Below are 58621 nucleotides of genomic sequence, written 5' to 3' on the forward strand. Positions count from 1 at the left end.
CTGAGATAACCCCCAGACAAATAATACACTTTTCATAAATGAAACAAGGAAATTCCAAATACTTATAACAAGAAAATAAACACAAAACGATTCCAATGATAATATCAAGGCCAAATTAAAAGCGAAGGTTACCAACAGCATCGAAACTAGGGTATTATTAGCAAGGGTCTTGCTGCCAACGTAAATTTGAGTTTCCAACGCCTACCGCGATGCACTTATTCTGAATTACAATATATAATACATGAATTTGTTACTTTAAAAATAAAAACTATAACATGTACAGTGCGCCCCAATGAAACCTAGCCATCCTATAAAGACATCGTTGTTTTTGAAAAATTCTACTCTCCTGTCAAAAATGGATTACTTCCTAGAATTTGAACTTTTAGGGAAATAACGTTTTTCATGTTGTGTGAAACTAGAATTTTAAAAAGTTATTTTGAATGCCTAAGGTTGGTTAGTTTGAATTGAGAGATTAAATCCAAATAAATATGCCGCCAGTAACCAAAATTGATTGTGAAACGAAAAATCATCAATCACTTAGCGAGAAATTAGTCATTTGCAACTGTTACAATTAATTTGCTGTCTTACATTTTTGGGATATCTTTGGTTTGTCACCAGACACCAGATAGCCTCCAACCTAACCAAATTTATGGCAACCTAGTAACGAATATCCCTAAATCCTAGGGAGTAATCCATTTTTGACACGAGAGTAAGAAAGGTCAGACAGGTCAAATTCGTTTATTATTTTATCCACAATGACTATATTATAAGGTCGTAATTCAATTGCTTGGCAACCCTGTGATGAACCAAGTGGGCAATTCAAAAATCCCACCAAGCAGCCATCTTTTTTTTTCTCTATCAACATACGCAATGAAAATAAAACCCGCGAAATTCAAAAATGGCCAAGAGCGCGTGATCGTACCTCGTTAATTTCCTACGTTCTGTTTTTTTTTATACAAATTAAACACTACCAGATTCGTTCCAACAGAGTTTGTGAACCACACAGAAGAGTGCAAATAAAACAACACAATAATTATAACCAGCGATTTATTCAATGTTATGATTTTTGTTAACGCCGGGATTAATGAATAATAAACGTTTCGGGAGAGGGCACCCAAGTCTCTCCAAATGTGAGAAGACTACTCATTTTGAACTCTAGGAAAATGGTGAGCTCTGGCCATTCTCCTAGACCCCCGAATGAGGCTACGCTAAAAACCTCTCCTGAAAATACGAACAAATCCGAAGTGACCACGTGAACGGGACAATTATTGTAACTTGAGCAAACCTGATTTCATAAACAACACAATTCAAAATTCAGGAAAAACAGAAGGATCATGTACATTACAGACAAAGCAGTTACTTCGGACCGTTCGAGCGGGAGCGAGCACTAAACGAGAACCTTAGCATCCTTTTTCTCTTTTCCAAATTAATTTACAATGTGGGGCAGGTACACTGTGGAAGGAGTGAGTGGCTTGTGTATGGTCCGGTGGTCTGTGGCACACTATCCTTATAACTTTAACATTTCCCGCCTACCCGTGATTTAGTGCTAAAGGAAAAGTCCTAGCTGCTTTACGTTAAGTCAACAAATTTAGCTACTTTAAGTTCAGCGGTTGAGTTGAATATGACTATTTCCAAGCAAAAACAAACGACGCTTGTCAAGTACCACAAACTTAGGGAACAGATCACCATTCCGGGAGTTTGTGCCAAGGAACTTGGATTCAACTTACACCATGAGCGACGTTGCGGACCAGCATTCAGCAAGCCCCGCCAAGCGTTAAGGTTTTCGGGTCTCTTGGGGTGCAACATGCTAAACGTGTTTTAGATGCATTTTATTCACTTAAGAAAATTAATAAAATGCTTATACTTATACATTAAATAACTATTATTTGTCACAGTTATCATACAAATTGAAGTCTTCCTACAGATATGTGTCTCGAATAAACTTTGACATATCTGCTGGACGTCCGGCTGGTCGATGTTGTTTCAATGGCTGTTGATAATATGCGCCATTTGGAGTAAATGAAGAAGAAGCAGACAGCGCCAGAGGATACAGAAATCACTGTAGAAGAGGCCTACGCAGCTGCCTCACCCCCAACTTCCTCATCTACTGTAACACCAATGCCGAACCCTAATTTTAATCAATAGCGATGGCAACATACAGTGAGTTTTTTTTAAGACTGGCCATAGGGTTTTACATGCTAATTTTTCAACCTCCTGTTAACTTTTGTTCCGATAAAAATATCCAAACCATTTTTGGAACAAAGTTGGAAGATTTTTTAAACTATCGGATAGATTACAATTTAATATCCCAAACCGTCGAAAAAGTTGTGAAAAAATATTTTTTAGGGCGCCGAAATAATAGTACGTCGAGCGGCCGCCAGAGTAGCGCCATTGTCGGCTCAACCAGCACCTGACGATCTCCAATTTTGGACGCTTTCGGCGCGTTAAAAAAATATTTTTTTCACAACTTTTTCGACAGTTTGGGATATTGAATTGTAATCTATCCGATAGTTTAAAAAATCTTCCAAATTTGTTCCAAAAATGGTTTGAATATTTTCATCGGAACAAAAGTTAACAGGGGGTTGAAAAATTAGCATGTAAAACCCTATGGCCAGTCTTAAAAAAAACTCACTGTATACAGTGGGTTTAGTTTCGTCAAAAAACAAGAAACATGTTTTATTTCTCTCTTTTTTTGTTATAAAAACTTTTGGTTTACTTATTTTTTTTAAATTTGTTTATTAAATATTACATAAAAATTACTTACCTTATTGTTATTACCAATTTTTCTTCTGCATATATGGGATCTTTATGACAATTTTTCCACTGTTGAACAAGTTTTGTTTGGATTTTCCCCAAGATATAATCAAAGGTGAGAGGCTCCATTCGAAAATATTCATAAACACGATCTGGATGATGTCTTAATTCTTTGTAAGTGATGAAATTCTCCCAGTTTGAATCGTTTATTATTAATGGAATGCACTTTATATTTTCTAGGCGAAAAGTTGTGGTTTCTATTTAAAATAACCCTCTTCGGGTGTCAGACACTTTAAAACCGAGTGATTACTGATTACTATCGCAGCTATGGGGCCGTTCAAAAATTACGTAACGCTTGAAAGGGGGGAGGGGTCTCCTTAAAGCGTTATTTCTTGCTACATAGGGGAGGGGGGGGGTGTGGTTCCTATGTTACATAACGCATAAACCTGACGCAATTTTGCAACCCGGGAAAAAATGAGTTGGTTTTAGTTTTCTCAGTTTTCATCATTCATTTTTATATTTTAAATTAAATTGCGTTTTTTTTGGGTGGGGGGGTGGGGTTCATATGGCACAATTGTTACGCAATTTTAAAGGGGGACTACGTAAAGTGTTACAGACAGTTACGAAGGGGGAGGAGAGGGGGTTCAAAACGGTGAAAAAATGCGTTACATAATTTTTGAACGGCCCCTATGATGTAAAGCTCCGTTGTGCATACCCATCAATGCTTATACTCTACTCTTTGATCTATCATCCCTGCTATTATCTAATATCCCTGCTCCGTAGAAGCCGTAGCGTACTCGGCTTGCGATGTGTTTGTCGCACCAATCTTTCGGTGAGTAGGTATTATATTGCAAGATCGGCTCACCCAATCTCTACGCACTTTTTTGTTTTATTTTAGTGTATTATTCTTTACGAATAAGATATGCAATAATAGTGACAGGGAAAAAATGAAAAAAAAAAAAAAAACTAGGTACGCCTAAAAGAATGTAAAACAAACAAAAGTTATATAAAGAAGAGCTTAGGTACTCAGAACTTGAATTAAATTGCGTGGATGGTGTTTTCATTGAGAAATAGTAAAAAATAAGTTAGAAAAATCAATACATGGTCTTTATTTACGAATAAACTACATAGACGTTACATAGTTTTTTATCGCCGTACTGCTTAAGTAACGAATTGTTTAGTTAATTCTCAAGGTTGAAAACTGTCTTCCCTCTGTGGTGCTACAAACTTGATTCTTCATAAACACAACACAAGCCTGTCTCAAAGAATAAAGATTCTTCTTTGTGACATTTTTTGTAATATTCTTCAATGTACTGCTTCTTTCTAAAAATTTGTCAAGACTGCCAGCTTCTTCTAGTTGATAACGAGAAGTGATACAATGAAAGTTCATTTGTGTATCTCTATCTGTATATTTCTCCAATGAAAATCCAGCTGTTTGATATTCAGAGCTTATTTACAACAATTGGTTCAACTAAATATACCAGACAATGTCTTACTTAGACAAATACAAATTAAGGTCACCACAACATAGTTAAATAAATTTGTAGTTTTTGTTAATGTGGAATTCCGAAATTTAATAAAGTTTGTGTTAAAAAAATAACGTAGTGTTACTTATCGTATATTTGTTTTAAATATAAAACTACATAGTGACATGCAAAATTCAGTACAAATTTTTATTAATGACAGTATAAGGAACATATCGAAGAACACCTGGGACGATATAGAAAAAACATAACGTTTAATCCTGGAAAATCTACAAATATATTGAATAAGGTGAGTTGGAAGTTCAATGAATTCTGAATGGATGATGTGAATGATAAATAAATACATTTTTAGAGATCAATAATTTGGCCAATTTAACATCTTTAGCGTTATTGCACAGTATAAAGTCTAAAAAATGCATAGTTTGCGCTAGTCTTAAGCGTAAATTGGTGCCATATTCTACAGGCGATTCCTTTACCGTTAAATAAGACCACGACAACACGACAGGGATGGTTCTGCCGTACGTTTCTCACTGAGATAAATATTTGTTTCATTTTTGATCTGAACCATATTCGGTAAAATTGTGGTGAATAGCGACAAACTATGCAAAACTTACGCAGTCTCTTCCAATTAGTCTTTTAAAATTACTAAAAACAATCCGACAGTTTACAGACTTTGTTGTAAAACTAAGTCTCGTAAGTATATTGTGTAAGTATATATATAGTATAAAAAACTGATATATAATATAGAGTACCTACAAAAATACGAATATCGTGAAAGCAATGAGTATTAAGTATGATAGTGACTTGACTAAATTTTGCGACAAACGAAAAACAAAACCTATTTTATACTACCAATCCGACGATAGTTGCTTTTTTTTATTTTCATTGAGTTGCAAGATGGCAACTAAAATCTATGGAAGCAATATTTTCAAAAATAGATAGCACCTAACAACATAATGTACAGGGTGTTTTAATTCAATTCCATTTATGTTTCTTATTAAACACTCTTAATTACGGGTTTAGTAAAAATTTTTATTCTAAACTAAATATGGCCGCTTTATTTTGACTAGAATTTAAAATTTTAAAGATCTTATAATTTAAATTAACAGCGCTTTTCAACAAAATCATAAATGTAAGTAAATAAAAATAGATAAAATAACACAATAAATACTTAATGAATGTAATTTCTAAAGGATAAAATAAAATTTATTGCAAAACCCCTTTGTGCAACCATTTGGCTAATATTTATGGCGTACATTTTACATGCCAATGGTAAACATATACATTGCACCTTATAAAATATTTACAGCCATTTCGTCTCTTAAAAATAAAACAAGTCATTAGAAATAAACCAATCGATTATTGTTTTTATTATTCATTTGAATGATACTGCTGAACAGTACGTTGTCGCCTGTTGTGGAATCGTGTTGAAACAATTTCAAATTGATTCAAAATATTGATGTTAGAGATTCTTACACCTGAATACGAAAAAACGTATCCCTATAAAGGTGTTTTTAAATCTGGCGTCGAAGAGTCGATTGTGAATGAACCACTCGTCTTAAAAACACTGATTTTTCAAACTGCAGATTAAAAACAGGCAAAAAGTGAGGTTATATTTAAACAGCTGATCAGAGTTGTAATCCGGTGGTGTTAAAAAAAAACACCCCTTATAGTCTTTCCCAAGACCAAATAACTATACTCCGTACTCCGATAGATTGCACGTTTTTTGACAGAAGACAGACACAGAGACTAGTGTGGCGGGAATTAATCTGCAGGGCTACAACAGTTTTTTACATAACGTGAAACAATTGAGACGGAGAGTTTAGTATTTTTCACTGTTTTATGTTTTAGAACTAGAATTTAAAAACGTGCAATCTATCACCGTACGGAGTATACCAACACTGCATTCTACCCAGAAAATCAACCGGTAACGTTGTATACTTAGATTAATTGGTCTAGCATCCTAGTAATATCAAAACTGCCATTATACACTTAGTTTAATTTTGTTTTCTCCAACATAATTCAACAAGTGGTGGTTATTTGGGTTTGGCAAGGCCTATACGTTGTCCTCCACGCCAGAGAATTTTGCAGAATACTAGTAACGTTCTTCTTTATAAATCGTACTTTCGTTGGCTGACAATAAAAATTTGTTATTAAAATTTTCACATTTACACATTATAATAAAATGTAATTGTTAGGACTCAAAATTTATTTACAATAGACTATAAAACTTCTAAATCCAAAGATTTTGCCATGGGACAACAAATATGACGTAACTTTTTTAAATCATTCGAAATATTCCCTTAAACATTAGTAGATCTAGAATAATACCCAGAAGACATAACCGCGTCGTTAAGAATTTGCTTCTGTAATAAGCTGAGGTACTTGGATAATCTGTTTTTTTTTTAATTTTAGAAAAACGTACGTAAAACCTTATGCGTATCGGAATATTTAAATTGAAACACCCTGTATAAAATTGATTTCAATTCTGGTGTTATGGATCAGGTAATACATTAGCTTCAGCATTATTGCCTTATAACTTTAATCAAGTCATCATCTTTGAACCACCTAAACTAGCACTTGAACCCATCTACTCTCTCAATAACTTCAAGCCCCACATCGTCAACAAATTTATGATTGTTTCTAATATGAGAATTGAGATTTCCGGATTGGACAAACGCTTTATCGCAAAAATGACACTTGAATGGTTTTTCATCTGTGTGAAGTCTTATGTGATTATTAAGATTACCTGATTGTGTGAACGCCCTTTCGCAGTGGGGACATTTGAACGGCCTTTCGCCCGTGTGGATCCTCACATGGTTTACAAGATTGCAAGATTGGGCAAACCCTTTGTGACAAACTTCGCAAATGTAAGGTTTGTCTCCTGTGTGAGTCCTCATGTGAATGAGGAGGTTGCTCTGGGTATTGAAACCTTTCATGCAAAATGTACACGTAAGAGGATCACTCGGGTTGCGATTGGCTTGTTCATGCTTCAGTAGGTGAGTTTTCATTCGACGGAAGAATTTCTTGCAAATTGGACATTTTTCGAGAGGGAGAGATTTGCGCCGGGCGTAAGTGTCTCCTACACGTTCCGCTTCGTCTTTTGATACCAGTCTTACAGTTTGGCGTGGAGATCGAGAGATGCTTTGTACTTTCGTGTCGTCCTTGGAAGGTGAATATTCCTTTTTGAAAAGTCTTATTTTTATTTGGGGTTTCCTGCTTATAGGGATTATGGATATGTCTGGTTCTACGGATTTTGACAGGACACCGTGGCCGTTGTTAGTGGATGGATAAGGTTCCTTACTTTTGGAGCAATTTTCCTAAAAAAATATACATAAAAGTGTATCATGAAATAATGAAGAATTAATTATAGTTATTAAGGTATAACAATACAGTCGGACATTAAATTAAAATATCGAGCGATCAAATTAATTTGTAATCGAGTCATCCATGGATTTGAATCCGTATGTCTTTTGCGATTGATATGTCGAGGTCTAACCTGTGTTTCAAACTGTATTTATTGGAGCGTGGAGTTCAAGTAACGACATACGACTTCGGATTCATGGATAACTTTAAAAAAGCCTCTAAATTTACATTTTAAATGATGCACTATGAAAAATGGTTTTTAATGAGCATCAGATAAAAACCTTAAGATAATGCGAATGAACATTTTTGGTTTCCAATTGGCAGTGAAAAAATTTGTAAAAAGGATTACGATTAATTTTCTAAATTATGCGTTAATTTTGCGTGTATATCTAGAGGGTCATAAATGTTTCCAACACCGTAAGGTGCTGTGAAAATTTGCCGCCTACAATACATACTATACCTACACTACAAAAAAAAAGACGAGATTAATTGGTTGTCTAACAACATAGGGCTTCTAGATAATGAACGATTTTTTTTTTTAAATATCGCAAATCATAACAGTGTTCAGCTTTTCAACTTTGTCTACCTTAATTAACTCTGAGCAGTGTAATTTACACTTTGAAAAATGATGAACAATCGCAATAGCAAAATAACAACAACAGAACTTCAGATCCCAGTACAGGAGCCCTATTATTTTTTAATTCAATTATTTATTAATTGATTAAATTCATATTTTTTAGTCAAGATTAAAATATGCATCCAGAATGATTAAAAAAAACACTAATGTTTTAATAACTGATAATGTTTCCTAAATATTAACATTTTCAATAGATTAAGTAAAAACTTTTAAATCAAATAAAAACAATTGAAAGTAAGATAATTCAGTGTCTCAGATGTTTTACCTGAACCAAGATCTAAATTAAACTTTAAACATATTTGTATGCTTTGTTCCAAACCAAGTAAATTTCATTTCTAATTCTAACAAAAATGTAAGACTGGAGGAACTTATCTGTTCAAGTATCTTAACCACTTTTCATTCATTTTAGTGATAAAATTGAGTACGTGCACACAGGATAGTTTTTTTTTTCCACCATACCAACCACTATTTTTACTATTGTAGTAATATTAAAAATATGTCAAATAATGACAAAATTTCCAAATACTTTTAAAATAGGCAACAAGTTAGATGTTATTTAATGCGAACATCGGATGTTTGAACACAATGAAATGTCTAATCGATCTATCACAAGAAAGGGATACATTATTCATTATTTTATAATGTGATATACCTACATAAAAGTGATATTGTTTATGTAATTAAAGTTTCAATGTTTGGTATAATTATGGAAACTAGAAACACCCACCGATTAGTTTTGGAAATTCATGCTTGCTTTAATAATATAAATGAAAGAATTATTTAATGGTTTTAGTCTTTGAAAGATGTTTATTGGGTATCAAATCGACTCACATCTTCATCTTCACTGGGCTCATGATTAATGATCACGTCAGGCTCCAAACTTCTGTGAAAATCCCTTTCTTGAGCATTTTCCATGATCAGCTCCGAATCTAGAATTGAACAAACATTGAGAAATCATTTTTCTAATAATAAAGCCGAAAATGCGCTTTTGTTTACGAACTGTGTTATTTTTGCTACTGTCAAAACTCGCAAAATAAACAAACGAATAATTGAATTATAATACGGAGAAGGTCTTGATAATTACCTTGATTGTTAAAAAATACGGAGCAAAAACGCAAAACACGCAAACATTTTAACTTGGTCCAGAATAGAAGTACAAAAAAAGCTATACAGCCAAGAACTCGATAGCTTGCTTAAAAAAATATACAAAAAGTGCGCTTCGAACTGTCAAAAATTGTTTATCTTTTTCTATCACAAAAATCCGATCAATTTCATTATTGTACCAACCTACTGCACGAAATACCCTAAAACTTTTTGGCCAAAGATATTTTCATAGTTGACTTGAGATTATTAAGTTAATTAATAATTCCATTACGCAAATTCGGTTCGAAAATGTAAAGAGGTTTTTACAAAACATTAAAATTGGAAAATTATTTGTCAACAACGGTAAGTGAATTTAGTGAAATTTGAACTATTGGCAACGAGAGAGGGTGTTTCTTCAATATGACATCCATTTTTATTCATTACATGCTGTCAAGTTGGTATAACTAGTTCCTACCTCTCTTTCGCTGAAGTTTTGCAGCCGTCAACATGGGTGAGTGTTACACATTAGGGTAAATAAATTATTTTATAGCGTTTTTAAAGAATTCTTATACAAAGATCTAAATGATTTCATTGCATTGTAGTTTATGTCATCAAATGTTATTAATCACAATAAACTTTCCATCATTGTACACAATAAAATATTGATTGAAAGCATTTTAGAAATTGCAGTCTTAAAAAAATCCACATCATCTCGTACCTAAATCTTCACAACATTGACATTTTTTTGGATGATTATCAATTCAATATTGTATATTTTCTGTATGTTATCATATTTTTTTGCTAATTGCTTTGTGAAATATTCTCTAGGTAAGCCCCGCGGATTGAGAACAGCCAGAAAGCATGTTAATCACCGGCGTGAACAGCGATGGGCCGATAAGGATTACAAAAAGGCCCACTTGGGAACTCGTTGGAAGGCAAATCCCTTTGGAGGCGCTTCACACGCCAAAGGAATTGTTCTTGAGAAAGTGTGAGTTTGTAACTTCATTTAAATTAAAAGTGCACTGTGAGATCACTGATGTATGTAACTTGTACCTCAGTTTATGTATTTAGTGCTATATTATGTTGGTACTCTGAACCATTGGGGAGCTAATTCAATTTGCTCTACGCTCTGATATGTGTACCACATTCTATTAGAAAAGTCAATTCCCTGCGCAGGATTTTGCTTGTGAATGGGTATGTTTAATTCAATCACAGGAAAATTCTGTGCGGGGTGTTGATATAATCATCAAATTATATGATTAACATTTTTTATTATTTACCTAACCTGTTCATGAAAATACACTAATGTTAAAAAAAAAAACAGATCAGTATGGAACTTTTTATAAAAGTATTACTATGCAATATGATCAACAAAAAAGCTATGGGGAATTAAAATTTCTGAAAATGTGCTGCACAGCTGAACCATATTAACAGCTACAATGAAGAGAGCTTTTGTTAAAATTCTATCAAACAAGGCTGGTGCTTGATAAACCTACTTACCATTTTTTTAGTTCCCAGGTAGAAAATAGATTTCCATGATCAGTATTTTGTAAAGTCCTCGTCGAAAAATAGTCAATTTTGACTTAAATTGTAAATCATTTTACAATAGTAGAGAAAATCGTCTTATAACTACCATAAATAAATAGGGGCTGTTACTTTACCTGATGTTTGCTCTTCCTTGAGTCGGCACTGCACAACAAAGGGGCAATAAAGTTAGAGGGTATTATGGTAGTTATAAGACGGTTTGCTGTCCTGTTGTAAAATGATTTACAATTTAAGTCAAAATTGACTATTTCTAGACGAGGACTTTATTCTTGGGTGAAAATCATTGTCTAAATAAACTTCACATGAATGTTGAATGTTGATACGAGATAGTTTAGTAAGTTACACCACCTGTTTGCAGAAGGTTTGTTTTCTGTAGCTACCCATAGTCTCTTTTTTTTTGTTGATCATATTGTATGCGATGAATATGAATCGAGAAAAGATACTTAAAAGAGTGATTGGTAGAATGAGTAGTTATTAAAAAAAACGAACATAACCTTACTTATGATGTTTATTGAAGCAAATGTTTTTATTCATATTTACATATAATCTATTCCATCTTTAAAAAAACAATAGGGTGCCATGCTTTAATTTTGTTAAATTGGCAGTACTGAGGAAAGTAGTAGTTATAATTCATTTCATGTTGGTTGTAAACCTTTTTTAACTAAATTTGAAATCCTATGTTGCAAGATGATTCTAAAACAAAAAATAAATAAAGTCATCAATAAATGTCATTTTGACGTTTTTCTAATTTATTTTAAATTAAACAACACAAAGTAATAATTTAAAGGGTTTACTAATGCATAATGCCAAAAGTTGTGTCTTTTGAGACAAAACGTAGTGTGTTAAAGTGCTACACACATTTTAAACGAGATGGACATCTTCAATGTGAGAACAATGAATTTGTATTCGATTAAATTTGAAACTGTGTACAGTACAACTTCGACAATTCGGACACACTCTGGTTCTCTAGTCGATTCGTAAAAAAGCGGAACACAAGTATGCCAACATTGTGCCTTCAAAATTTTCAAAATTCCTAACCAAACTTTTCTTCAGATATACAGGATGAAATCTGTCACGATTGTCATGGCCAAGCATCGTTTTTTTTTAAGTTGGAATACATTATAAAAAGTAAAATTTTCAGGACAATTAATCAGTCAAAATGAATAACTTTTTCAGTTGTTTTTTTCTTTTTGGAAGGCTAGAATCATTTATACAGTTGGTTTCAACTAATACCTTGTAAATGCCATTATTTCACAATTTTATTTGACAAAAATTTCAGTTTAATATCTGCAGGTGGTTAATTTATTATCCATTTTACGAAGGATGTGATTAACAAAACTTATGCCCGGTTTCTGGAATGGCCCGATAACTTAACGGCCGGTTAAATCAAGCGTTACTAGAGAAACGCTAGAAAGTTAACTTAACTGGCCCAATAAAATTGTTTCCGGAAACCGGGCCTAAGTGAGTTTCCTAACATTTATGTGTAATACAAGCTTGTCTCAGCAAAAAAAATACCTTTGTAAGCTCAGAATTTTATAAGGGCAAGATTCACATGACAGAATTGTTAACAAGCAAAGAATTTATGACCAGGGCATGGGATGTTTTTTTAACCGAGCCTCCAGTGTTGGATTATTCAAAATCGACATTGTTTGAATTACTGCGCTTGCGTGATTTTGTATATGCGCCTTAAAAGTTTGGACGCTTGCGTAGTAAATTGGAGCGGGGGACTTTGCCGTTCCTCACCACCTGTTGACTTCTGTATTCCTTTGTAGTAAAGTGCGTCTATCGATATTTTAAAACGACCTTTTGCTTCCTTCAGTGGTTTATTGCCCGCTAACAAAGATTGTCGTAAAAGTGGTGAGTAACCGATCCTCACTAATCCCCAGGTACCATCGAGAGTTTTTGTTACAGGGTAGGTAAATAATCCCCTAGTAATGAGACCCAAAATGTTAACTAGTGTTTAAAAAGTCGTTTCAAAATATCGATAGACCCACCTTAACTGAAGACGATACAAGTTGGCACAACGGAAACCACAGTTTCATTTTGTCAAAATGACGCATTAACAAACATTAAAAATTGCTTTAATACGGTGTGGAAGAATCAAAAAATTTAATCAACTAAATCAAAATTCAACATTGTCGCGTGTATTTTCGATATGAATTACGGTGTTGTTGAGTTTGTGGACAGGGTATATTTAAATCTGGATTTTAACGTAATAATTAACTGTATAGAAATTGACTAATTTTACATTGTTACTTTGCAGGGGTGTTGAAGCCAAACAGCCTAATTCTGCTATCCGTAAATGTGTGAGGGTACAGTTAATTAAGAATGGTAAGAAGATCACAGCATTCGTCCCTAGGGATGGTTGTTTAAATCACATTGAGGAAAATGATGAAGTTTTGGTGGCGGGTTTTGGTCGTAAAGGTCACGCTGTAGGTGATATTCCTGGGGTCAGATTTAAGGTTTGTCTTGTAAAAATGCAAAAGTCAATAAAACCCACTATTCTTTGTTTTCAGGTTGTCAAAGTGGCCAATGTATCCCTGCTAGCTTTGTATAAGGAAAAGAAAGAAAGACCTAGGTCGTAATTTATATTTTATACTTGTATGTAATAAAATGCAGGATTTCCGTTAATTTCTTTGTATTGTTATTACCTTTTACATAGGTTATGGTCAGGTCTGTTTCAAATCTTCAATAATATTTAAAATATCAAGTGGAGTGTACAGTCATGTTCAGATAAATCTGGGACAATTTTATTTTTCGAGGGTAATGTCGGCCGAACATCCAACAATATTTCTTTCCATGAATTTTTTGCTGCTAAAAAAATTGCAGATTTCATTTATTTGTCAAAGTTGACAAGTGATTATATTTTCCAAAGCAATTTTACCGCAAAAAAGTAATGAAGTTGTTAATTTTAGCCAAAATATTTTTTTTAATAAAATGTTAACTGCTTGAAGTCGCATTTAAAGACCAAAAAAAGTTATCCCAAATTTATAAGCACAAGTGAAATTGAGAGTTAAGTTGCACCAATTGTCCCATATTTATTTGACCATTACTGGATATTTGGCCTGTTTCAAATAAAACTCTGAAGGCTTGACTTTTATTGAGAAATCTTATATTAAAACTCCCCACACTTAAACTGGAAGAAAACGCACAACAAAGATTTTAATGTAGTTTATTTAATAAATACTACTGATGATACAAGATGAACAGTAACGGTAAAATTTTACAAAAATGATTGCTAATAAGTTGACTAGAGATGAGCAAATTTCATCTGCTATGTAGGTATGGCACAAGTGTAGCCATTATGTTGAAATGAAATGTACATACTTTCCATATGGAGAAAGGCCATAATGATTTGGTCAACCTTACAAAATATTTTAAATGATTTACTTAAACTTACACCAGTACATAATAAATAAAACAAAACAACGGCCTTTTTATGTGTCAAGATTATTTAAAATACATATATACAACTTGTAATAAAATTAAATAACAATGACCTCACTTCATGATAAGTACAGAATAACAGTATTTTATAATACTAGCTACTTTTGAGGAACCTTACCCTGATTACGTTTAAAATTTATCATACAGAGTGATTTTTGGTAGTTTATTTATTATAAATAAATATAAAACATCAACTAGCTAAAATCATTCTGCATAAAGGAACATAATTGTAAAAAATGTTCAATAATTATAACAAATTGTGTTACCAGCCTAACCAGGGTGGTTGGTTCATTTGATGTACTGGTGTAAATGTTAAATTAACTGGTAAATTGATTATAGCATAGCTTCTTTTTAATCGTTGTAAAGTTTGTGTTATCATAATACCATTTTTACCCATCAGGAAAGCAGCAGGAATATTAACCTCAACAGATGAATCATCATCAATCATTTCAATAAAATATTCCTCAGTTGGTTTAGAAATATCTGTGATAATAACAGCTTGTGCTCCAGCTTTTTCTGCAACTACTGCTTTTGTTTTAAATGAACACTCCCTATAAGTGGATGTAAAATAAAAAAAATGATAGTTTGTCATTTAAAAGTCTTACTTTATAAAAATAGTGTGAACTCACCCTCTCTCAATCAATGCCACATTTCCTTCAATATTATCAATATTATCTGGTGTTGTACAACCAAACTTTGGTTGAATAGGCACAAGTGGAACATTTTTTATGTAAAATGACTCATTCTAAAAGTAATAACTATTAAACGATTTATTACTGCTGTGATCTATGACTTACAAAAGGTGCTCCAAAATCTTTGGCAGGTCTGATACGATAAGTATATTCTAATTCTATGGGATCAATTATTTCAAAAAAGATATCACCAGCAATGATTTCTGCCGTTGTTGCACCATCATGTACATGCAAATTATTTGCTATTAAATACAAATCAAAAGTAAAAATTAATTTACGTGGATTTGATTACTTACGTCCACTTTTTGTGTTTATAATGAGAAACAACAACATCAACGTTGTAGAAAAAACGTATTTTAACTTTAATAATAAAACTTTCTTGAGCATCTTAACCTGAAACGCTAGTGAAACCTAAAAAAATACTTTTGGAGGGTTATGAAAGTTGGGTTAGGTTATAATTTGCAGTTGTATTTATTTTATTGGAGATGGTCGTTAGTAGTTAACTCTTAAGCTTTATATCGTTGTTTATATATTTTTTTGGATATATTTACCGTTCTCATCGACAGTAATGTGAAATTAGCTTTGTCAAGATTTTTTTTTAAAGTTGTCACTGTTTGTTATCATCACGTTGTATCAACACCACCGAGAAATAAGGCCAGATGGCGAAAAAGAAGGCAGTCTGTGACGTCAGCACAAGTAGTCATAACAGCGTGCGCAGAACATTGAGTAAAGCTGGCAAAGCAAATGAGCAAAACGGTGATCTCGTGGTGATTTTAAACCCAAGCGGTGATTTAATAAAGTTCATCTTCACTTATATGTGATTTATATCTTCATATATCATGCCGTTTCGGTGTTGTGCGCCCAACTGTAGGGGAAATTACCCTGGCGGCCCTAAAGTTAGCCTCTTTAATTTTCCAAAAGACAAAGACCTGAAGGCCCGATGGGTGCAAGCGATTAAAAGGCAAGGAGAAAATGGTAAAAGTTTTGTCCCAACTGCATCTTCAAAGGTAAGAACAAATTTTTTTGTGTAACATATCGTGAGTTAAATACACACTTACAGGTGTGTGAACTGCATTTTCATGAGCAGGACATTCTTCGGTTCACAACCATGCATGACGAAAAAACAGGAACGATTTTGAAGGCTCCCCTTAAATATCCTCGACCTGCACCTGGTATTTTTTTAGTGTTATATAAGTATTTAGTTTAAATAAAAAAATCTTTAGGTGCTGTGCCTGTTCACGTCCTCAATAGCCCATCATCATCGGCTGTGCAGAACGACCCGCCTCGAAGAGAGGCTCCCAGTACGAAAAGGGCTCGTTTAGATTCTGAAAATCTCAGCAATGCTATTGCTGCAAGCTTGGAAACACATATAAATTATGAGCAAGCGAAATCTTTCCAATGTTTTAATGAATTAAAAATGAAGCTGAAAAATCATGCGGTCAAATTAGGTTGGTCGGTAATTGTAAAAGAGTCATGTACTGTTATACTTTTACTTAAAGATGATCCTAATCCTACAATAGTATGTTGTGTAAAAATAACCAGCGATTTGAATGTTCTTGTTTACCACAATAATGTACAAATTAAGTTTGTTCGTGGAAAAAGCATTCCCAAGAAGGTAAATAATTTAAATGAAATTGATAATTTAATTGAAAGTTGTCATGAACAATTTTTCAACAAAGAATTTAGTCAGAAAAGCTCAGCGCAGGAACTAATTTTAATGATTTTGACGTACTTAGATCTATTGAGAGAACATTTACCACATGATGAAAGCAATATTAACTTTTTTAAGCAGCAAATTTCTTTTCTAAACATATGCAAAAATCAAACGCGTTATTCAGCGGATTTTTTAGTGTTTTGTAGTTTATTTCGCTCAATTTCTCCTCATGCATATAATTTTTTTAGAAATTCTGATTACTTGCGACTTCCTTGTCGTTCTGTTATCAAGTCATATACAAACACTTTGCAAACTAATCCTGTTATTGAACAAAACAATTTGTTGCGATATATCACTTCCAAATTTAATATTTTGAATGCAGAAGATAAAAGTGTAATTTTGCTTATGGATGAAGTTCATCTAAAACCTGACTTAGACTATAAAGGGGGCGAAATTGTTGGAGCTGCTTTTGATGGTACAGAAAATGCTTCAAGCGCATTTGTCTTTATGATTAATAGTCTGAAATCTCTATATAAAGACGTTGTCCACATTTTACCTGTAAGAAAAATTAATGCAAACATTTTACATTCATTTTTGAAAGCAATTATCATAGGTTTAGAAAATATTGGCTTTGAAGTGATGGGAGTAGTAACTGATAATCATTCTATAAACAGGAAATGTATGTCTTTGTTTTCTGATCCTCCTCAACTTATAAATGTATATCCGCATCCAAACGACAGCACTAAACCCATGTTTTTTTGGTTTGATTCAGTTCACATTATTAAGTGCATAAGAAATAATTGGATCAATGAGAAAAATCAAGAAATGATTTGTCCTGATTTTGCAGATCACACTCAACAATTAATTGCATCTTTTAGTGCTCTGAAAGAGATGCATGCACTTGAAAAAAACAGCCTCATAAAATATGGATTTGGTTTAACCCTTAAAGCACTCTATCCAACATCCATCGAGCGACAAAATGTCAAATTAGCGTTGAAAGTTTTTAACTCTAATAATGTGGCGGCATTATCAGAATTAGGGCCAAAAAAAAATTTTACATCTTGGAAGGATACAAGTGCTTTTATAGAAATTATATGTAAATGGTGGGATATTGTAAATGTTAAAACCCCATTTAAAGGCGTAAGGCTCCGGAATCCTTTTCAAGAACCGATTACTGCTGACTCACACAATATTTTAGAATTTTTGAACACTTTTTTAAGTTGGTTGCAGAGTTGGAATAGTTTAATATTGCCTGCTAAAAATCGTGGTAAATTAACGTCAGAAACCTTCTGCGCTCTCAAATTTACCACAGAGGGTTTAATAAAATTTTCTGATTATTGGATTAGAGAAAAGGGAAATGCTTATTTTCTTCCGGGTAAAATTCAGACCGACAATTTGGAAGACCGCTTTGGAAAATACAGGCAGTTGGCAGGAGCTCAATATCATGTGTCTCTGAGGCAAATATTTGAATCAGAAGCAAAACTCCGAATGCAGAGCGTGTTGCCTTTAATTTTAAAGTCTTCGATTTACGGTTCCATAAATTTAGACCCTGGAAAGTTGAAAGAAATAATTGCTGATGTACTAAATATTCCAGACTCTGATGTCCTCGACTACGACATTGATTTTGATTTGCCGCCAAAAATTGTTGAAATAACAGTTGATGATGATGATATTGAATCCATACATATGTGGCCAATAATAACGTTCATAGCTGGTTATTGTTCATTTGCATGCAATAAAAAAATAAAATGTCAGTACTGTGAAACGTTTTTCGTTTCTAAGAAAGATGATCTTGTTTTTGAGGAAAGTAATGAAATACCAACGTCTTTCATTACTGCCAAAAATAGAGGGGGTTTACAATATCCCAGTTACGATGTAGTACGCTGCTTTTCAATAATTTATATTATTGTAACAAAATTAATATCGGGGGAATATGAAAAAGATTTTTTGGCTTTAAACCAGCATAAGAACGTAATAGCAAAGCTGGGTTTACCCATTTTGGAAAATCAGGATATTTTTCTTGGACATCAATGTTCTAAACATAATAAAACTCTAATATTTAAGCATATAGTAAGTTGTAGTGTAAATACTCTTTTAAATAATTATGTTCGAAACAAAAATGATGTTATTGTAAGAAAAAATATGCCTCAATGTAAAAGAGTCAAACCTACTTAATGTATGGACTATCTCAATAAAAATTTGTTGCAAACACCGTTCTTAACACTAGCCTAAAATACAAGTGATGCGTTCTTTTATTCTTGACCATAATTTTGCTTATGGGCCCTTTTTCGGTCAACACCTTAATTGTTATTATGTTTAATCAATATATGAAGTAATAAACTATTTTTCAAGTTTGGCGTTTGTTCGATGATTTGAACTAACCCGCTCAGTCTGCCTTGCCTATATGCGCTAAACGACATCATGACTACTCGTGATGACTCATACTTCACGTCATCAGGCCTTGATTTTCGGTGGTGTTGGTTGTATGCCGCTGACCACAGAACACACGCTGACCACAGAACACAAACCACGCTGACGCTGACCCAACTGTCATTGGCAGAATCTGTCAGTAGTCATTCATTAATCCACCATTAATTGCTATTGTTATTGCGTAACCATTCAACCACAGACACACAACTATAGTCTATTTTTTAATCAAAGAATCACGACCTGTTGATTTAGGTTTGCAAATATAAAATTTTACTAAATTTGGAAAATTTAATGATATCTATTGGCTATACCCACCAGCGCCTGTCATTTTTAATGTCCTTGAAAATTAGTGTTGTAAATTTAACGGTCAATTATATTTTTAGCTAAATTTACCGGATTTTTTACTGGTTAATTAACCAGTCATTATAGTAAACAATAAATATCAAATTCAATAACAGTATTGTAGTGACCCAGTTTAAAATTAAAAATTTTTAATTCCCGGTACCACCACGAGAGCGCACCAAATGTTAAGGTACTAAGGTACTATATCACAAAGGTATCGCCAACGGTGCAGAGATATATCTCCCTCTCTTTTAATTTCGAGCAATGTTAAGTTAATCTGTTTGACAGGATACAAACATCCCTTAAAATTGTGTATACTTCTATCTTTGTCACACTCACGGGATTTATAGATAATGTCCTCTCTTTTAATTTCGAGGCGAAAAATTGTGGAGCGGAATGGCGCTACCTTCTAAAGATATAGTACCTTATAAGGTACTAGCGGCTAGACTAGGAACTAAGGGATGCGGTGGGTAATCTTGGGGAGTTGGCAACGCGGAGAGCGGAAATATAGCGGGGGTGAAGCGGTCTCTCGCGCGCGTGGTTGAAGGGGGGTATATACATATAGATCACTTTTGTTTGGTTTTTCGAAACGAACACACCGTGCAAAGAGCGAGCCATATTCCAAAATTTGTAAGTTAAATCTGAATCAATTACACTACCGTCCCGAGTAGATATTTAGGGTCTCCGTGAAGAACCCGACGTTTTAATTCACCCCGGGTAATTTGTCCCACGTTCGTTGTCTTTTTGTTTTTTTTTTTGGGACCAGGACCACGTGGTAAGGGTATGTTGTAAATATCATTTTGTTGCATGCTGTTTCTTTCGAGAAGCGCCCATTTGTTAATTTTAAGCGTTATACCGTTTTTCCCGGGAGGTTCATTTTCTTTAATAATCTGGTAATTTCAAAAATTAGTAGCCGCGGGCGTCCATTTTGTTTTGCTTTGACTAACATTTTCTAACGGCATTCGACCAGCCAGCGATTATTGTATTCGTTATTTTGTTATTTATGTTGCCTACCGATATTTATGCCATTTAAAGCGTTTTATTTTATCGTTATTTAACTTTGCGCTTTGTTCTCATTTATTTGCTCATTGTTTAATGTTGCGTTTTGTTTTGCTTATTTTATCATTGTTAAATGTGGCGATTTGTTTTGCTGAATTTTCTCATCGTTAATGTTACTCTTTGTTCGATTGAATTAAACTCTGGTTTTTCTTTGTGTTGTTGCTAGATTGCGGAAAAGTTAAAGTTAAAATGTTGTAAGTACGATCACATGGGGGCTAGGTGACATTCAGGAGGTCGGGGGGTTGTTTAGTCAAATTTCCGTGGGGGCGACGGTTGTGTAGGACCGTATAACGGAGGCGGAACAAGTTCTGCTGTATGCGACTTGAGAAGTTCACGTGAAGCCCCCGTCGCAGTTATAGGGACCTCGGAAGTTTGTCGGTAAACGGTTGGTTGGGGAAGGTGGAACAAGTTCTGCTCTACGCAACTCTGAGAAGCTCATCGTACAACCCCGAACGCTTATATCACTCGGAATTGGTCGGTAAATAGCAGTCCGACACGCGATACCCCGAGTACCTATGTACCTAAATGTCGCTTGCTTTCAAGATGATTCGGATTATTTTTCTGAGTCCCCTCGCAGCCGAAAGTTTGTTACCTCCAGCTCTTAGCTCCCGTTGGCGTACCTTGACCGCGTAGCTCCAAATTAAACATTGTTTTGGCCATTAATCGAATTGTAAAATATGAGTAATACCTGGGATACGGTTTTTGAAGAGGGTTTTTCATCCGTCCCTGTCTGTAATAACTACATTATAATTTGTTTACTTGTTTTGCAAACTTTAACCTGTCATTGTTTTTCTGCATGTACCCGTTTTCTGTTGTTTTAAATGTTGCTGAATTCATCTTGTCGTTTATCTTTGTAATGTACTCAACTAGTTAATTTCTTGTACTCCGCTAAACTTAATTTTTGTCCTTTTGCATTCGTTTCATTTTTTTTTAATCGAAGTTATTACGGGCATTTTAATAAAAGGTATTTTGGGTCCCTCACATGTGTGTTTTATTTGCGGCACTCTTCCAACTGGAACCCTCATCGTTTGCATTCCGATCCTTTTCCGCCAAAAGAAAAACACAACGTAGGGCTCCTCCGCTTCGATGACGATCACGACCACATTTGTTACCGTTTTGCGCAGGTTCGAATATTTGGCGGAAAAAGTAATGTATTCAGATCATTACAGTAGGTATACTTTTTGTTTTGTTTTGTACTTCACATACATATCTTGTTATAGTTGGATGAATTCCAAAAATAATTAATTTTCGACATCCTATAATATTTTGTGAGGTTATGTTTTTATATTTAATCAAGCACAGGCAGACTATTTCTATAACTTCTACCTTTTTTGAGAACGAATCATGTCATTTATTTTTTCAAAGCTTTAAGGTGGATTTAAATGATTTTACAAAAAATAATGTTTGCAACTTTTCTTCAGATATACAGGATGGAATCAAGAGTCCGATTCGAGCAGTCGAAGCGAGCGGACCTGTTTTACGGCGCGCGCGAAGATAAGCGGCAAGTAAAAACGAGGTAGAATGAAAAAAAGTGATAGTGAAAGCGAGAGAGACGAAGATCACAAAAGGAAAAGAGAAGAAGGACGAGAATCAGAAGAGAGGATTAACCCATTTCGGAAAAGTAAAAAAGTGGAAAGATCACCTGTTAAAAAGGCAATGGATGAGGAAATGAAAAAGATGTTGGAAAAAATTATGGAGGATGTAGGGGAGATAAAGGAAGAGAATCGGAAGATGAGCCGGGAATTGGAACAACTGAAAAGTATGATGCGTGAAAAGGAAGAAAAATGGGAAAGAGAAAAGATGGAATTAAAAGAAAAAATGACAAAATTGGAGGAGAAAATGGAAGAGCAGGAAAAAAGAGTGAGAAAAAAGAATATTGTCGTAACGGGACTGGATGAAGAGGAATGTGAGAACGAGAAGAAACTGGAAAAATGGATGAAGGCAGAATTAGAGGTTGAAGTAAGGGTGAAAGAGATGTATAAAATAAATGGAGGAAAAATGATTGTGGCAGAACTTGAGAGCTGGGGGAAAAACGGAAAGTTATGGAAAATAAGAGGAAACTAAGAGAAAAAAAAGGAAAGAGAGTGTACATAGAAGATGATCTGACAAAGAAGGAGAGAGACACACAGAAGAAATTAAGAACGCTAGCCAAAGAAGAGCGAGAAAAAGGACTGCGGGTGAAAGTGGGTTATAAAAAGATATGGATAGAGGGAAAAGGTTTTAGGTGGGATGAAGAAAACGGGAAGTTACATACAGCAAATTTTTGAATAAGAGCGTAAGAAAAAGACGACAGAGCAGAAAAGGGAAAACGAACATGGAGAGGAATAAAGGAGAAAACGAGCAAATAAGAATAGTATTGAGATAACCGCTTTTGAATTCAAAACTAACCGCCAATGAAAGCTATAGAATTACCGGCGTTTGGTACCGTCGGCGACCGCTTGGGGGCGTGGGTGAAAGTCGACAGGGGATGAACGGCCATGTTTTTTTTTGGAGGGCACTTTTTTCTTGACCGCAGAGTAGTACAGAAGTACCGTGTATTTTTTCTGTGTGCTAATTGTGCGATTTTAGTTGTTTTTTTATTGAACTGTGCTAAATGTTGCTGTCCAACTTCTGTTTTGAACTAGGTATGTGTTTGGGGTACTAAAATTAATTCTGCTTCGCGCGAAATGTAGTTTAACAATAATAAGACACAAATGGGTCGCACGTGGGTTTCCACCATGTTTTACAAAATCCACATTTATCTCGACCATCCCCATGTATTATGTTTTTAACATTATAAGCTTGCGAAGGAGCGTAAGGCAACCTGGTTCTAGTTTTGCTAAATTTATAAAATTGACGGATCAAGTTTTCCCTTTGTTGTCAAAGCAGGTTTTTACAATTCACTAATTTTCCTAAAAGAAAATGACTCCAAGTTTTAGCGTGGGTCTGTGGCTTTCACTTTTTATCAGCGCACTCCCTCACTTTGATCCCCTTTCTAATTATTCCGAGTGACGCTTTTGGTGTAACAAGTATTTATTTATTGCTTAACATTTTTAATCAAAATTTGAGAGTTTCCACTTTCCATCCCGGTAGCAACCAATTGGGTTTATATTTCAGGTATCTGCGCGGGCTTTTTCCTTATCCAGGGATCTTCTACATTTAGGTATTTTCATCGTTTAGTCCCGGGGCGCCCTCCATATTATCCAAGGGGGGGCCCCTTGTCGATGATCCGGCTCTAATAGGCTAGGGTCGACTGGACTGTGTTTTTTTGTTTTATTGTTATGTATGTGTTATTGGTTGTTACCACTTTTCCATCCCAAACTGAAAGTGTTCTTAGATTACTCCGTCAACAAAGTTTTGTCGCGGTTTCGTTTACATTTTCCAGTTGCTGTAAATGTCAATTCTTCCTTATCGCGAGGGTCTCTCTCTGTTTGAGGGGTTTAGTTGCTCCTAACATCCAATCGTTGAACACGACCCCGCGGCCCCTCGTTTAACATGTTGTGCCCCAAGAGAGACCCGAAAACCATAACGCTTGGCGGGGCTTGCTGAATGCTGGTCCGCAACGTCGCTCATGGTGTAAGTTGAATCCGAGTTCCTTGGCACAGAACTTCCGGAATGGTAATCTGTTCTCGAAGTTTGTGGTACTTGACAAGCGTCGTTTGTTTTTGCTCTGAAATAGTCATATTCAATTCAACCGATGAACTTAGAGTACCTCAATTTGTTGACTTAACGTAAAGCAGTTAGGATTTTTCCCCTTAGCACTAAATCACGGGTAGGCGGGAAATGATAAAGTCGTAAGGATAGGTACCACAGACCTCCGGACCACCCAAAGCCACTCACTCCTTCTATAGCGTATCTGCCGTATTTTGTAAATTAACTTGGAAAAGAAAAAAAAGAACATGCTGAAGTTCTCGCCTAGTGCCCGCTCTCGCTCGAACGGTCCGAAGTAACTGTTTTGTTTGTAATGTACATGACCCTCCTGTTTTTTCTGAATTTGAATTGTGTTGTTTATGAAATCAGTTTTGCTCAATTCTCACTAACTGTCCCGTCCACGTTGTCACTTCGGACTTGTTCGTATTTTCAGGAGAGGTTTTAGCGGAGCCTCATTCGGGGGTCTGGGAGAATGGCCAGAGCTCACCATTTTCCTAGAGTTCTAAATGAGTAGTCTTCTCACATTTGAGGAGACTTGGGTGCCCTCTCCCGAGACGTTTTATTATTCATGAATCCCGGCGTTAACGAAAATCATAATTTTGAATAAATAGCTGGTTTTAATTATTGTGTTGTTTTATTTGCACTCTTCTGTGTGGTTCACAAACCCTGTTGGAACGAATCTGGTAATGTTTAATTTGTATTAAAAAAAAACACAACGTAGGGAAATTAACGAGGTACGATCACGCGCTCTTGGCCATTTTTGAATTTCGCGGGTGTTATTTTCATTGCGTATGTTGGTAAAAAAAAAAAATGAGATGGCCGATTGGTGGGAATTTTGAATTACCCACTTGGTTCATCACAGTATTCTGGAATGTAGCGGGAATAAAAAATAAAGAGAATGAGTTTTGGAAGTATTTGGGAGAATTTGACGTAGTGGGATTGGTAGAAACGTGGGTGGAAGAAAAGGGCTGGGAAAGATTGGAAAAGAGAATGCCGAGAGAGTTTGAGTGGAAGTGTCAATATGCAGAGAGGGAAAGCAAGAAAGGGAGAGCGAAAGGTGGGATAATAATGGGTGTGAAAAAGGGACTGGAAGAAGAAAACGGATCTGGAGTAAAAGAAGAAAGAGGGTTTATGGAAAGAACGGTAAAAAGAAAACAGAGAAAATGGAGAATTGTAACAATATACAGCAGAAGTATGAAAGAAACGAAGAGAATAATAGAAGAGCGAGTAAAAGAGCAGGAAGAAGGAACTCTAGTGATTGGGGGGGATTTTAATGCAAGAATTGGGGGAAAAGGAAGGCGGATGGAAGAACAACAAGCAACAATAGAAAGAAGACCAACAAAAGATGGAATAGAAAACGCAGAAGGGGGAGAACTGGTTAGCTTAGTAGAAGAAAGAGGATGGGACGTACTTAATGGAAACTGCATAGGAGACGAGAAAGGGGAGTACACGTATATTGGATCGAGAGGGGAGACAGTTATTGATTATGTTATGGTGAATGAAGAAGCATGGGATAAAATAGAAGAATTTAAGGTGGGAGAAAGAGTGGAGTCGGATCATATGTCATTGGAAGTGAGGATAAAAGGAAGAGAGAAAGAGAGAAGTATGAAGGATGTTAAAAGAAAAATTGTGAAGAATATTTGGACGGAAGAAGGAAAAGAAAAGTATAGAGCAAGACTTAGGGAGGCAAAATACGAAGAAGGAGAAATAAACGAAAAAGTGAGGGAGCTGAGCGAGAACGTAAAAAATGCAACAGAAAAAAAAGAGATAGAGATAAGAGAGAAGATGGGGCTGTGGAAAAACGAGTGGTGGGATAAAGAATGCAGGGAAGGGAAGCAAGCAGCAAGAAAGAAACTAAGAAATTGGAAAAAAGAAAAAGCAACGAAGGAAGAGTACAAGAGAGCACGCAAGAGGTACAAATTAGTATGCAAAGAGAAGAAGGAAAAGAAACGGATGGAAGAAGAAATGATGATGAAAGGTATAAAGACGGAAGAAGAGGTGTGGAGATACATAAATAGGGAAAGAAAGAAAAAAGGAGAAATAGTGAGTGATAGAATTACTATGGAGGAATGGAGAAAGTACTTCAGTGAGTTGTTGGGGGGTGAGGAAAACAGACAAGAAAAGGAAAAGAAACAACACAGAGTGGGAGAAATAGAAGAGATAACAAGAGAAGAATTAGAGCAACAACTAAGAAAACTGAAAAGGAAAAAGGCACCGGGGAGGGACGGTATACAGAACGAATCGTGGATATATGGAACTGAAAGGGAAGTTGATAGGTTGTTAGAGATAATGAATGGAGTGTGGAAGGGAGAGAGCTTCCCTCAGGAGTGGAAGGAGGGGATAATATGCCCCATATATAAGAAAGGAGAAAAGGATACAGCCAGCAATTACAGGGGGATCACGCTCCTTAATACGGCATATAAGGTATACGCGATGATTGTGGAAGAAAGACTGATGAAGGAAATGAATGAGCGGGGTGCGTTACCAGACGGGCAGGCGGGATTTAGGAAAGGTAGAGGGACTATGGACAACGTATATATCTTGAATCACATAATAGGAAATGAGATAAAAAAGAGGGGTAGCAAGATATATGCATTTTTTGTAGACCTGAAGGCGGCTTTTGATAATGTGGAAAGAGACTTACTGTGGGAATACTTGAGAAAGAAAGGGATAAATGAGCATCTGGTAACAAAAATAGAAGAGATATATGAAGAGACGATAAGTAGAGTGAGAGTGGATGGAAGAGTGAGTGAATGTTTCAAGACGTATAAGGGAGTAAGACAAGGTTGTCCACTAAGCCCCAGCCTGTTTGCAGCGTTTATAGGAGATATAGAGGAGATGTTCAGGAAGGGGCAGGCAGGGGGGGTCGTGGTGGGCAAAGAAAAAGTGTGGTCTTTGGCATACGCGGATGATTTGGTGGTGCTAGCGAGAGAGGAGAAAGGTATGAAAGAAATGTTGGGAAACATGGAGAAATATATGAGGAGGAAAAAGTTGACGGTGAATGTAGAGAAATCCAAGATGATGGTGTTTAGAAAGGGGGGTGGTAGGAGAAAAATAAATGAGTGGAGATGGGAAAAGGATAAAATTGAAGAAGTGAAAGAATTTAAGTATTTAGGTTATGTGATGAATGAAAGAAACACAGCAGCAGCACATGTGAGAGAGTTAGTGAAAAAAGCGAATAAGATAATAGGAGCGGTATGGGGGATAGGAGAGAGAAAATTTGGACATGACTTTAGAAGGAGAATAATGATGTTTGATAGTCTGGTGAAAAGCGTGATGATGTATGGAGCGGAAATAGGGGGATGGAGAGAGCAAGAAGAGTTGGAAGGGGTGCAAGGAAAATATTTGAAATGGGTGCTAGGGGTAGATAGAGAGACACCGGGCTATATAGTGATGGAGGAAACAAAAAGGGACGGAATAAGAATAGAAGCAGGAAAGAGAGCAATAAGATTTGAGGAGAGGTTGATAGAGAGAGGAGAGTGTAGAATTTTGCAAGAGTGTCTGAAAGAAAAAAGGAAAGAAATAGGAAAAGGGGTATGGAAAGAGAGGGAGGCATATTTTGAAAGAAATGGGTATGCAGGAGCGGAGATAGAAAGAATGCGAGAGGGAGGCAGAGCAATGACAGATGAATTGGTGCAGAGAGACAGAGATGTGCAAGTGCAGGAAAGAAGAACGAGAATTAGGGAATCTAGGTACAATGGAAAGTATGAAAAAATAATAACGGAAGAACTACCAAAGTACCTAGGAAGAGAGAGTGATAATAGCAAGATTTAGGTGTGGAAATGAGGAGAGAGAGAATAAATATTGGAATGAGGATAGGATTAGAGTATGCAGGATGTGTGGAGAAAAAAAGGAGACGATAGAACATTTGTTGAATGAATGCGTAGAATTGAGAGAGAGAGATGAAAATAGAGAAGAAATGTTGAATGAGGATGGAAGAGGGATCGAATGGATGAAGAATGTTGAGTGGAGAAGAAGGACAATATGTGGGGAGGGATAATTGCTAATTTGTTAATTGGTTATTGATTTTGAATCACTGTTTTAGTTATTTACTTAGATTAGTTTTTAGTTATTATATATTATATTAAGTTAGTGGAAATGTATAAGTTAGTGGAAATGTATAAAAATCGGATTACTTTGAAAACCTGTACCAAATATACATACATACATACAGGATGGAATCAGTCAGATTGTCATGGCCAAGCATCGTTTTTTTAAAGTTGGAATGGAATACATTATATCGGGCGTTCAAATGAAATCCTGGGCTGGGAAGGCGTTGGAAACCGTCAATTGTTGTGCTTTTTTAAACCGTAGATTAATTGGAGCATGTTGACAGCTAACCTAAAATTTAGAGCAAAACATTTTTTCCTTTTTTTCTTTCTTTGCAATGTTTTACATCAAAAATAGAATAACGTAACGATTCCTATTCTCGAACCAAATATCTAAGGGCACCCTTTGCTGAAAACAAACATGTTCAATTATGTCCCGATTAAACATTAACAAATGTCATTCGTGTCAAACGGCGGGAATTCAAACTTTACACTGTTCTAAACGGTTTAGTTTTTCCAACGCCTACTCAGCCCAGGATTTTATTTGAACGCCCGATATTTGCAATACTAGATCGTGTTATAAATACAAGAAATTAAAAAAAAAAAACACATATGCGGTTTCCAATCGATCAATCATAAATAAATGTAGGATTTGCGGAACTGAAGGGGAAACAATTGAACACATCATTTCTTTTTGTACGGATTTGGCTCATAGCGAATATAAGAAACGTCATGATATATTCACTAAAATTATACACATTAATTTAGCTGTTAAATTCAATTTATTAAAGGATACACAACCATATTATAGTTATAAACCAGAAAGTTGTTTGGAAAATGACAATTACAAATTATATTTTGATAGAACAGTTTTAACTGACATTCATATTAAGCTCGAGCTCTCCGTTGCTATGAGAAATCTTTGGTGTTTAGAAAAAAATTCGATTTTACCACTTATAATTTCAGCAACGGGAATAGTACTTACTACCTCAGGTTAAAATATCTGCACAACCTTCTAGCTCACTCTGTACATAAGTTTTGTTGGAACCAAACATTACCAAACCAGAATTACTTGTTAAATAAAATTTGAATGAAATGTATTCAATGGTTCCAATTCAAAAAAAACTTTTCCAACGGTGCGACCTCTTGTAGAACTTAAATGAAATAAAAATAAATAAACAACACAATGTAAAATCAACAGGTTTTTCTTTTCTCACAATTTTTTGTTTCGTATATACAGGTGTCCCCAAAAAAGAAGACGAGTCCATAACTCCGTTATTTATCGGAAGATTTTAATTATCTGTACACCAAATTAAATGGTTATTAATAGGCTACAAAATGGCCTAATAAATTCAAGTATAGCCCCAAGGGCTTCAAGGGTAAACTGTCAAATATTTTTTTTTCAAATGGGATTACATATTTTTTTTTAGTAATTCTGATTTTATTCTGAAAACAACAATGTATCACCAGTATACACTTAAATACCAAAAATTCACAAAAAAATGTAAAAAAAAAACCGCTACTATCGTCTATGTTCCATTTTGCGCTAAACATTGGCGGCATATCTGCGCAATCCCACATGTTATTAATTGTCATTTGTTTTCCCAGCTACCTTAATTTGGTTATTACATTGTAACGCATTGCATTTTGATAGCTTTTCGCTTGGTGATCGTCATTTGTTTCAAAAGTTAGTGTTATTTTTTTTATGTGAAGTTATACTTGTGATACATTGTTGTTTTCAAAATTGAAATCTTTATCAGAATTACTAAAAAAAAGTATGTAATCCCATTTGAAAAAAAATATTTTGACAGTTTAGTCTTGAAGCCCTTGGAGCTATACGCGAATTTATTAAGCCGTTTTGTAGCCTATTAACAACCATTTAATTTGGTGTATAGATAATTAAAATCCTCCGATTAATAAGGCAGCTATGGACTCGTCTTTTTTTTTTGGGACACCTATATATATATTTTTTTTTTGTAAAAATCCAAGCATCTTCAAAGTCAGCAACGTTACAGTACGAAGGATCGCCAGACAACATCTTCTATCCACGAAACGTAATATGAAATTCTTGTGTATATTGCGGGAATGTTGGTAGCACAGGATTTTCCGAATGATGTTATTCCAACAATATCATACATACATGTGATATCATCACCGACGTGGTAAGTTTGCAAAGGCCCACCGGAATCTCCCTAAAACAATGTTATATTGGGTGATTCAAAATGATTGTGGATAAGTATGACAACTATGTACGAAAATTTATGTGACAACTCTGAGGGTAAAGTTGACATTTCTTTGACAGTTCTTAGTCGCGCAATTTTGAAAAGTGTCAAGTCAATGTGCAATGGTATTAAAAAAATCAAATGCACGCTTATGAAATGTCATACAAATTTCACCTCTACCCCACCCACGCAGTTGCCACATAAATTTTCGTACATAGTTGCCATACTTATCCACAATCATTTTGAATCACCCAATATGTACAGTTCTAGACACGAAATTTTGGGCATCACTGTTAATATACTGTCAAAAAATGTAAAACAGGCTTTACATTATTAACCTCATTCATTTAAAAGTAAAATAAAGTTGTACCTGACAAGTATCTTTTTGATCATTTGAACCGGCACAAATTTGAGTGTCCTTCGTGATACCGTTTGGAAGTTTTCTTGATATCTGGTAATGCTGTTTACAAACGTCATGTTCGACAACGTTTAATGTAACTTTAAGTAAATCCTCGCTGGCTGCGCCTGCATAGTCAGTACGTCCCCATCCTGTGGCGACTAATTTATCAGGCGAGATTTCTGCTTCTGTGTAAAGGCAAGCCGGTCGTACAAATGAATTGATAGTAACTGGTTTTTCTAATTTCAAAAGTCCTATATCATGATAAGCAGAAGAGGGTTGGTATTCCGGGTATTTAATGCGTTCTATTATTTCGTATTGCTGTTTGTGCTCTGTGTCATTTAATTTCGTAATACCCATTTTTACGTATTTTGCCAAACCGCTAAAAATATGATAAATTATTTTAGAAATGTTACAGAAGTAGAAATAAGTGAGGTATAACAAAAGGTACAATTTTTGTTGGTTTTGATTTTATTGATTTGTTTGTTCAACACTGTCAGAATTTGAGAAGTGTTTTATACAGGGTCTATCAGAACTGGCGGACCAAAATAATAATCTTCTGGGAATAATAGGAAAAATGTTCAAAAAAATCTATCTCAAATAGTGATTAGGAAAGAAACAATTTAAACTGACCAATCTTGTTGTTGATGTTAAGTTACCTATAAATTAGTTTTCCTGCTTTATTTGTAATTATGGATACATTTCAAATGATGCATATGCATTGTTGGGTATCCGCATTGTTTGTGCAATGACGGACGTTTTTAGGTTATTAGTCCAGTCAATAGAGACATAAAAATGGCTCCACCTTGCAAAAGGTACAGAAAAGTTTATACTTGGCAGCTATTTTCTATTAGGCATATTATTAATATTGCCGAGTTTGCGACCTTGGGGGGTTGCCGCTCGCCCTGCCATATTGGAGAATAGGGGTGCAAAATCACATTTTTGCGATTATTCATTATGTTTTTTTGTCAGATCAATAGTTTCGTAGTTACAGCGTGTAGAAATCGAGAATTTCTTTTATTTTTGTACTTTTTCTTCTTTTCCACACCACCACAGAGGTAGAGCAATAGGGTGCGTTTTTTTTTTTGACGTGGTGTCCCCAGTGGGCATAGTCCATGATGCAGTAGAAGTTTACTGTTTTACTCTTTTTGATCTCTTTGTAACGTAGACGGATTCAAATGATTTGGATCGATCGGTATAGATGAGCTGAATTCATTAGAGTTTATGAATTCGGGAATTCCTCTTGAGAATTTTCCTCTTGTTCCTCGAGGTCATCATCATCGTCATCAGGATCATTTGGCGTTTACCTGTTTCATTAGTATACACGTTGGAGTCCGATATGCCCGTAGACGGACAAACAATAAATGCTCGATTTCTACAGGCTGTAACTACGAAACTATTGATCTGACAAAAAAACGTAAAGAACAAAAAGTGTAGATAATCGTATGTTCTACATTTTTTGTAATTAGTTAGATATACGTATCTCGCACGGATAACGAAATAATCACAGACGTTCCAGAATCTGAAGATCAAGACGAACATATACCTGAAATCAATGAATTTCTATTTTGGCAAAAGCCAGATGATCTTGATGATGATGATGATGACCCTGAGGAGCAAGAGGAAACTTCTCAAGAAAAATTCCCGAATTCATAAACTCTGATGAATTCAGCTCATCTATACCGTTCGATCCAGATCATTCGGGTCCGTCTACGTTACAAAGACATCAAAAAGAGTAAAACAGTAAACTTCTACTGCATCGTGGACTATGCCCACTGGAGACACCACGTCAAAAAAAAAACGCACCCTATTGCTCTACCTCTGTGGTGGTGTGGAAAAGAAGAAAAAGTACAAAAATAAAACAAATTCTCGATTTCTACACGCTGTAACTACGAAACTATTGATCTGACAAAAAAACATAAAGAACAAAAAATGTAGAGAATAACATGCTCTACATTTTCTATAAGAACTTAGATAGAGGTATCTCTCACGGATAATGAAATAATTGCAAAAATGTGATTTTGCACCCCTATTCTCCAATATGGCGGGGCGAGCGGCAACCCCCCAAGGTCGCAAACTCAACAATATTAATAATAAGCCTGATAAAAGATACCTGCCAAGTATAAACAAAAGGTACAGAAAAGTACCTTTCGCAAGGTAAAACTCCCTATTGATTGGACTATACAGTGCATTTTTTTTAACTGTTGCCATAGGGAATTGCATGGTAAAACTTATACCCCCTGTTAACTTTTGTTCTGATGAAAATATTCAAACCATTTTTGGAACAAGGTTTGAAGATTTTTTAAACTATCGGACAGAATACAATTCAATATCCTAAACTGTCGAAAAAGTTGTGAAAAAATATTTTCTAGCGCGCCGGAATGATAGTACGTCGAGCGGCCGCCAGAATAGCGTCCCTGTCGGCTCAACCAGCCAGCACCTGACCATCTCCACTTTTGACTTTTGTCACTTTCATTTAAAAAATAAATAGCGAGATCTCCTCGAGGCTATGATTAAAATAAATAACAAAATAAAATATAAAATCTAATTTTTGTTCCCATATCGTCTACTACGTTTTTGTCAAATTATTTACGTTCATTAATTTCAATTTTGAAGACTAAAATTAGTAAAATAAAATTGCTTATCGTTGTTCAAACAATATGCATTAGTGCTTATTCACAGTGGACATAAGCTTGACATAAGGCATAAGAAATTCATGATACATGCAGTGGATATAACGGGTGTTTTTTTAAATTTGGCGTCGAAGTAGGCGTTGAACTGTCGTTTGTGAACGCACTATACAGGTTACGGATCACGGATCAGCTGTTTAAATCTTACGCTTTTACACGAGTGGTGCGATCGCAATCGACTCTCCAACGCCTACTTCGACGCCAAATTTAAAAAAACACCCTTTACTATTAATTTTTACGTAACTTATGAGAAGTGACCTCAGTGAACATTATTGTTGTGTACAAAAAGGCATGAAGAATCATATTCGAGTGATATGACAACATAAATTATTTTCCAATTGCCCAAATTTACAAATTATTCTTAGGTATCTCTTATGTATTTCTTATGTCTTATGTCCATTGTGAATAAGCACTTACGTAGTCTTATTAATGATCGATTACAAAAATAAAAATTAGCATCAAACCTGCAGTGGATCATAAGTTAACAGAGGATATTATTTTTTCCATGCAATTATGTAATTCCCTATGGCAACAGTAAAAAAACACATAAGAGGTCAACCAGAAACTGTGGAGAAATTAAGGGCAAGAATAACTGAAGCTTGTATTACATTACATTACAGTGCGACATTTAGAAAACACGCGAAGAAATTTTCAAGATCGCTTCGGACATTGTCCAGCAGTCGAAGGAAAACACTTTGAACAATTCCTTTGAGAATTTCTGTTAATTTGTTGAGTTACTTGTGCGTTAACGTTTTTACATTCTGTTTTTTTTTTTTAACAAATAAATGTTTAGATGTTCTGCCATCCAAAAGCTAATTTAATCATAGCCTCGAGGAGATCTCGCTATTTTTTAAATGAAAGTGACAAAAGTCAAAAGTGGAGATGGTCAGGTGCTGGTTGAGCCGACAGGAACGCTATTCTGGCGGCCGCTCGACGTACTATCATTCCGGCGCACTAGAAAATATTTTTTCACAACTTTTTCGACAGTTTAGGATATTGAATTGTTATCTGTCCGATAGTTTAAAAAATCTTCAAACTTTGTTCCAAAAATGGTTTGAATATTATCATCAGAACAAAAGTTAACAGGGGGTATAAGTTTTACCATGCAATTCCCTATGGCAACAGTTAAAAAAAATGCACTGTATAGTATTTTTCAGGTTATACACTGAACTCCAAAATTAACGCATCACTTTGATTTTTTTAATTAAAAAAGCAAGTTTTGAAATATTTTAAAAAATATGTCAACAACAATAACAGCTGAACCATGGGAAATATTTTCAGGACATTTTCTTACAAAAAAAGAGCACATAAATGTAAAAAAAATACAAAAATTCGAAAAGGTAACATCACGAGTAAAAATGAGAAATCAAAAAAACCATCGAAATTTAAAGATTGTTTTCCTGAAATCTTGTCTTGTCCCCTCTAGCGTTAATTGTAGCTCAATAACGTAGTGGCATGTTAAAAATGAGATTTCTGTTATGATTTTAGCCTATATTTTGCCAAATATCCAGAAGTGCTCTTGTTAGCTGACTGAAGTCATTTGGACGTCCTTACATTGCCTGTACCAGTTTTTCCATATTATCCCATAAGTGTTCGACTGAGTTGAGATCAGGGTTACGTGCTGGCAACTTCATAACTGATATTTCAATAGTCCTAAATTAGTCGGAAATAACCCTTGCAATATGTGGCTGTCTATTATCGTGCATATAAATAAAGTCTTGCCCTACGAATGGGGCATAAGGCACAACAACAGGTTCCAAGATGTTCGTGCTATATCGATGTGCATTTAAATTGCGTCTAACTAAAACCACCTGCTCTGTAGCTACGTCTAAAGATATTCCTATCCATACCATTATTGACCCTCGCCCAAAACTCTCTTTAGTAACGAAATTACACTGCGCATATCACTCACCAGGTCGTCTATACACTATTACCTGTCCGTCAGATTTGTATACACAGAACCTGGATTCATCGAAGGCCAAAACTCTGCGCCAATCTTGTTCTAATGCAAAGTTTAAACGGGCCCTCCGAAGAGCTGCAGTTAACTTGGATCCAGTGGCTGGTCTTCTCGGATGTATCTGATCCTCCTTTAGTCATTTTCTGACAGTATTTTCACCCAGGCGGAGTGCATATTGTCTAACATGCGATCTTGAAGTCGGAGAGCAGTGAGAAACCCTTCCCTAATGCTTATTAACCATAAGTATTGGTCCTGGTGAGGTGTTGTGATCCGTTTTCGGCCTTGTTTCCGCCTCCTTGTGTGCCGTCCAGTCTCCCGATGTCTTCTTAGAACCTTAGATACGGTAGATTGGTTCATACCAAAGTGATATGCTATAGTCCTCCGACTCTCTTAATTCTGGGTTAACAAAACCACTTGTACGGACTTTTTAAATGCGAAGTTGTTCCTAACATCACCCATATTAAAAGTAAATGAAGATTGATGTCAGTACTTAATTTAATTAATTATTTTAATAATTATTATAATTAGTAATTATTTTCGAGTAAATTTAAAAATTGAGCAAAATCGATATTTTTGCTCATTTTTGTACACAGTGGCTGGAAATTTTATTTACTCTTGTAGAATGATCTATGTTTTTCCTCTATTTTCAGTGTGTATAACAATTTTTTGCTTTAAAGTAAAACTTTTCAAAAAAACCGTAAAAATACAACTGATGCGTTAATTTTGGAGGTCAGTGTAGTACTTCTGCTTGGATGTTCCCTATTGGGAAAACGAACTACGTACTCCTGAGCAGCACTCTCATTACACTGTCCATATAAGACAAGCATATCAAAATATTCTGAAGAAGTAAACATTAAGCGTTTTTAATGACTTTTGTAATTGTCAGAAATTATTTATTATAACATAATATTCAATTATTTGTCTTTGCAACAATCAAATTTGTTTCGATAGTTACTAATAGTTTCGATAGTTACAAGACAAGACATTAACAAATTATCAAAAGAAGTAGACTGTGAACTATGTGCTATTGAAATTCCATCGTGGATAATTGTTTTCACCGCGGTGTGCGAACTATTGGCTAAAAATAAAAATAAAAATGTTATCATTACGGGCGATTTCAATATTGACATCAACAAAGACAACCCAAAGAAGAATTCCTTCATAGACTTACTTAATAGTTATGCTTTACATCTCAATGTCAAGGACAATACGCGAGTATGTTCGACATCTTCATCATGCATAGACAACATAATCACCAGCATTTATAACAAAGTGGACGTAGATGTCTTAGATCCTCATCTTTCCGATCACTATGCGATTTTTCTCGACATGCAATACATTGCAAAAATCAAAGTGGATAGTGTAACTTGGATAAGACAAATGACAACCAATAACATTAAAATTTCTGCGAAAACCTCGATAGGGTGGACTGGGAGTTTGTGAATAGTCTGTATACAGCCAAAGAAAAATTTGAGTGGTTTTTCTAAAATTTTCTAAAAATTTTCTACCAATGTTTCCCTAAAAAGCGGCAAAAAATTAATAATAATACTGAAAATCAGTTGTGGTTTGGTAAAGAACTTGAAAGAAAACGCGTACTTGAAGCGTTAGATGTCGTTAGAAAATGTACAGGTTCGCCACAAACTAAAAATCTGTATAACAAACTCAGGATTGCATATAAAGCAAGCATCAACCAGGCAAAGAAAAACTACTACAGTAATTTAATAGAAAAGTCCAACAACAAATCTTCAACGATATGGAAAATAGTTAAAAGCTTAAATGCAGTAAACTACCATGAAACTGTGCCGCATTTGACAGCAGATAGTTTTCAACAATTTTTTGGCGAGTCAGTTAAGCACATATCTGAAAGATTCTCGGATGAAAATGACAACTCTCCAATGACATATCTAAAGAAATTTATCACATCAAATAAAAATTCTTTTTTCCTAAGACCAACCACTCCACAAGAAGTGCATAGTTTAATACTGCAACTGGCAAACTCTAATACCAAAGACATCTATGATATATCTAGTAAGGTTCTGAAGATCAGTATCGATTTCATCTCTTATCCATTACACATTATAATCAATTCGTGTTTTGAGGAAGGGTATTTTCCTGAGCAACTGAAGAAAAGTAAAATCGTGCCAATTTTCAAAAAAGGAAATAAGGAAGAAGTGCAGAACTACAGGCCAATAGCAATTGTACCTGCATTGTCAAAAATCTTCGAATTAGCAATTAAAATTAGATTAACAGATTATTTCGATAAACAGGGTTTCTTCTCGGAAAGACAATATGGATACAGAAAAAGTAGATCCACCATAACAGCTCTACTGGAAGTAGTCAACAGGATAATACAAACATATGAAGATGGAAGCATTTTATCGGCTACATTTCTAGATTTGTCCAAAGCATTCGATTGCATAAATCATGAAATACTTTTAGAGAAACTTCAACATTATGGTGTAAGACGTCAAGCTTTACAGCTCATCAGTAATTACCTACATGACCGCTCACAAGAAGTATTCTATAACTCCCAGACCTCTGGCAGTGTTATGCTTAATATCGGAGTTCCACAGGGGTCAATACCGGGCCCTCTACTATTCATCATCTATGCAAACGACTTTGAATCAAACATAACAACAGCAACTCCATATCTTTATGCAGATGATACCACCTTGGTATCTGTAAATTCCAATCCTGCCGCTGTAGAGACTCAATCTCAGTAAAGTTACAGTGAAGCAAAACACTGGTTCTTAATGAATAAAATGACATTAAATGAAGAAAAAACTGCACAACTACATTTCACGTTGAAATCTTTCACATGCAACGATGCGACTAATCATGAAAAGTTTCTGGGCGCCGTCATAGATTCAAAATTAACATGGAATGAACACATAAGTGAAGTTGCAAATAAACTCTCCAGACAAATATATTTATTCAGAAGTTTGAATCAAATCGTGTCAAATGAAACTTTAAAGTGTGTGTATTACGCTCACTTTCAGTCAATCATGAACTACGGTATCATTCTGTGGGGACATAGTAGTGGGTGTCAACGACTTTTTCGACTCCAAAAGAAAGTCATCCGGTTACTAGCCAGGGCAAAGAAAAGGGATTCCTTCAAACCGCTGTTCATACAACTGAAGATACCAGTGACGGCTCGTGTTTCGCGAATATGGGTCGGCCGAACATGGGTAGATCGGTAAAGCTCTAATTAGTCAATTTAACTTTTTGATAGGCATCCGCGTGAGAAATGTAGGTTCATAATTAAAAAAATGTTACATAGTAAAACTAACAAGTGCAAGTGCACTTGGCTGCCCGTTAACCAAATATGTTTCTGGTACAGAGTTTTAGAAAACGCGCGATTATGACCACTTTTCGATTGTATTAAATCAACCATTGAGGGTTGTGGAACTGGCAATTTCTTCACAAATATTTTGTCATCATAAGACAATGTATGAAATTTATTTACCAATAAATAGTTAATCAAATCGGCATTGGTACTCACTACATCTTTTACATTTGCCATTGTCGGTGTGTTTACCTACTTACCACTTACACTCACAATTTAAATAATACTATAATAATTAATAACAGATTAAACACACAAAACAGAAACAAAAGACGATACGTTAAACGGTTAGGAGCAGACGTGAATTTGAAATTAAGGAATTAAACTACGCAAACGCAAACTCTAAGGTTCTCGCTGATAAAATAAATAAGGTAGCGACAACTCATTGTTTTACGGGATGTTTGTATCGTGTCACGGGATGTTTGTATCGTGTCGATTAACTTGCATAGACTCCAAATTAAGTGAGATGGAAATATTGGCGCAACCGTTGTCGTTACCTTAGCAAACTCAGTTTAGCAGCGCCACAGCGCTGCAACAGCTCTCGGCCAAATTAACTTTTGCCGGGGTTGTGTGAAACGAGCTAAGCTATCCGTTACAAGTTACAGCAACATAACTTAAAATTGGTGAGACGAGACAGCTGGACGTACTTCTGAATGTATTCATCGTTTCAAAATCGCAGTGCAAAGATTAGTCAGTGTGCACTCGGCAAATACGTCACTGGCCGACCCTTCCCCTTCCTTGGCCGAATGTATTTATTACCTATTTAATAAACACTTGCCGCACGAGCTTAGGAACGGCTTTGTCAATTATTGTCGTAGTTTTGTAAATATTCGTATGCATTTAATTTTTGTAATGGTGAAAAAATAACTTTAACTTCAATATCTAATTTAAATTGGTCTTTACTGAGGCAATTAAAAAAAAACGATGAAGGCGAACAGACATCATAATTTATGTTTAGTAGAATTATGCGTTTATCAAGTGGATTTTTATTTACACACACATTTTTTTTTCAAAACTATCCTGGATGCGTTTAGGTATTTATACTACATAATATGTGTATTTACAGCACATACGGTACACAGTACAATGTAATTAGGTACGAGACAGAAATGTAAATTGTAATTTAAGTTGTTATTTGTGTTTGAAGAAAAATAACGTAAACATTTTTTTATCAGAAAGTATGAAAATAAAATTCGTAATTTTGTATGGTACGGCCCGGCCGACTCTGCCGCCCCTAACGAGCCGTCACTGGAAGATACTCTCTCTGTCTTCATTGTACGTGTATAGGTGTCTAGAATATGTAGTGCAAAAAAGGTCGTCTGGGCACAGGATGTTCATCAGCATGATACCCGTCACAAAACAAACTTATACTTACCATGTCACAGACTTACAAAATCCATAAAGCACTTTGAGTATCTATCACCTAAATTTTATAACGCCATCGAAAGAACAGTAAGAGAGCAGCCAACCAAAATATTTTTAGCGATTGTTAAAAATTTTCTAATAAACAACCCATTATATAATTACAATGAATTTTTTAGCATTAGTAAACATTTAACTTTATAAGTATGTAGTTAACAAAAATTAGTATTTTTATGGACGAAGTTAAACCTGTGTATTTATGGGTATTTTCTGAATAAAAATTATTATTATTATTATTATTAATATAATTTTTTAAGGTAATTTTATATCTACACGCGATTGGTCAATTAAAAACGTTCTTATTTTAAAATCCAATAAGGATGGATTTTTTTAAAATATTTTTCCTATTATTCCCAGAAGATGATGATTTCACCGTATTATTTTGGTCCGCCAGTTATGATAGATCCTCTACATAGACGATTAAAAAATCGAGGTCGTAGTGTAAATCAGAGCGACGGCAGGGAGCCAGGATTTAATAGACCGAGATTTTTAAACTATAAAACACGCGCTATTGACGGCGTGTCTTGTAGAGAAAAGCGTATTTTATGGGAAACATAAGGGGTGAGCTCAAAGGCACCATAGAAACAGTATAAGATATTAGTGTTAGAAAAAAGATTTTAAGCGATTTGGAGCCTTTAAGGAGTTCGTCGAACAAAAAAACGTCGTATGTAGTTCGTGTGTAAATTGAGCTCTTTATGGCACTCTTGAGCCTTTAAAACGCTCGTTTGACTCGCGTTTTACTGGCCCACTCATGCCATAAAGAGCCCAATTTACACACGAACTCGTTAAATAATAATATACCAAGTGACTATAAATGATTGAAAATTATTTTGTTATGTTGGTAACACATTTGAAATCTTTAGTTGGCAACATCGTTGGCATGACACACGTAATTTTTAAAATTCAAACAAACGTCAAAAAAGTCTAAATCGACAATGTACCGAGTGACTATAAATGATTGAACATTATTTTGTTATGTTGGTAACACATTTGAAATCTTTAGTTAGCAACATCGTTGACATGACACACGCAATTTTTTAAATTAAAACAAACGTCAAAAAAATCTAAATCGACAATGTACTTCGTGACTTAACCTTACCTAAATAGAAATAATTGACAGATGATGCACGAGAAGACTTGCACTACCAACTGCATCAGTGTTGCCAATCCACTATTTTCCTTCAATCATTTATAGTCACTCGGTACTTCGTGACCTAACCTAACCTAAATAGAAATGACTGACAGATGATGCACGAGAAGACTTGCACTACCAACTGCATCAGTGTTGCCAATCCACTATTTTCTTTCAATCATTTATAGTCACTCGGTACTATTACGGGTATCTTACGAAGTTTGGCTTCCCAAGCATCGTGCAACTGTTAGAACGTATTGTGGGCTTATCAAAGTTCCTCCACATAACCAACTTATCTGATCAGGTTTTTCTTCAAATCCTATTGTTACCTAAAATATAACATAAAAATTGTTTTTGTTAATATTTAAGGTCTTTTTTCACCATATGTGGAAATTCTTTTCTGCTGGCTAATGTTCCCCCGACAATTCGTTTAATCCTTTTGTGTTCACATTCATTTTGATTATTTAGTGAATCATCACGTGCAATTGATGAGTATTCTCTACATTCTGTGTATAAATAAAAAGTAGTAGTTATCTTCATTTATGAATTTAAATTTACTGCATTTCTTACTTTTTTTACTTATTTCACCAGGTTTTCTTGTATTTTGTGAATTTCTCGGACAACATACAATTGCCTGGGTTCCGTGGAATCCACATGTTTGTGGTAGAGTTTGCTGTTGCAACACCTGGTCACGAATTTGTTGGCAGTCTATTAACAATTTACATATACCTGAAGAGTCTGACGGTTTTAGAGTACAAGGATCGCCTAAAAATTAAATTTTGTTTAACAACGAAAACCTTAACCATTTAAACATTGTAGCAATTATGTTTTCATGATGTAAACATCTCACTACAACTATTCGATGAATTTTGAGAAGTAAGGTACAGTTACGGCCACGGAATTTCGTCAGATATTTCCTGTCAATTCGAAAAAATTTGTGTAGCCTAAGCTTTATTGTCATTTTATGACTGACATTCAAAAATTTTGTGACAGAAATTCTGCCACGCACGATATAAATCAAAATGCCACTTGACATCCATGTCAAAAATTCCAATGTGTATTATAGTTAGAAATATATAAAACCTGTTGTACAGCTAATGTCAGTTGAATGACAACGACTGACGAAATTCAAGTTTTACCGCCCGCGCCATAAACCCTATTAAAAATCTAGTAAAAATTACGAAGCCTTTGGGTTACATTCCCTTGATATAAGGCTTCAAATCAATTTTTCCTTCTGACTTCACTCAGACCTATAAATGTAAACAAATTGATTTTGAGCAAAAAAAAATTTTTTTTCGACCATGCTCATAATCATAACTCACAATTAATTCAAAGAACACATTTATGAAATTCGCATCAAAACAAAATGATTAGTTTTTGACTTATTCTAATTTTAACATTAACAGCGAAAAATGACCAAGATTCACAACTACAGTGTCATAAATAAATACCTCATTGTTGGTAAACATCTGTTGAGAACTTTTCTAGTAATTCCTAAAGGGTACCATAAATTACCCATGTCAACCTCTTTTGTGGAAGTGACCGTCCAGTTTAATAATAAATCATAGATAAATTTTGCACTTTAATATAAAATTCCAATTATTTCAAAAACCGGTGATGTTTTCATGATTTTAATGACACCAAATCTTTCCTGAATGTTTGAAAGGACTCTCATGTGAAGTCAAAATGGGGCCTTTCTATTTAAAAAAAGAAAGATGGCATCGATTTCCGGTATTTCCGGAAGTGCCGCCATTTTGAAAATATTTCATTTGAACTTGGAGTAGTCGGTTATAGTCAACTACCAATTTTCATATTAGTATGATTTTGGGAAATCAAAAAATTTCTAATGAACGGGCTACGTGAATCAGCCTGTATGTATAATACCTAATTATAATAAAGGGTGACTATAAATTTTCACTTATGGTTGGCCATGAATCGTTCAGTGTTTTTTGTGTTTCTTTACACACAGACAAGAAGGACAAATGTCAGTGAGTACAATTGACACATAACACACATATAACACGGTGTGTGTGTCTAAAGTAGCACAAAAAACAAAGAACGATCCAAAGCTAACTCTAAGTGAAAATTTAAATATCTAGTTACCCGTTATAATAGGTGGAATCACAGGTTCAAATGTTTACCGCACATTATGAATCAGCCTGTATAAAACAAATGCCCAGTGATCTTGATAAAAGGTGTTACTGAAATGCGTGGATAAATTTTGACCACGAGCTACTTACTGGCTTTACGTAGAACTCGGAAAAAATATTTAAAAAATTCTGTCAAAAAATAAAATGACATTTATTTTTTGGGCCACCATTTTTTAATTGTTTTTAGTCTTCTACATTGTCCCACAACCTCGTAGGTAAAATTTCGGCACATTTTAAAAATATCATATTTTATAAACTGTACGTCAATGCGAAGTAGCCTCTCGGAAATATGCTTTAAAACAAGGAAACTGCATTGGCGTACCTACGTTTTATAAAATTTAATAAACAGAGTGCATTTTTAAAATGTGCCGAAATTTTACCTACCAGGTTGTGGGACAACGTAGAAGACTAAAAGCAATTAAAAAAAAATGTAGCGCAAAAATAAATGTCATTTTATTTTTTGACATAGAATGTTTTAATATTTTTTCCGATTTCTACATGAAGCCAGTAGCTCGTGGTTAAATTCCGTCCACGCATTTCTATAACACCATGTATGTATATTTTTACGAAGCAATGGTTCCGACTGTCAGTAGTATTTAAAATCAAAGAGTGGTTATTGTACATACCAACAGTTTGCTGACAATAAACGACTTCAAATAAAATAAATAGAAATATGGCAAAAGCCATTTTAAATTTAGATCTGTAGCTCACTGCCACTTCTTTTCATTCGGATGTTAAACATAAACTTCATGCTACTATACTGATTGCGATTCATATAATTAAGCAGTTTAAACCTGTTTCTTGTTTATTCCGTTAACAGTGTTCTTGGAATTTAGATACCTACTGACATTGTAAACACTGAGCGGAATACATAGTCGTAGCATGCGTTAAAAACCTATGAAATTATAATATTTTTATTTCTGAGTTTAATTTTCTATTAAAACGTACAGTGGCGGCCATTAATTTGGAAACACCGGCCTAATCTAGTTTACTGGATATTTCTAATATTTGGTAGTGTAAGCGTTATGTCATGAAGTCATGTCACCCATGTCATCGTTGAGAGCTTTCAACAGACTGTCGCAGCCGAAATTGATATGTCAATAACATTGTCAAAGTGACAAACAATTTACAATAGAAAAATCTTGGTGTTTCCAAATTAATGGCCGCCACTGTACATTAAGTACAGTTTTATAAATCTTGATGTTGAAACGAAAATTTAATTACATTAACAGTAAAACTACAGGGTTATTCTAAACGATTATAGTCGAAGCAGGCTACGCCCATGTTATGAAATTTTTACCGCTTTCATGTGAACTGTCAATTTTTGTCGCTGTCACTGTCATTTTTAAGGTGAAAAGTGCGGTGATGAGATTTTTTTTTTTAAATTTTTGAAATGATTGAATCCAAAAATGTTGCGTTGTTTTGCGCACCCAATGTAACCCTGTATGTGAACGGTGTGTACTCACTTACTTATTCACATCACTTTGAAGTTTTTTATACGGAGCGGCAACCATAAATTTTACATTCAGTTTTAACGCCTATTTTGGACTACAATAATTTAGAATAACCCTGTATAAGAGTTGACTCAAGTTGCAAAAAACCACATTGCTTTTGCAACAGCACTTTTATGGCATTAGTCATTACTTTAAAACTTTACTTATATGGAAAATATTCAATTCAAACTGTCCCTTTGTGCCTTTATTTCGTTCAAAAATATTGAAAAAATGCTGTTGCAAATGTAGGCTCGATCCTGGTTCGTAGGAGAGTGTTTGAGAATTGAGTTGGCAACCTGGTTTTCACAAAATTTGTGAAGGCAATTCAAGCAAATTTAAATAGTTAACATAATATTTATATTTTATTTTCACTCTGGAAACATTTTGTTAATGAGCAATTTTATTAAAACGCAGATAATGATAATTTTGACAATAAAAGTGCAGCCAATTATCTGAATTATCAATTGAAAAACGCCCCTAGGAACCAGGGGGTGCACTGGAACTGCGATCCAAGTACGGTCAGGTAAAAAGGGGCATAATCGGTCTTACTAATCTCCTCCCGAACTGCGGTCAAGACCTCGAGAGGTGTAATTTTTTTATCAGTCAACAGCACAGAATCTCACATAATATTTTCTTGTGAAAGTAACATGCAATTTATGTGTAATCAACAAATATTCTTTGTTGATGGAACATTTAACTATCGCCAAAACAGAATTTTATTAAATCTAAGATTGAACACCTCAATACCAAAACATTAGTATGATTATGTTAAATGCGTGTCTCACAAGTTTTGTAATACTGTTTTGTAAATAAATGTTTGTTTCCAAAGTTTTGAATTAAATATAATAAAGTTTAATTGCAATTCATGGCATGGTGGGGAGAGGCCAACAGGTATACTGGCAGACACAATATTCGGACACCCAATAAACCTAAACCAAGTACCTACAATTATGTTAACAATAAGCAGTAACCACAGCCATAAATCACTAAACTGCCCCTGGAATTTTACAATACGGTCTATCGTAAGAAATTCTTATAAGCGTGTTTCCAATCTCCCATTGATTTACAACCAACCGACCCTTCCTATTGTGGGACTAATTATGGGCTCTTGGCTTGGGTTTATTGGGTGTCCGAATATTGTGTCTGCTACAGTACATACCTTTTAGTTATCACCGAAATACTGCCAACAAAAACACTAGATGATCATAGCCAACGCGGTCCCAAAAAGTTCATAAATGCCTGATAAGCTAAATTTTCTTGACCGCAGTTCAAGATAAGATTAGAGACGACCAAGTAAGTTAAAATTCTTTGAGCGCAATTCAGGTGTTGGATTATTGCGCTTCTGACCGCTGACCGCAGTTCGGGTGCACCGGAACCAGGATGGAGCCAACTCTCTTTAATATACTAATTTTAGTTTTTTGCAACTTGAGTCAACTATAGTTATCAATAACTTTAAGTACGTTCTTTGTCATTAATACTGATTTCTTTCTTTCGGTGAATTCATAATGCAATTGCCAAATATCCTACTTTTTAAGAATTAAATGTAGAAAAAAACTAAAAAGTTTTAGTCGAGGGGGAAACCGCTGGCTCAAAAGTGTACACCATAATCCCACTTTAGGTAAATAATCCCACATAATCCCAAATAATCCCACATAATCCCACATAATCCCATATAATCCTACATAATTCCAAATAATCCCATATAATTCCAAATAATCCCAAATAATTCCAAATAATCCCATATAATCCCAAATAATTCCAAATAATCCTTAATTATTGCTTCATAATTTCTAGGAGTTATGGGGAGTTTGACGTAAATTATTGTTGAATATACTCGTACGTAACACCACCGTTATGCAAAACATTAATTTTATTTATACACGACCCAAGGAAAACAAACCAATAAGACAACAAAAATAAAATTCATAAACTTCAAATACATATTTGTAAACAATACAAAAAACGAATTAAATAATAATAATAATTAGACTTTAATACAGGATTTGACATTATCATATTTGTTAGAAATCTCAGCGTATGTGATTTCATTTAAATAAAAAGGTTCCATTTCGGCGGTAAATTTAACAGGGCCGTAAAAAATGTATTCACGATCAACCGTGGCTACATCTTGTTTAAGTTTTGGCCAGGTAAACATTTTATTTTACTTTCCTTCCACGTTTTAAAAAATTAATTTCAAAAATTGCATCATTGATAATTTCAATACTTTGGCCTATACAGGCTGTTATGTAAGTAATCTGCAGTAATGCAGAATGCCGAGAGTTACAATAAATTGGAATTTTTTGTTCTGTGAAAAATTTCTTGTAGGTGAAAGATAACCAGTTGCCTTGCTGTTTCCAAATTATTCAAAATTCATGTATGTATCAAGTTTTTCAAGAAAACAAAAAAAAACATAACTGTCAACTGGCATCGGTATTTCAATTATTGTGCCTGCAAATGCCTCTATCCTTCACAAACATAGAATATGCAAACATGCATTTGGTACAGGGTGCGGTTGGACAAAAGAGTCGAGCTGCGGTAAGACGCTATCAGGAACTATATCCGAATAAACGGCTTCCAAGCCGAGGAGTCTTTGCAGATGTCCACAGAAGGCTTTGCGAATTTGGTCAAGTTCAGCAAAATACTTGGTCAGTGGAATGATCCTTTCCTTACAAGATCGAGGCATACACAACATCCCTTTTCAATAAATGTTTGGGCAGGTATTCTTGGCCACACTGTACACAATGTAATTGAAGAATACAGAGAGAATCTTCCAGTGGAAACTTTCGCAAACATGTGGTATATGCAAGATAAAGCTTCTCCGTGTATTCACCATGACATTTTAAATTATTTGAATAATGAGTATGGCAACAATTGGATCGGTAGAAATGGTCCTGTAGCATGGGCACCGAAGTCCCCGGACCCAAATCGCACTCTCGTTTAAAACACCGTTCCTCAAAACCGCCCTGACTTATGGATCAGAATTTTGGATACCTTAAATCAAATACGAAATGATCCCGAACTTCTTACATCCGTAAAAGGGTCATTGCTGCGGCGTTTACAAGCACACATTGAAAATCATGGGGAGACATTGTGAACAGTTAATTTAATAAAGTTTTATTTTTGGTAGTTGTTGGTTTCCATAATTTACACCTCTACTGTTTTTTAATTTCAAATGTGACAAGTAAGTGACACACACTCTTTTTTAATCTGAACCAACTATGATTCTTAAATTTTTTGTAATTGTAATTCACGTTGTAAACTCTTATTGGTCAACTTTAAATATTTTCAACTACATACTGTAAGAGGAGGAGCAGTAACAAATTGTACCTATAATTTTTTTTTTCGTTGCAGAGGTGCTGTACGCTAGTTGCGTTGCGGCAGATTACATACATAACACCCTGTATACCACCATGTTCATTGAGTGATTGGCTTTATTTTCCCTGCGCTGGCTGGTTTTCTGGACAATCAGAAGATGTCTCCGCATCTGAACTGTCAGCATATGATACGCTGAACTCATCCAGAGCATCATCGTCACTTTCATCAGAGAAACTTTCTTGCTTTTCGACTTACAACTCGACTTGAAAATTGACTTGCGTTTAGATGACTGCTAGGATGACAGCAATATCGTACTATTATTTATAAATCGACGCAGACGATCTGTACTGACTCTACCCTTTGTATCATCTAAAAGCCAACATAAGGATGACTTCTTCATTACGACAAATTTTCCATCGATATTCACTGTAACAAAGAGCCCGGTTTTATAAGTTTTCCTCGAAGTTTTCTTACCGTGGTCTTTTTCGATTCAAGTGTAGTATATTCAAGGGTATTTTCATCTCTTGATGTAGTACTCTGTTCCTGATCGTGTTCCGAGTCACGAAGGTCCGAAACTAATTGAAAAACTTTATCTGCCTCTTCTGTGCAAGCAACAATATTTCCATCGATTGATATCTCATTATCATTTGAAACATTCTCGGAAACATTTGTTTCCATCCCGGACCCCATTACAACTGAGACTGACAGAATATTCCAGCTGTTCTCTTCTACAGTCATAGCTAACCCCTGTGTACCTTTTATGACATCTCGTAACGCATTTTCAATTGACTCTCTTATACATTCATTGGAAAATGCTTTGCAGTTAAATGCAAAGTCAGTAGTTGACTCCCAAGATCTCTCCACATTGACATCAGCTGATGAAATCCGCTTTTTTACTTCCCTTGGAAAAGTAAATACTTCTTTTAAGTCATGTAGAATGCTATTGATCCTCTTAATTCTGTCCAATCTTCGCATAATGTCCTTTATGCTGTAGTTAACCACTGTTGATAAGGTGGAAGTCATTGATGTCGTAGTTCTGAATATTTTTTCACATGGTTGGCTGCCGAATAGGTAAGGAAGGAAAATCTCATTTGTTAACAGAGGTTTGTTGCGGAAGTCACAGATAATGTTAAGTCGCTTTTCAAGCATTTTCTGTTAAAATTCAATTTTACCCTTACTACTCTGATTGGACCATCGACATGTCGTTTAATTTCAAATTATAACGGGTGACTATTAAAATTTTCATTTGGAGTTGGCTTTGAACGAGTTTTTATTTTTTCTGTTACTTTAGACACACGCAAGAACGAACGACAAATGTCAGTCAGTTCTGTTGAAACATAACCTATAATGTTAACTATAATGTCAAACTTATCAGTGTCTAAGGTGCAACGGAAAACAAAGAATGTTCCATAGCCAACTCTAAGTGAAAATTTTAATAGTCACCCGTTATAAAATACAGGGTTATTCTAAATGATTGTAGTCGAAGTAGGCCATGCCCATGTTATTACGTTTTTGCCGCTTTCATGTGAACTGTCAGTTGTGTCGCTGTCACTGTCATTTTTTAGGTGAAAAGTGCGGTGATGAGGGTTTTATTTATTTTTGTTAAATTAACGATTGAATCCAGAAATATTGAGTAGTTCTACAATCAATTTTAAAAGTATTGAGTTGTTTTGCACCCAATTTAACACATCATTTTGATGATTTTTTTATGTGGAGCGGCAACCATAAATTTTACATTCAGTTTTCACGCCTACTTCGACTACAATCATTTAGAATAACCCTGTATTATATCGAGCGATCAAATTAATTTGTAATCGAGTCATCCATGGATTTGAATCCGTATGTCTTTTGCGATTGATATGGCGACATCTAACATGTGTTTCAAGCTGTGTTTATTGGAGCGTGGAGTTCAAGTAACGACATACAATTTCGGATTCATAGATAATTCGATTACAAATTAATTTGATCGTTCTTTATAAAATTTTGTTGATTATATGGTACGATAGGTATCTACAAATATTTTCTCATCATGGAATACCTCATAATTCTTATGGAATCCTTCATAATTTCCGTGGAATCTATATTCCAAATGATCACAAATTCCAAATAATCCCAAATAATTCCACATAATCCCATATAATTCCACATAATCCCATATAAATCCACATAATCCCATTTAATCCCAAATAATCCCATATAATTCCAATAATCCCAAATAATTCCTGGAATTCCTTGAGAGTGTACACCATAATCCCTCAACGGTTTCCCCCTCGGTTTTAGTTTATAGAATCAGATTTGGAAACAAACTATACAGGGTGATTTTGAAAATTGTGCAGATATTTTAATCACGAGCTACTGGCTTCATGTAGAACTCGGAAAAAATATTTAAAAAATTCTATGTCAAAAAATAAAATGACCTTTATTATTCAGCTACAATTTTTTTAAATTGCTTTTAGTTTTCTACGTTGTCCTACAACCTCGTATAATCCATTCACTGTTGTAATGACGAATTAGAGTTACTATACTAAGGACAACGTAACATTTTATCTGCCACGCCCATTACATTTTCTTAGTTACCAATCAAATAGGTTGTTAAGACGATCTGATTTACCCAGACAAAAAATTTTGACATTCGAATTGTCTTAATGACATATTTTTTAAAACCTAAAACAATAATTGTGGACTTGACAGCAAAATTCTAACCTTAACTTTTTTACGTGGCAAATGTGATGAAAAAGTATACAGATTGAATCTGGCTTTGATTCTCATTGGTCAGTTTATGTGGGCGGAGCAGATAAAAAGTTATAACGGCAATACTATAAATTTAGTAACTTTAGTCTTGTGAACACATCTTTTTACCGCGAATTTGGGCTTTTAAAAAGTTAGGTTATGGGTCACATCATTTGTTTTGTCAAAACTGGCCCCAATCAAAGTATAGTGAAATTAAATGTGTTTAATTATTTTGGAGAAAAAAGCAAAGTTGCCCTAAACAAATACGAAAAGGATGGATGCTAAAGTTTCCCATAAGCCTTGTTCTTGTCCTTCATTTAAAATTCTGTACATAGTACTTCTGGGACTGAAGCCTGTGCACCACCTAGGAAGAGTTTTATTTTAGATTAGGATTTACCGAAAAAACATTCACCATTGCTTCTACTTTTTGTACTTTACGTATTTACGTTTCCATTATCTCCATGAATAATTTCTTTCTTAATTTTGTTGAAAGCCTTTTAAATGTGCTGCTTCGTCTGCTTGCTTATTGATGCTTTACTCCGTTTTGGAAATTCATTCATTTTGGCAGTGACAATAATATGACATTTTAAATCATTGCCAACTGTCGAATTTTCATATATTTTGTAAAAAAAATCTAACAAAAAAAAAGTTCGTCATTACAAAAATGAATGCATTATAGGTAAAATTTCGGCACATTTCAAAAATACACGCTTGTATATCATGTTTTATAAAATGTACGCCAATGCAAAGTAACCTATAGGAAATATGCTTTAAAACAAGGAAACCGCATTGGTGTACGTTTTATAAAATATGATATACAGGGTGTATTTTTAAAATGTGCCGAAATTTTACCTACGAGGTTGTTTGACAACGTAAAAGACTAAAAGCAATTAAAAAGAATTGTAGCTCAAAAAATAAATGTCATTTTATTTTTTGACATTGAATTTTTTAAACATTTTTTCCGAGTTCTACATGAAGCCAGTAGCTCGTGATTAAAATGTCTGCACAACTTTCAAAATCACCATGTATTAAAATAGAAAATATTCGTTTAACTTATCATATGTATAGTGAGAATTGTGAATAAGAGAATGGTAAGTATCTAATAAAAATTCTAATTTTAAACATAAACTTGTTGAAGTTTGGTAAGAGCTGCTCCTGTCTATTACACTATTTCTATGTACGAGCAGACTGGTCTGTACACTGCTAAATTGTTTGGTTACAAAATTTAAAGATATAAATTATTATAGATATGTATAAATTAATTTTTATTAATTGTTATATGTCTGTGTTATATTATGTGAATATCTAAAAGATATGCTTGCTTTTGTTGTTTATTTAAAATAATAATGTCTGGTCTGTTATGCTTAATATGAATGTCAGTTAAAACTGTTCGATCAAAATATAATTTGTAATTATCATTTTCCAAACAACTTTCTGGTGTATAACTATAATGTGGTTGTGTATTCTTTAATAAATTGAATTTAACAGCTAAATTCATGTGTATAATTTTAGAGAACATATCATGACGTTTCTTATATTCGCTTTGAGCCAAAACGGTGCAAGAAGAAATGATGTGTTCAATTGTTTGCCCTTCAGTTCCGCAAATCCTACATTTATCAATGATCGATTTCTTGTATTTATAACACGATCTTGTATTGCAAATATAAAACCCTCCGTCTCAGGGTGAATATTTGATTTCTTAAGCCCTGCATGAGAAGCCTGAATATTAATTTATGGTTGTTCCAGTTCTTTAAAGTATCTCCCATGTAAAGACTTCTGTTTTATATTTGCTATAGTGTCAGGTATATTTGGTTCAACAAAGGTGTGTAACCTTTATCGACTGAAACTAAAGCATTAAAAAAGGTGTTATCACGAGCTCTATTGAGGAAATCATTTTTTAGTGAAGCAATTTGATTATGTTCCAGTATTATTATTATTATTTAGTTGAGTTTGCCAGAAGTTAATGACCTAATTACAGGCAAGCTATCATCTGTTAAGGCAGTAAGTGGAATAAGTAGCAGCAGAATACTACTTTCCCTATTAGGAATCACCAATCACACTTACTACCAGCTTATAAATACCCTTACTAAGAGGCATATCTATGTCAGAACAGATCTAAGTTCGAAGGGTTTTGTAAAAAATATATCGATTTTATTGGAGTCAGCTTTGGTTGAACAGCTGTTAACTATCTGCTATAACCGTGACATTAGTAGAACATTATTTGTCTTTGCAGATCTTAGTTCAAAAGCTTCACACTTTCTACAATTAAAAGCAGGGACCTTAAAAGAAGCTTTGACAAAAGGTAGGGGCATTCAACTGAATAGCTAAGGACATCAGAGAGAAATTTGATTTTAGCAAAATCCCATCTACTCGCCAAGAATGAAGCTGGAACACATTCTAAGAGGGCTTCGTGTTGAAGTCCCCTAGGTGGCTATTGATCTGTCTCATTACATATTAAAAATTTAGCAAAATGTCTTTGAATCTTCTCAAAGGCCCAGGTGTGTTTATTGAACCGGGTGGGGCATCGCATACGCGTACGCGAGAAATCGCGACTTCTAATTAAATTAAATTGTCGAAATTTTATATACCTAACTATTATTGAAAAGGTATATTTGAGGATTTAAAAAAAAAATTGTTAATAAATAAGGCCGTAACAGTTTTATTAGTTTTCTGAAATTAACTGTTAATTTACCTATACAGTTTTTACACTAAATGAATCTGTATCTGCTGGCGCATCAAACCCTGGTGGCACAATTACAAATTACAATTACAAATTTTGACTTGGTTAGCTAAATATGTAATTCGCTTTTTTATTTAAACGCAAACCAGATGCGTGCTTTATGGCACAATGGTATAATTTCCCAACAAAAGGTATTGCCGACCGTTTTAAACCTTTTTGCCATAAAATTGACAGTTTCCATTGTTACCTAAATTTACGACAGCACAAGTAGTAGGTCATAAATAAAAATGATTTTGAAAGTTGAAATATAAAACTGGGTTTAATTCAAATTCTAATTGGTGTTTTTTTCCGCTGATTTCGTAAATAAATTATAGGTAGTGAATCTGGGTAGGTTAGTATAAAAATCAGAATTTGACTTTTTGGTTGAAATTTACATTTTTTTTTTTTGGCTTTGTTTGTAAGTGATAATTTAATTCATGTATAAAAAATTCCATAAGCCGCGATGCATTTGTCACTTTGACATCGGATAAAATTAGCCCTAACTTTGCATCTGGATAAAATGTGCTTAAACTTCCATGGCAAACTTTTTCGAACCTGATTATTGTTTGTTGTTATGATAACGAACCAACAATCTTAAACATTGATACAGCTTGTAATAAACTGAAGTGCAAAATGGCCAATTCAATTTTTCATAATTACTTACTTACCTATTATTATTCATTAAATTATCTCATCGAATTATGCTCGAGGTTTTTTTCGTCCTGGATAAAATTTCATTTTTTAAACTCTAATTTGGTTTCTTTTTGGTAAATTGACTTCACAAACCACCAGATAAAAAAACGAGTGCGAATTATCGTAAAAAAATTCAATTTTAAAAAACCTCTCGTGTAGTTACAGTCGAAAAATTATCAAAAAATTATGAAATGTACCTTACCAATAGCCAGGTAAGTGTGAAAAATTTCGACAATTTTATTTTAATTAGAAGTCGCGATTTCTCGCGTGCGCGTATACGATACCCCACCCTGTATATTGGTGACAAAACGATCCCGCATAATCCAATTTGCATCGCACATCAGCCTTAGGTCGCCTTAGGCAACAATTGTCAACTTATTGCCTGCAACATTTTAATGTTGCCGCCTTTATAAAGCGATATAATTGCTTCGGTACTGTGGAATAATCTCTTGTTACGAAGAACAAAACCCAGAGATGTGTAGGCAGCAGATGTCACATATTATTCAACATGATTGCGAAAAGTGCGACCACAATCAAACACAACTCTAAGATCCCTGAATTCAGTAGCACCCAATATCTTTACCCCACTTATCCAGTAGTCACACATAGGGAGACTCGGGCAAGAAGAACCGCTTTATTTTAAACGCTTGTGAAAAATTCTGGTGACATTGTTTATTTCTAGAAAACCGGGGATTTCCGTCGATTTCCCGCCTTGCAGCATCCTATCCGAATAGGCACTCATTAAATACCTTCTGTTCTTATAAGTTGTTTTGTACTGCATCACGTTGCTAAATATCTAAAGGACAATTTACCAACAAATGATGATAAAGTTGAAGATTTATTTCAGGAAAACGATGATCTTGAGGAAGACGTTGAAAAAAATCAATGCGAAATCACAGCCAAGAAGTTTTTTTTAGTTTAGTTCGCAAATGCTATAATTTTCCAGCTTTTGCTGTTAAGTGAAAGCAACAGATTATTCCCATCATTTTAAGCAACTACCTAGCAAAAGCTACTGCTAAAACTAAATGCTAAAAGCAAAAACTTAATTTTATTCACACTGCCCATTGACATGTCTAGGCGTCCTAGAGTCATTAATGTGCAGGCAAACAGCCCTGATGGTCCTCCTAACTGCCAGCAAAACACCACCTCCCCTACTAGGTATTACCGCAGGCAGAAAAATTTCTGCGACATCTAAATGGATTATATTATGAATCCAAGTCCAGTATCTCACCATCCAAAACAGATTCAGACAGCCAAGTCTCCAACAGGGCTGTACAATCATACGGGGCTGAACTAGATAACAAGCGAATATCCTGTAGCTTGGAGTGAAGACCTCTAACATTCTGATAATACAGCAAAACGTTTTTCGACGCTAATCTAAGGGAGCTGACTGATTTGGAAATGATATCAAGACTGGAGTGAGACATGTCGGAGAAGGGTGTCTGCTATAAAGAGACACCAAATAAATCCTTTTTGAGTTTGTCGACTACCAGCTCGTGTGCACGGCAATTCTAAGGCTAGGGCCACACTACAGATTTTTCATCGGCCGACAGTTTAGTTGGTTGCTTAATAAGTATGAGGACTTATGTGAGTGCGCACACTAAAGCGATTGTAGTCGGCCGACAGATTGATCGAAAAATAGTTGGAATTCCCTTTCAACAAGACAGTTGGCCAACTATTGATAGAGCATGGTGTACAATGCGAGTGGGTACATTCACCAACTATCCGGTCGGTGATCCACACATATTATGCGTGTGCAGTGGCTCTCTGCAGTGCAAAAATTTTGATTTTTAATTTATGATTATGAAAGTACATAATAAAATAAATATATTGAACCAAAGGATATTTTCAACCTATGTCAATTCTCATATGTATTTAATTAATATCGCGTACAAGATTTATTAAGATACCAACAAAAGTAGGAAATATTCCAGCAAAAAATGAGATGTGCTTTATTATTTAAATATGTATCTATAATTCAGAATTAAACTAGATTCCTTTAGTACTTATTCACAATGGACATAAGACATAAGAAATACATAAGAGATACCTAAGAATAATTTGTAAATTTGGGCAATTGGAATAGTATATTATGCAACAAGATTTATAAACGGCACTTTAGACACGCGTTTTATGTTAGGCACGAGCGAAGCGTAGCGGAACGAGTGTTTAATAAACAAGTGTCTAGAGAAGTTTATAAACGAGTTGAATACTATACTTTTTCTACGACCAAATTAACAAATGGAACACGCAAACGAAACAAGCAACTTTTTTATTAAACGTTAATTTAAACATACAAACTAAATGAACATATCAAATAGGAATATATATATTTCTCAGGATACAAACTATTGGTGGCTTCAGGTCCATATTTGAAAAATACAACGAATTATTCCACTGCAATGACGTTTTCTTTCACGCCGGATGCGAAACTGATAAACGTCAAAATACCAACTTGATCTAGAGCTAAATATGTCCAAAAAATTCAAGCCGTGTTTAAAGAAACTTCGAGCGTGTTTAATATCCCGAAAACGCCCGAATGGACACCAAGTTGTGACTAATGAACAATCGATTTTAAAGTGACGTTTTATACACTATTTGTCAGTGAAAAATGTGACACTTTAGAGAAGGAAGTAGAAAAAATAATTTATGTGTCCATATAACTCGAATGATTCTTCATGCCTTTTACAGGGTGAGCAACAATAACTGTTTCAGTTGGCAAAAACTAATTTTACATAAAATTTTCAAGACTGTGAATTGTACCTATTTCGGTTTGTTTTATTGACAATATTGATACTTGGTATACATTTCAAATTTAAACGTCTTGGTTTTTGTAATCTTTTATTAATAAAATGGTTTTCTCTTTGGAAGATGACATAAAAGTCACCAAAAACCACCAGAATTTATTGCCAACTCAATCAGTACTTGTTGCTCACACGGTAGTACACAACAATAATGTTCACTGAGGTCGCTTCACATATTGACAGTTAAAAGACCTATTAAAATTATGACGAATAAATATAGGTTGCTATTTAAAAAAATAGATGATGCCGTCATTACTTTGCACTGAACAACCTGTATAAAAAAAATGTTACGTCAATAAACCTGAAATTGAAATTAAAAATCGACCGGTTTTTGTTCTTTTTGCAAAACTCAACATTTTATGATTTATCGAATTGTTGCATTACTTTTGCCCCTCACTGTAGAAATGAAAGTAATTGGTAATTGGTACCACTTTTACGACAACCCTCGTTAAGCGGCAATAAACCACTGAAGGAATCAAAAGGTCGTTTTAAATATCAATAAATTCACTTTAGGTATCAAATCAAATAATTATGTTACAGCTTGACCATTGTAGCTTGAGCTGTGAGGAATGCGCAAAGTTGAATAAAGAGGTCAGATAAAGAGGTCCTGGAAGCGGCAAAGAAATGCGACAAAATTAGTGTAAGACCACTGCGCATCCGGTTCTTACAGCTCAAGCTACAATGAGAAAAAAAAGCTGTACAGGGTGATTCATCTTTTACCGCTGGTGGCAAAATGACCCTTAAGAATTGAGAAAAATTTATGGAATTTACAGATTTGATTTGTCGAAAAATGTACTTACATTTGTCGCCTTCATTCCAGTTCATGCACCATTCATTGCGAACACCATTATAATTTGGGACCGTTTTGACGTAAGTTAATTTTCAACGGCTGGGTATGACCACCCGCTAAAAATTAGCAATTTGAGTTAAATTTTAACAACTTTTGGTTAAAATTTTGGCTTAGAGAATAGCGCAATGGGTTAAAATATTTTAGCCGTTGTTTTAACGTTTAACTTTTAACCAAGTGTCTTACAGAATAGGCCTGTAAGGGCCGGTTTCTGAAAACAATTTTATTGGGCCAGTTAAAAAAAAAGTCCATTCAAAAATCAAAAAACCACCACCTGTTGCTTTAGGTTGGTAAAATTTAAAAAACCCTAGGTAGATATTTTTTCATACTAGGTATGTTGGTAACTATAAATTATGACATTTATTTGATTCAAAATAAAATTCAATTCCTTTCAATTCCGTTCATATTGTTTTATTAGCAACACATTTCATTTATTATTGATTCTTATTATTTTTACTTAAACATGCTCAGAAAAACAAGACATTTAATAAACACTTAACCTCAAAATTACAATTCTCACCAAATTTTACAC

At 34.6% G+C, this 58621-nt stretch overlaps 4 protein-coding genes and 1 long non-coding RNA gene across 8 annotated transcripts; 2 read left to right on the forward strand and 3 right to left on the reverse strand.

Annotated features, from left to right (window-relative positions):
* Positions 1-3839: 3839 nt before the first annotated feature.
* Positions 3840-9486, reverse strand: LOC138135647 (zinc finger and SCAN domain-containing protein 5B-like). 2 transcript variants are annotated; one of them, XM_069054442.1, is made up of 3 exons: positions 9326-9486; positions 9073-9170; positions 3840-7558 (listed from the first exon to the last, which is right to left on the reverse strand). In XM_069054442.1, the coding sequence occupies exons 2-3, from the start codon at positions 9154-9156 to the stop codon at positions 6812-6814; spliced, it is 831 nt and encodes a 276-aa protein (XP_068910543.1). In that variant the 5' UTR covers positions 9157-9170; positions 9326-9486; the 3' UTR covers positions 3840-6811. The 2 variants fall into 2 exon arrangements, with proteins under 2 accessions (XP_068910543.1, XP_068910544.1); XM_069054443.1 differs by lacking the exon at positions 9326-9486 and having other exon boundaries at positions 9073-9280.
* Positions 9487-9676: 190 nt separating this feature from the next.
* Positions 9677-13500, forward strand: RpS23 (ribosomal protein S23). Its single transcript, XM_069054455.1, has 4 exons — positions 9677-9835; positions 10153-10312; positions 13133-13331; positions 13386-13500. Exons 1-4 carry the CDS (start codon positions 9832-9834, stop codon positions 13452-13454), a joined length of 432 nt encoding a protein of 143 aa, XP_068910556.1. The 5' UTR covers positions 9677-9831; the 3' UTR covers positions 13455-13500.
* A 525-nt stretch (positions 13501-14025) lies between these two features.
* On the reverse strand, positions 14026-19173 carry LOC138135651 (PRADC1-like protein). 3 transcript variants are annotated; one of them, XM_069054447.1, is made up of 6 exons: positions 19143-19173; positions 15560-15635; positions 15305-15419; positions 15114-15250; positions 14946-15061; positions 14026-14867 (listed from the first exon to the last, which is right to left on the reverse strand). In XM_069054447.1, exons 2-6 carry the CDS (start codon positions 15566-15568, stop codon positions 14579-14581), a joined length of 666 nt encoding a protein of 221 aa, XP_068910548.1. In that variant the 5' UTR covers positions 15569-15635; positions 19143-19173; the 3' UTR covers positions 14026-14578. The 3 variants fall into 3 exon arrangements, with proteins under 3 accessions (XP_068910548.1, XP_068910549.1, XP_068910547.1); XM_069054448.1 differs by lacking the exon at positions 19143-19173 and having other exon boundaries at positions 15305-15401; positions 15560-15647; XM_069054446.1 differs by lacking the exon at positions 19143-19173 and having other exon boundaries at positions 15560-15647.
* On the forward strand, positions 15701-19016 carry LOC138135659 (uncharacterized). Its single transcript, XR_011161047.1, has 3 exons — positions 15701-16015; positions 16069-16180; positions 16232-19016. It is a non-coding gene; the product is annotated as an uncharacterized lncRNA (long non-coding RNA).
* Positions 19174-28935: 9762 nt separating the features above from the next.
* Positions 28936-44274, reverse strand: LOC138135645 (serine protease snake-like). The gene is made up of 6 exons (XM_069054440.1): positions 44115-44274; positions 41909-42103; positions 41720-41844; positions 41555-41667; positions 30765-31173; positions 28936-30364 (listed from the first exon to the last, which is right to left on the reverse strand). Exons 1-6 carry the CDS (start codon positions 44173-44175, stop codon positions 30182-30184), a joined length of 1086 nt encoding a protein of 361 aa, XP_068910541.1. The 5' UTR covers positions 44176-44274; the 3' UTR covers positions 28936-30181.
* Between the last annotated feature and the right edge of the window lie 14347 nt (positions 44275-58621).

This window comes from Tenebrio molitor, chromosome 7, assembly GCF_963966145.1.
Source record: "Tenebrio molitor chromosome 7, icTenMoli1.1, whole genome shotgun sequence".
In the NCBI taxonomy this organism is placed as follows: Eukaryota; Metazoa; Arthropoda; class Insecta; order Coleoptera; family Tenebrionidae; genus Tenebrio; species Tenebrio molitor.

Coding starts and splice junctions, on each gene's coding strand:
- LOC138135647 (XM_069054442.1), bottom strand. CDS start 9,156: ATGGAAAATGCTCAAGAAAGGGATTTTCACAGAAGTTTGGAGCCTGAC. Junction 7,559..9,072: donor AGCCCAGTGAAGATGAAGAT/GTGAGTCGATTT, acceptor ATATTTTTTTAG/GAAAATTGCTCCAAAAGTAA.
- RpS23 (XM_069054455.1), top strand. Junction 10,313..13,132: donor GGAATTGTTCTTGAGAAAGT/GTGAGTTTGTAA, acceptor GTTACTTTGCAG/GGGTGTTGAAGCCAAACAGC. Junction 13,332..13,385: donor TTCCTGGGGTCAGATTTAAG/GTTTGTCTTGTA, acceptor CTTTGTTTTCAG/GTTGTCAAAGTGGCCAATGT.
- LOC138135651 (XM_069054447.1), bottom strand. Junction 15,251..15,304: donor TATAAACACAAAAAGTGGAC/GTAAGTAATCAA, acceptor TGTATTTAATAG/CAAATAATTTGCATGTACAT. Junction 15,062..15,113: donor AAGATTTTGGAGCACCTTTT/GTAAGTCATAGA, acceptor TATTACTTTTAG/AATGAGTCATTTTACATAAA.
- LOC138135645 (XM_069054440.1), bottom strand. CDS start 44,175: ATGGCTTTTGCCATATTTCTATTTATTTTATTTGAAGTCGTTTATTGT. Junction 42,104..44,114: donor TTATTGTCAGCAAACTGTTG/GTATGTACAATA, acceptor TTTAATTTTTAG/GCGATCCTTGTACTCTAAAA. Junction 41,845..41,908: donor TGGTGAAATAAGTAAAAAAA/GTAAGAAATGCA, acceptor ATTTATACACAG/AATGTAGAGAATACTCATCA.